This window comes from Natator depressus, chromosome 1 (genome assembly GCF_965152275.1).
Source record: "Natator depressus isolate rNatDep1 chromosome 1, rNatDep2.hap1, whole genome shotgun sequence".
In the NCBI taxonomy this organism is placed as follows: Eukaryota; Metazoa; Chordata; order Testudines; family Cheloniidae; genus Natator; species Natator depressus.
Window position 1 is genome coordinate 268,405,828 of NC_134234.1, and position 72,089 is coordinate 268,477,916.

Here is a 72,089-nt window from a genome sequence, read left to right on the forward strand (position 1 = left end):
AACAAGCTATACCCCGTTCTTGAAGTCTTGAGATTTATCCCACCAAGTCTCTGTGATGCCAGCTAGTTTATGTATTAATACTTCCAGTTCTTGCTGTTTATTCCCCATAGTCCTTGCATTTGTGTATAGACATCTAAGATATTGAGCAGATTCCCCCACTGTTATCCCTCTTCTTGCTCCCATATTACTGCAGCTTTCATTCATCATCAAGCTCACCAGCTATCACCATGTCATGATCTAGCAATGGCATCCTACTGTGAGAAGATGAGAGACAATTGTTCCAGTTAATGGACATGACATTCAGTTTACATGCCACAAAGTGTTACCAAACTCATCACATCAAATATCATGTCAGGTTCAAGGTTGGGTTTGCAACACTTTGTGTCTATAACTTGAACCACAACTTCTCTGAGATCACCCATCTATAAAACACACGTGTGCATCAGCCTATGTTAGCACTAACTAGTATGTTTTGTTTATCCTGAGTTCATAAAGAGATTATTATACTGAATGTCTGTCAGCCAGTGTTCACTGGGACAACAGCGTATCTATTGTAAATAGCTGACTAGTTAATAGCCCAGATGTGACTAATGTAGACGGGGGTCTCCTGCATATGGCATTCTTACGGAAAAGTTCTATAGAATGTAATAAGAACACAAACTTCTTGGTTTCGTAGAAATTACTCTAAAAACCTTGAGAAGATGAAACAATGAATGATACAGAGAAAGCCAATGAGTAACCCAACCAAGAAAGTGTCCAGTGACAACAAAAGACACCACAAATAAAATATTGTTTTGTTCAGAATCTAACTAATGGTAAGAACTCACTATCATGGAAGATTAGTGAGGTTAAAAGGTCATTTTTTTATTTGATTGAATAACAGCAGCCACTACACTAGCTAGAACAAAAAACATAAAAGGTATCAGGTATAAAAGGTTCTTGTGCTTCAGGACAAAGTGATGGCTCCCAATGGTAGAAGAATGAATAATAAGTTGCATTACGGATGGGGTTCAATTTGCCATGGAGTATCTGGCACTGACCATTTTGAAGATAGGTAACCAGACTGAAGGACCAATGGTAGGTTTGATTATAGTAATTCCCAGAATCTAACTTTAGGGAAGATTTTTATGGTCCAGTGACTAATTACAAATCATTTTGGAATACACCAGCGATCTAATTTTCTTGCATAGTAACTCAGATCCCACAGCAATTGAACATGGTACAAAACCCTAAGACAGACAGACTGAGTTTTTAATTCTCCGATTCTACCTTGAAAGCAAAGCTAAATCTCAAGAATATTGTTACGCCTTGCTATTCTTTCCCGGTTTGCCACCTCCAGTTACTCTTCTTTTCACTCCTGCATTCCTGAAGCAGCCTAAATTCCCATAGGAGTCAGTACAATTTTTAATTCAGAGAATGGTGCTACGTAAAGTGGAGAACTGCCAAATTGAATAGGTTTTTCATTTTGGAAAATGCTATATGAAACGTGAAAATCTTTATTTTCAAAGCATTTCATTTAGAAGTTTTTGCAGATGTTTGCTTGGAATCCAGTTTTAATAAAAGCCTTTGAGACTATAAATATATTGAGTCAGATCTTCAATGGGTGTAAAAATCAGCATAGTTTCATTGAAGCAAATACAATTATGCTGAGTCTCATTGATGTAAATCTGACCTATTGGATCTACTGGTTCATCTTTATCTGCTATTTTCATAACTTTTTCAAGGAAATATAAAGTTAGATACAATTACCTCTGGAAGAAATAGGCCAAGATTTTCAAAAGTGATCAATGATTGTGGGTGTCCCAATTTTTGGATTCTCATCTTCAGATACCTTAAACAGGTCTCAACTCTTTTCACAGGATGGGTGGTCAACAATTTCAGAAATTCAGATTCCTTCAAGACATCTCAGGTTGGGCACACAAAAACTGAGGCACCCCAAATCACTAACCACTTTTGAAAAATCTGTTTAATATACTCCGATTAATCAAATCTAATTTACATACAGGTTTATATGGGATCACTTATGCAAAAACCAAAAAACACTCCTTGCAATCTCAAAGTGTTTTTGTTTAGACTGGTAGGAAAAAATGGTAGTGACTGCTTAAAGAGTCTCTCCTCCCTTGGGGATTGGGAGGGTGTGGTGGCCAGGAAGGCATCACCTGGGTAGGTGGGAGGACTGGTGGGGCTGAGGTAAGCCCTGGGCCCTGTACAAACAGAGGAAGGCATGTAATTCCTGTCCTTCCAGCCTGTTTTTTCTCTCATACCCAGATTAGCAGCTTCCACCTTCCCACTCATGGATTTAACATAGGGCCAGGTGGTTTGGTCTGCTGTGGACATTTTTCTAGTCATCTTGTTTAGGAATGGGAAGGAATTTCTCCCTCCCCCTCCCCCACTCACTGCCAGATTGGTCAGAGGGAGGTGGGGGAGTTTTGCTTTCCTCCATTGCAGTCCAAGGATCTGCTGGGATAGGTCAGGAGGTAAGGTTCAAGTTGTCTCAATTTAGCAGGTGTCCAGTGCACATACTTGTTCCATAGGAATCTGGTGCCCTGATAAACCAAAACTGGGAAGAGGACTTGAGGGAAGGCATCCCCTAGTGGTGGGGAATCAGGTTGGGGCTCCTAAAGTGTGGTATGGTGAGAAGGCAGCCCCCTTTCCTCAGCCCTGTGATGTTGCACTCCATATGTTTTATGGAAATATGCTTATGAGTGTGAATACAATGTAACTTGAATATGCTTTATGCGAAAGATCTCTTGTAAGGTATCATAATAAAGGTTATAACCTACTGAATATATTCCTCCTATTTGTATGCATGTATCATTCTTGTATCTGAAGCTAAAAATATGAAGTATAGCTCTGAGGCCCTATTGTAATTACGCAAAGTGTAGGCCATTGACGGTGGGTTAGAATCTTGATGGCTCCCATTGACTAGGTAAATTGGCTGTAAATTGTTTATTTACCTGCAAACCTTCCTGTGTACATGTGGGCCAATCCAGGAAGAATGGAGATTAGGAGCTTTACAGTGACATGTGACCATGTCACATGATACTGGAATCCAACTTAATCCGTGTACTTTTCCATTGATGAGGCTGGGGGGGGGGTGGGGGGGGGGAAGACAAGCACAGACAAAAGATTCTGCCTTGTGCCAAAGCTATAAAAAGGGGGTGGTGCAGGACAAAGGGGCTGCCAGTCATGAGAAAACCCCTGCTTACCACCTGAGATGTCTTCTGGATCTAACAGAGACCATACCGGGGAAAGAATTGGGCCCAGACTAGGAAGGAGTCTAGTCTGTGAAAGAAGCTTATTAGAACAAATTTGAGGGTGAGATATTACCTGTAATAAATTTCTTAATGCATTAGGCTTAGACTTGCTTGTTTTGTTTTATTTTGCTTTGTGACTTTGTTCTGGCTGTTATTATTTGAAACCACTTAAATCCTACTTTTTATACTTAATAAAATCTCTTTCGTTTCTTAATAAACCCAGAGTATGTGATTCATACCTGAGGGAGCAAACATCTGTACATCTCTCTCTATCGGTGATATAGAGGGCGAACAATTTACGAATTTACCCTGTGTAAGCTTTATACAGAATAAAATGGATTTATTTAGAGTTTGGATCCCATTGAGAGCTGGAGACAGGTAACCTGCTGAGCTGTTTTTAGTTAAAGTCTGCAGTATTGGGGGCGTGGCCCAGACCCTTGGGTCTGTATTGTCACAGACTAGCATGTCTGGCTCAACAAGACCGAGTTCTGGAGTCCCAAGCTGGCAGGGAAAATGGGCTCAGAGGTAATTTAAGCACATCAGGTGACAGTCCCAAGGGGGTCTCTGTGACTGAACCCATAACAAGCCCTTTAACTCCCAATACCAGGGGAGGGCACTGGGTTCCTAGCAATGATCTGGGGACCAACAGTGGAGGGATGGGGTGATGGCAGCCCTCCACTGTTGGTCCCCAGATCATTGCTAAGAACCCAGTGCCCTCCCCTGGTATTGGGAGTTAAAGGGCTTGTGACGGCAATGATTAAGGATGGTCTGATGACTTGCACTGTATGAGTTACTGCTGGACCATTTTCAGCTGAGGTAAGTTAATAAAAGTTGTGACCTAATTAAACCACATCCCTTGCATCCCGTCTCTCTTTCCATTTGTCCGGAATGATGCGTGCAGACTGTCTCAGAGCTAGTGTAACAACATTTCTAGCTTTCTCTGTGAGATGGACACCTTATATCTGAAGAAGCCTGTTACATGTTTGGAAGAAAAAACACTGTTCTGTGACTTGCTTCAGAGGGATAGCCATGTTAGTCTGTACCAGAAAAAACAACAAGGAGTCCTTGTTGAGGCCAATTCAATCATCTCTAAGGTGCCACAAGGACTCCTTGTTGTTTATTCTGTGACCGTTCTTCATTTAAAAAAGAAAAGAAAACCACTGACAATTACATCTTGAGACTTGGACGCAGGGCCACGGCCATTTGTCGTCATGTTAAATGTTCTCCACCCTGTTCCTGCTGTCTGTCTCTCCTCCATGTTGTCTGAATCATCTCCAGTGGGAGATGTTTCTCCCAAGTTCTGCTTTCAGTGGGGCAATTGCACTGGTGTTCATGTCCTGCAGAGTGGTTGCAGCAAGTGTTATAACAATTTAAAATGCGAAAAAAGTCAGGGGGAGAAGAGATTGAACAGGGTCACAGATGTGAACAGCTGCTTTAAAAAAAAATTGATGGTGGAGGGAGGGAGAAGGGTTTAAAATATGTAGGACTTTGGAGTTCTGTAGAAACGTTCACAATCACAGACTAGTTTAACGTTTTCTAGGTTTTGGCTTGTATTTTTGTTTATATTGCAGCCTGGAAGTTAGATGCTATTTAGTTCGGAGTTTTCCTGTAACGTCTGCATTGAGTGTACCTACAGGATAGATGCTTCTTTGTTTGCAGACAGTCCACTGTGCAGACATTACACTTACTCTGGATCCTAGAGATGTTAAATTGTCCTTTTACCAAGAAATGGAAACCTGTGTCCTACTAAACACTGCATTACAGCAGGTACCATAGGGCCTGACTCTCAGTTACATTAAGGATCCTTTTCCCACTCTGGAAATGTAAACGTGCCTTAAAGAGGGTGTAAATTACATTTATCTGCCAGAGCCCTGTAAAGGTTTGAGTGTATAAGGAAAAAAACCCAACTCTCTTCTAGGGGAAGGAATAAAACACAAGCAGCAGGCCTGTGTCAGCTGACTTGGGTTCACAGGGCTCATGCTGTGAGGCTATAAAATTGTAGTGTTGACATCCAGGCTCAGGTTAGAGCCTCGGCTCTGGAATCCTCCTGCCTCACAGGGAGCCAGACCTAGAGCTCCAGCCTGAGCCTAGATGTCTACACTATAATTTTATAGCCCAGCAGACCAAACCCCATGAACCTGAGTCAGCTGACACCTGCCAGCCACAGGTGTTTTATTGCAGTGTAGACCTATCCTAGGGGGCCTTAATCCAGAAAAACAGTTGTGCCCATGCTTAGCTTTAAATAAGTGTGTAATCCCATCAAAGTCATCAGGATTGCTTATATACATAAACTTAGATTCATGTTCCAGAGCATTCTGGGATCAGGACCCATATGTTGTATACTTTATGGGCCTGATCCAAAGCCCATTGAATCAATGGTAGAGTCCCATTGATCTCAATGGGCTTTGAATCAGGCTTCATATTCATGAACTGATCGTTGTCATGGAGAGAGCTGATTAGACAGCTTTCTTTGACTAGTTCTCAACTCCTTACTCAGAGCAAGTAGCTTCTTTATATTGTTTCTTTTTTAAATAGAAACTTTCAATGTATGTGTTTCATATTAAAGAGGAGAACACAACTGGTAGTGCTATCAAAGTACAAAATGTATGAAATGTTTCCATCAAGTTTGTTGGAGACAGTGAGATGTTTTTATATTTGTTAAAAATACTCTTTAAAACTTAGAGGAAGGTTCAGTTAGTCTGGGATGATTTTTTATGGATTATTTTGTGAAATTATCTCTGAGCATATTTAATAAAAAAAGAAACGACAATATAAACTTAGGTTTGTAATTAATGGTCGTGGGGGCTGTTAAAAATGAAAATTTACATTCTTGGATTTCAGGTCTAAATCTATTTTTTAAAAAAATTTGCAAATATTTTTCAAAGGAGAAATAGGATCATATTACTGCTTTGTAAAAAAAGGTTTGTACAATATTTGTTGGAATTTGAGGCTAGATTGAATAGTTGTCTTGGAATTGTTTGGCCTACTTTGAAAAAAGTGTGAATTCTATCCCCTTTTCTCCATAAGAAATGATCCTGCCTGATTAAATACTGCTGTACAGACAGAGATCTGCCATCTTATATTTTAAAAATCAGGACTAGGGTTTTGTACGTGAGGAGAGACAAGCAGTGCAGTGGATGCTGGTCGAGACAACCGGAAATGTTGTGGAACCCTAAAGATCCCTGTGGTTGTAAACATTGAGTGATGCCAGCTGGCAATTGCAATGAAGGAACCAGCTTACTATAAAATGTAACTTAGTTTAATATGACCTTTCAAGCTATCTAGATGTTTTTCTTTTTTTAGATTACATTTTGTGAGCATTAAAGCTTTTGGAAGGTACAGAACTGACAGCCCTGGAGACAGAAGCTTTTTACTTACTCAGAAAGCTGATACAACACGTGCAGCAGCACAGCAAGTTGCTGACCCATTAGTGCGCCTCTGTCTAGATCGGCAGGACTAACCTCTAAAGGTAACAGGTTAGATTAGTCTCGGTGCTTATTTAGTTCTTGGCCTCTCTGCTCAGAGTGTCAGTTTTTCCCAATTCAGAGGTGGGTTTTTTTTTGTTTGTTTTTTTTTACAATGCAGACACATGGCCACTGGAAACTAGGCTGAGACTACTCAACTCATTTTCATGTAGGGCACACAACAGCTATCCGATATCAAAACCTGTTGATCTCCATTCTCCACCACGCTGTGATGCATCTCCTTGTACAAATTAGAAGCAAAATGTTGTACATCTATTCCATTCCCAATGCCCTGAGGCTTCCAGTCCCCCAACTTTTGGAAGCCAGTATGAGTTTACTGATACACAGCCTATGATGCAATTGGCAGGGTTCCTGTGGAGCCCCCAGGCAGAACGTAACTTTCCATAGTGGTGATCCTCACCTTACGTGCAATTACTCCTCACGTTTGAGAGATGCAAGTTACAAACGGCTCAGAAGCCCCTGGTTTTCATTTGAGCCTCAATGTACAATTTTGTTTCAACAAAAATTGCACTTGTGTCATCAGTGTCTGATTCAGAATTTTTTAAAATGAGCTCTGGTACCAAAAAGAAGTCAAATAACCAGAATGAAATCAGTAAGTTCAGTGATGGTATTGCTTACACCACCAAAGATCCTGCCATTCACGGGACTCAGTATAGGTGGATCCACTCCTGCAAATCATTAATTTCCCCACTAGACTGCAGCATGCACAGGTTATCATCCTAATATCTACCCACACAAGAACCCTACTGTAGGGACACACTAGCTAGTCTGTTGGATTCAAAGGGACGGGACTTAACTCAAGCATAATTAACTTCTGATGAATCAAGAAGTTTGCTATGACTAAAACTGAGGTCAGGGACTTGACCTATTGGTACAGCAGTTCACAGTTTTCATCATCTGGTATGAGGTTCTTAAACAGTGCATGGCTGCACAGGATGTGTGGCTCATTTTTGGACACTGGTTCATAACCCCTGACTCATAGAGGACACACAAGGTATGTTGCTTCAACAATTGTATGAAATAATGTAACAGTCCTACAGAAGATATCTACAGAGCAGAGTTGGGATGACCAGGGATGTCTGGTTCAGGATCTTAATGTCACCAAAATTAAAAATAAAAGTTTTATTTTTAATCTGAACCTCCCTCACCCAGCAAGACCTGTTTGCCTCCGAAACCAGACCCTGAAATAAATAGCCAAAATCTCATGAAAACAGCTATTCTCCTGAGATTCTGCTCCTTTTGTCTGACCCCCTGACCTCTCGTTCTCTCTCTAATTCAGGCTCCCCAGACCTCCCTCCCCACCTTTTTTTCCTGGCTCCCATTCACCACTGCTGTTTCCTGATAAGGTGTTCTCAGGTTTCCAGTCAGTCTGCCTGCTTCTCCCCACCCCACAGTGTCTTTTTGGGACAGAATCTACTATCCCCTGCTAATAGGGGTTTTCTGAGGTGTTGACATTCACACGTGAGTCAGCTCAGAGAAACAGCATTCCCTCTGTCAGTAGCCCAGCTCATGGGAAACAGGGTACTACCTGAGCCCATATACAAGCAGCTGTTTGCTTTCACATATGGATTCCTAGCTAACTGGAGAGTAAAGTGCCCTTTTGCTTGTCTCACACATACTTCTGCACTCTCTCTCTCTCTCCTGACACCACAGCTAGTAATAAGGAGAAACCTTGCTATTTGTGGATCGCTTGCTAGTCAAGGTTAGTTATACCTATCCACCCATGTTTTTGGAGAAGTGGATAGGTAAGAGTGCTCTTAAAATGTGCAGTTGGGAGTTAAGTTATATTCTGGTAGAAGTATAAGGAGTGCATACTTTAGGTTCTCTCTTATGGGACCAATGCTAAACTCAGGGAATTAGCAATCACAATGAGTAGATGAGACTGTAATAGTTCCTCCTCAACTAGTGATGGCTGGAAAAAATAATCTGGCTCAGGAAAGAATAAGGCCATATTAGAGAGGGACTTAGGTGCCAAATACACTAGGGCCAGATCATGCCCTCCCATGGGAAAGGGCTCTGTCTTCTGTCAGGAGCAACTCCATAAGAGGCTCCTCCATGAGAAGGCCAGAGAAAGGATGATTTTCCTACCCCTCTGGTCCATCCAGTCTCCACATGCTCCATCCACACAGACCAAGACTCAGGGAGCACATGCTGCAGGGTATGGGGACATGCCTGGAGTTACAGGGAAATACCACAGAAAAGGCAGAGTCCCTGTTCCACAGAGGAGGAGGAAATCTTGGTCATAGTTTGAAAGGAGCAAGGCATTAGTTTCATTCAATTTTATTCAAAGTGCTCTCCATGGCTGCAGACAATACATAACCCTACTGTTGGCAAATGACCAAAATGGGAGACCTCAGCCATATGTGACCAGTAGAACTGTCACAACCTTCAGAAATATAGCCCTGAGATGACAGAACTGATGAAGGAACTCTTTACATCGAGAATATCTAACAATTGCAATTCTGTATCTTCAACTAACTTGTCATGCCATGCCTGGACAAATATATGTAAACCTTCTGCCCATCAGAGTTGGCAGCAACAAGGGCCGGGTTCAGTATCTAGGGGTTCCATTCCAATAACACAATGCAAAACCGGCTCGAGCCCCCAACCAGTGACCTGGGACAAATATATACCACCCCGTTGGGCGTCTCCAAGAGGCAATACTTCCCCTCTCGCAAGCACATTGCCTGAGTGTAGCAAAAAGCCTTTTAATAACAGAGAGAAACAATGTGGCATTATGTTGGGGAAACACCACCAACAGGATTCATAACACAACCCATGAGCAAAAAACCCACCCCAAGCAAATTGGGGCATGCCCTTTCCCTTTGGTTCTTGAGTCCAGCAACCCAAAATCACCCAAAGTCCCAAAATTCCAATGACACAAAAGTCTCTGTCCCTGGTCAGGGCAGTCCCAGAATTGGAAAGTTTATCTGCAGAGTTTTACCTCCCAACCTGGGTGGAGATGGGGGGGGGCAGGTTAAGGGGCACCTTACGTGGTCTAAAGCTGATTGCCCCACCTCTCTATGGGGCTCCGCTCTGCCAGCCACCCCCATGAGCTACTCCAGGCATCCAGCAAACTGCTCTGCTCCACCAGCCACTCTGCTTGCCATCCCACAAACTGCTCCACCATATATCTTCAGGCTCCCCCACTACTTAACACAACGCTCAGTGATTTCAGCTCCTAGTAAGTTTAGCTCTTTTGTGATTTCAGCTTGTAGTAGGAGAGCCTCAGGGCTGTTGCACCATTAGCCCAAAGTGAATTCAGCTCAGTAGCCTATAACTAGACTCCTAATGGAATCAAAATTAGCTCTGATATTCCACAGTGGAGAGAGGAGGCCGTGTAATTACCATGTAAGGCCCTCACCAGGGAGCCCATACCAACAAGTATTAATACCTGTCCCCAGCCTCTCTCCATTCACTGGGTTTTGGAACCCATGACCCTTGCCTAGCGAGTGCTGCTTAGTTGATGGTGAGTCCCTCCACCATAACAAAAGGCCGAGTACAGTTCCACTGACCTTGATTCACATAATCAGGATAACAACAGTTTATTCCTGCCCCAATAACAGAGAAACTGGGGCTCCTACAGCAGCCAAAGTGACCATCTAGGCAGGGTGAGTGTGCCTATGCAAATGAGATCAGCCCCTGAAGTTCTTTTCCACAACCCACCATGACTCGCCACCAGATGTCAGGGTAGAGCTCATCCTGACTCTGCTTACATATAGAACCACATTTATTCCATAGGTACTTAGGTGACCATAGCTAAGAGCTACTTATTACACTGTTTGTAAGAAAACTTTATAGAAAGTTGCAGAATAGACAAGAGGAAGGGGCACATAGCTAAACCAGGAGGCAGAGGGGAGTGGGAAATCTATTCAGAGGTTCGACCATGGGGCATCCTTTTGGAACTAACTGACAATGGGAGAGGATATGAAATAAGCACCAAAAGACAATGCCCTGTTGTTCCTGCAACAGATACATAAAAAATATTCCCTGTCCATTGCCTATTCATTCTGAACCCTTTTGTTTATTGTACTCAACCATTTCTTTGTCTTTTTAGATGATGTAAAATGATTTTGTTATAAGAAAATAACACTAAGGAATATTTGTCTAGAACCTTTTGGAAGTCAGTACTTAATATCTGAAAGTCTAGCCTCAGAGCAGAGCAAACTTAGCCATCTAGGTCTTTGGACCACTGACTCTTGTAAAAACCACTTATTCAAATCATGACCAAAAAATACTAAGCAGTGATTAACAGATTGGGAGGGGGAGCTCACAAATTCTGGTGGCTGTAGGTCATTATGTGTATTGATATAAGGCAGTGACTTGACATTGCATCAACTTGTGTGATAGGACATGACACGGGGAAGAGAACAGTGATACAGAAAAACAGATATCAGAAAGGAGTCCATGTCCCCAAGTAGGCCCACAGCCAGCCAAGGAAAAGTGTGTGGTTGCACATCAGGGTATATCTACACAGCACATTAGTGAGGTGTGTGCAGGGCATGTGTATCTACCTATTGCTGTGAAAATCAGGCTGCGTCCACACTGTGATGTGTAGCTACACACGAGTGAAAGGTTCTGGTTGGAGGAAGGTAGCAGGAAAAGGCTCCGACAGCAGGGAGCTCCTGGACACTTTCCTTACTGCCTCCCCCCTGCCAGAGCCTTTCCTCACTGCTACAGCCTTTCCCTATAGTGGTGAAAGGCTCTGTCAGCAGGGAGGGACCAGCCCACTATCCAGGTAAAAATATCACATCGCTTGGGGATGGAGAGCCATGTAGATTCATACCCTAATGGTTCACATGTGTCTTTCTCTACTTGCGTATGCCATGTCTCACCATCTACACTGCAATTGATACCCCTGCTGTGGGAGGTGTATGTAATCTATACAAAGCCGTAAGGAGTGTGCCGAGTAGATGTACTCTCAGTGTGGAATTGTATAATGGAGTAACTGTTGTGCTCCCAGCTATCCTCCCCACTTGGGCACCCCAGTATGGAGTTCTAGGAGGGGAGAGGAAACTGGCATAGAGTCCAGAGAAAACCGAATGGCTGACTAGGAGAGAGGATGCCAGTATCAGGATTTCCATTTACCCCTGGAAGGAAGGAAAAACTGGAAGTGGTAAGCTCCCCCATTTTTTCCTTTGTGCTTCCTGGAGGGAACCAGCTGGGTCAGATCTTCCTGCAGAAGAAAGGAGGCAGATAGGGTACTCCCACCTTGGACAATTGTTTCTCTAACTGTGCCAGTAATACTCCACCTAAGGAGGCTTGGAACCCTATAAACTCTCCAGCCAGGTAACAACTGGTCCTGCTACTCCCACTCTAATCTCCATTTCTCCAGCCAGTGAGGAGGACACAGCATGTTGCAGGGATCTCAGTTCCCCCAAAGCCTGGAGAGGAAAGGAAGGATGGGACACTGTGCTCCTTCACATCCCCCGCCTTCCGATAACAAAGAGAAAAGGCTATAACTAATTTAGTACCTTTCACCCCTCTAATAGTTATCAGAGCAATTGTATTAGGTTTTAGTGGGGGAGGGTGTAAGTTCACCCTAAGGCAAAATTTCAAGATAAGTTCAGTTGCCCCACTGTTGACCTGCTGACCATCAAAATCCTGCTTTGAAATGGTTGTAACTAGCTGATGCAGGTGGACAAAGATTTGACTAGTTAAAATTACTAAGATGCAGCCGAGATTTCGGCAAACCTAACAGTGACACCTCTGAACAGGATAAGGCTGCATTATAAACGTAAAAAGCTGAGAGCAAAACTAGTCTTGCATATCAAAATATTACAACTATATCATTACCAGTTATTGTGCCCTGTGGTTAATATAAGGAAAGAATTTGACTCCCTAAAGGTCCTTCACTGACTCAGATTTAGAAAGGGGATAAATGATCCGTACTTTACCAGTGAAATATGTAAAAGTAAAATATTTTAACATACAAATATCTGATTACTGCTGCTGACTGCAGCAAAAATCTATAAAGGTGAATTGTTCCCCTGTGTCTTTTTCTACCAAGAGAATGCAATTAGAAGATTTTTAACAACATCTTCTTTTTCAATCAGGCCAAGAGACTGATTTTCAAGTGTTTATTGTGATTCTACAAATTCAAACTTCTTTTCAACATCTTTTCACATTTCACAGACTTTGATTTTAGATTTGCACCTGGTCACAGCCTAAGGGCAAACAGAAAGGGTACAAGTCAAAACATAGACATAAACCTGCAGTATTTAGACAGGAGAGCCAACAGTATAGTAAATTTACACATGTTCATGTTGCTTTTAGGTTACTAAATAAATATCAGTTATTGTATTTGGGTTCCCTTTAGTATATTGGAGTTTTAAAAACAGTACAGAACTGGATTTCAGCAATTGCAGTTATTTACATCAAATAAAGCTGCAGATTACTAAATCAACTTATAAATCTAAATAGTGAGCTGGACACATCATTAGTCACATTTGTGTTCTATTAAAGCCCCACTGTAGTACCAAAAATGAGGTTAAAGTAATTTCCTTTCTGGTGAAAATGCACTTTTAAATCTGTTTATATGAAACATTTCTGACCACAAATGTTAAAATCATTCCACTAATTAAAACAATAAGCAACAGGCTTTTCATATACATTCAGGAATACACTGCAGTATTTTTAAAATGTATGGAATTATATTCTTTAGCTAAACTACTTGGTTCATGCAATGGCTGTACCATTTGCAGAGACAGGTTAGTATTTGTATAAAGAGTTTAACTTAAGGCTATTCATAGGGGGTTTTTTCTGCTGCTAATCTACATTTTGACTAACTCCAAGATTAATTTTATATCATTTCCTTGAGTTATACAGACTATAAACAAGAAAAATAGCCAAACTATTTTTTTCCAGTAAAGCCAATGATTCAGATAAGCAAGGATAAAACAGAAGAAAAAACTCTGGTAAATATATGTTTTAGGGAAGTTAAGAAAATAAGTAAGATGAATTACAATCAAGCTTCTGTGTTGTACTGTACAAGCAGTTTGGGATCCTAAACAGATGAAAAAGAAATAAAGCAAATGAAAAAAAAGGGGGCTGATAAAGATTTTGGCTACAATACAGGAGACATATCATTACCATATGATCTAATGTGGGTGTCAGCCTGGATTGTGTTCATTGAGGGAAACCTTATTTTTTAACTGTGCTGTGGAATAGAAGCAGGAGGGTTTTCCACCAAGTGACAGTCACTGAGCAGTAACCTACCCCCTCCTCCTTTCCACACCTGCAAGTCCTTTGCCGGGGCTGAATATTTAGTTTAATTACATCTCAGCTTTGAGAGCTCCTCTTGCAAATCCCTGGATTAAAAAGGTATGGCTTTCAATCATTGTCCTGAACTATGCTTCAGACTAATAAAACTTCAGTCAAGGCTAGAGCAAAAATGGTTGCATTTTACTGGGAGAAGCAAGAAAAAGCCTACTAAATGTTTAGTAATGTTAGTGTTGTACCCTGAGCTTGTGTTGTTTGAGAACATGAGAAGCAGAATACGTTCTCAAGGACCGAGTACATTTCCTATTGTTCATTTGATTTTTGCTGTCTTTTGTTTGATGTGTAGAAGTAATGCTATATTGCTTTTTTCTTACTGTGAAATTTGGCAGCAGTATATTCTGTGTTTGTAGTCACATATTTAGAGTATATGATATAGTGTGTGGGAGAAAAATGTATGAGTTGTTTCAATTCTGGTTGCAAAAGACAGTGAAATTTTGCAGTCTTTGTTTCCATGTATTTTAAACTTTAGTAGGAATATTTTCAGCTTCAAAATAATGTGATGTACAGTTATACAGACTTGATGAATGTCTTTATAAAATTAGAAAGTGGTATGTTAACATATATAAACAATGGACTACACCTCTTAGAGAAGGTGGCTCTGAAAGAAAGAGTTGTAAAACAAAATTCCTAAAGAGCTGGAACTCCTGTCAGTGGACATTCGGGCTCTCTTTAAAATCCCAACTATTGTGTTTTCACACCTATTGTTTAGTGTACAGAATAGGTAAGACACGTGGTCCAGGGATTTTTTTTTAATTGTACATTTCATTCAAGTAAAACTTTATGATATTATAAGAAACTCTTCGGACAGAAAGTGGTCATTTTTTCATTAGTTGTAATGTAGGGTAACAAGAAGACCACCAATACAGTGGTTTCTGGTGACGTGAAATGATGCAGCTTTTGTGGAAAAGTCTTCCTCATTGTGTACATATAATTAATGCAAATGTAAACAGTTTTGTGCTCTAAGCCCAAATACCACATCACAAACCATTATGAATTCAATTCAATCTGTCTTTCCCTCTTTCTTTCTAAATGAGGTGTGAACATTAATAGGACAATTTTCTTTTATATGATTTTTAAATGGCTGTTGTTTTGTTAGGAATATATATATATATTCCTATCTTCTGATTATTTTTCATTAGTATGATTTTCCCCCATTGAGTCCTTAATGCAATATATATATAATCTAAGCCCCATAACATCCATTATGGCCCTAACCCTGCAGTTCTCACTCACGCAAGACTCCCATTGAACTCATTAGGGGTCTTGGCTGTGTAGTGACTACAGGATAAGGCCCTATGACAGTATTTAGTTGATATATGTCATCAGTATATATTAGTGTGCGTGAGTAAAATATGAAAAGTGCCTCTGTGTTGTTTGTCAGACAATTTATTTCCAGTAGAGGATCCTGACTCTGCTTTCTTTGAAACTAATGGACATTTTACCTCTGGGATCAATGGGAACAGGATCAAAATGTTAATGGGTCAAAAACAGTTTACTTTATACCCAGGAGAACCTCTTTAAATCAGCCATAGCATGCCAGTATCATGGTATTTCTCTTGTGTATCTGATTCACATGGCATCTCAAAGTTAATGTAAATTCAGAAAATTTGTTTTTGCTCTGCTAATATTTCTGTTGTTTACAATACAACATGCTAAGATAAATGGTAATAAATTATGACTTTTACCAAGGGACAGAATATTTTTGGAAACTGTATTATCGTTTTACTACCCTCCACTCCAAAATTATAAGAGTGCTGAATTAGATGAAGTAGTACTAAGAAAATGGTAATGGATTAATGGCACTTTGTTATATTTTTCTTACTTTCTCTCATACTTATAATTGTGTAGTCTCACCACACTCAGTACCCCTTGTACCTGGAATACCCGCTATGGGGATAAATTGGATTACAATTGATGGCACACTACAGACTCTACAGGAAAAGAAAATGCTTCTAATTCTAATGAAAAGCCATATTGCAATACACATAATCACACTGAATAATACCTTTCTCCTGGTGAAGTCCCACTGAAGACAAAGGGATTATTTACAGAGTAAAATATCCTTACTCATATTTGATAGTATCACAATCTGGTCCTAGAATGGCTAAATTAGAGAGGCTTTAGTTATAGTTTTAAAATATTTTAAAGTATGCCATATTTTGTATGGCAGACTTGTCATCTGCTTAAGAAAAAGGGTAAAATGTTTTGGGAAGTTGCATTCTGGGAGTTACTTTATGCAAATTATGTAACAGGCATAGAGCTAGATACATTCTAATCCATCTAGCCTTAGACAACCACCAGCTCTCTAATAGAAATTTGAAGATCTAATATTCTGAAAAGAGGCCTCAAAATACAGTGCCTGGTTTCTAGTTAATTCATTTCAGAAATGAATTTTTGTATTGCTGAGTTACTGATTTAAACAATTAAATGAACATTTATTTTTGTATACAGTTATAACTGTACCTGGGACTACATTTACTAATGCAAGAAAAGGCTCCTAATGTGCCAACAACAATTCCCCTCTTCCTTCATGAAAAGGCCACCATTATTAATAGTTGAGTTCTTTAGTCCCATGAGGGATTTTTCAAGATAACTTTTTCTGTATATTGCATGTGGTAAAAAGAGAAAATATTCATGGTTAACTAATTTGTAATCACCTACCACAAAATATGAAAATTACTCTGAATATTGGGAGTTTGAATATTTCCCTCAACACTGAACAATGCGTGTCAGATACTCTAAACTTGCAGAAACTAACTTAGGGCCCAGTCCTAAGACACATACGTATGTAGCTTTCCTCTTTGAGTCCAGTGGGACTACTCACATGAGCAAAGCTGCTCCTGTGGAAGAAAAATGTTTTCAGGATCAGGCCCCTAAGTCTCATTAGAAAATGTGCTGACAAAAAATAAGTATAAACTCAAATGCTTATGCAGTGCAAAGCAAAAGATTTTTTTTTAACACGACATAGTTATAAAATAACATACCCTAAGCCAAGTAATTGGAAAGGAGGCCAAGAAGAAACCAACATGAAATGAAGCTTCATAATGTTCTTTAAACTGGGAAATAAGTATAATTTAATCAGCTAAAAGTTTTTTGCCCAATCTCCAGATCTTGCTCCATTTCCCAATCAGCCTCGGTGGGCTATAATTTAGCACACACACACAACAGGCTGGCTCTTAAAAAAAAATTACAAGACATGAAATATGCATTATGGTGGATTTGAGAATCTCAAGTTCATCCCTAAAGGAAGAAACTCATAGCTAACAACTGGCAGTGAAAGCACACACTCAAACTGCTACGGTGGCTAAGTACTGACAAATGGAAAACGTGGCTTATTGTGTTGAGTGTTTTGTTTAATAATGTTGACAACATTTCCTGTTCCTAATAAATGCAAACAGATGTGTTTACAATTACCCTAAACCTCCTCTGTAAAAAGTGTTTTTGACAAGTATTTAACATTCTCCTACTCATGTAATATAAGTGGCCTATCTGTAATGAACAGGAACACATTTATGTAATTGGTATATATGCTGTGTATCTCCTTAGGAAAGTAGCTTTGCAGGAATGATAGAATGCTACCATTCTTTAAACCTTTGATTTGACTCCTAGGTTCACTGGTTCTGTTCTGAGTAGATGAAGTAAACCATGAAGGTGGCTGTCTTCTTCCTCCTGCTTCTGCCAGTATGCTGGGCCAAACCATTCCACCAAAAAGGCTTGTTTGAGTTTATGCTAGAAGACGAAGGATCTGCTGATCTTCCTCCGACAGACAGTCCTGACATATACCTACCCGGAGCAGTATGTCCATTCCGCTGTCAGTGCCATCTTCGGGTTGTTCAGTGTTCAGATTTAGGTAAGCTGTGAAGTAGCTTCACAGAGAATCTGTCTATGCTTGTTTTATAGCTGACTGTTTGCAGGTACTTTAGATGGATGGCATAACTAGTGAGTCCTGCCACACTATAATTTGGTTGTTGTTGAAGACTCGCTTTATACAAAAAACCTTGCTAAGGTTGTTGTTAACTAGAATGAACTGTATGAAGGGGTCTATAAAGTCTAGGAAGCTGGGGATTTGTGGTGATGATCAGTGAAAGGTTTGTGCTGTATGTATATTTTCTTGCAAAACCACAACCTCTGCAAGCAAAATCACTTTTCTAGGCTCTATAATTTATGTATTTCAAATGAATCCAATGGGATTAGATGGTAGGGATGGGAAAATCTTAAAAGGCTCTAAATTCTATAGGCCACTTTTTGTTATACTTACTCAAACAGAAAAACCATCCTATTTATGTTTATATGTAATAGGTGTAGGTATATTACAATACTTTTGTCTGTTGGCTTTATTGTACGGATGGCTGGGTGGTGTTGGTGGCTTGTGACATACAGGAGGTCAGATAAGATGATCTGGTTGTACCTTCTGGCCTTATACTCAATGATTTCTATGATGATTCAATGATTTCAATGGAACTGTGTATGTAGTAAAGGCTTTACTCACTATGGATGAAACCGGACCCTTAATTAGACTGGAGCTAGTTACTTGGAGAAAAAAGTTCACAAACATTTCAAAACATCAAAAAACTTTTAGAGCCATTTATAAAACATTCGGCTACGAAATTATTCAGGTCCAGATCGTGATACCTTACTTACAATAAGTAGCACCTTTAATGGCACTATTTATGGAGTAACTTTAATGGGACTACACATAGCATTTTATTCAACATGAGTAGCGGTATCACAATTTGGCCCTGAAAGGAAATCAAAACTTGTTTTCTCCAAGGCAGTTGGTTAGTTTATTGAGCTGATAATGATTTGATCAAACTCATTGAAGTAATAAGAAACCCTTTCAAAACAACCAACAGCTCAGCTATTTCAATGTATTGGTATGTTTTTATTGCTTTTCTATACTGCAGCTTTGTTCTTTATAATTATCAATCGTTTGTAGTATGGAAGTGTACATAGGCCCCACTCAGGATTGGGGCCCTCATTGTGTTGGGCATTGCACAAAGGTCAAAGAAAAGACAGTCCCTTCCCTGGAGAGCTTTTTGAATTATTGAGCATGTCACATAATTATGAAACAGTGACAGTTTGGCAAAGAACCAGGAAAGAGCAAAATTCTCCAACCTAAGTTGCAGATGTGAGCACAGACTAACAACCATCAGCATGTGCACCTCTCAGAATACTGGTCCCAGCAGAAGAGCCCTAGCACCAAGACAACAGGTATCAAAAGTACTTTCTAAATTGGATGTTTCATGTGCCATGAAGACCTAAGGTTTCTCTACTGTTGTAAGAATGGTTAATATGAAGCTTGAATTTAGGGAATTCTGGGAACTTTGATCTCCCTCAACCTCTTCCTGCTCCATCTTATAAGGAGCCCAGGGATCTGCAGGAGGTTGGAGTCATTCACTCATAGGACCATGTCTGCACTTGTTCTGATGTCCTCCTGTCCCCTCAGCTTACTCCCTGGTGACATGGTTTCAACAGAGCTGTGCTACCAGGGACTCCCCTGAAACACAGCTGCTCCTGGGTCCTGTTTTTCTCCCATCCACCCCCAGCAGGTTCCTTGCTACTGAAGGATCTCAGTGGGAAAGGTAATATAGTCCCAGGACACATTACTTTTCCCTGATAATCTCAGCAGGCCTGATGGCAGAAGATGTGCATCCCCATCCCAGCTTGCAGCCCACATAGTGTAGATCCTGGGAAGAGTGAGATTGTGCTCTTGAGGTGGCTGACCCAACAACACACAACATCTTAGTTGAGAGGGAGGAGATATGCTCACAGAAGGATCCCTCTATGTGCAGAACATGGAGACAAAATCTGGCCCATTTTAGAGTTTAGTCCACATCCAGGGCTGGACCTTACCAGTGTCCAGGAAGTGCTGGTACAGCTGATGGGGAACTGCAAAGGAGCTGTATGCAGTTCTCCAATCCTACTACTAGATTTCCTTCATCTCCGTCCCAAGTATCTTTTACAGCAGTCTCGCAGCCTCATCTTATAACAGCCCTTTAGGGTAGGGGAATCACTGAGCTTCGTGTGCACTGGCCATATCCTCTCCAGCTCCCTGTGCTGCAGGGAAAGGTGCCGTAGTATCTGAGAAGCCCATTGTATGCTAACTAAGGAGTCCCCCATACTGGGAATCTGCCCTCAACTGCTCATTTATCTGGCCTCTAATCTGTTCTCAGTCAACCAAGCCAATCAGCGGCTGCCAGATGAATTGGGTTCATGAAAACATTGAATGGAACTGAGGTCAGAGAAATAACGCATTGAAAAATCCACACTGAAACAATAAAACCTAACAATGAAAAATCCACCTCCACCCAAATCACTGTCAAAGAGCACTAGTACTTATATAACAACTCTAGGCTTTTTCCCTAGTCAAATAAATTACCCTCGCATATTATCACATTTAATCATCTTCTCCAAAGGGAGTTTATACAGAAGGCCACAAGCAGTAATAGGATCTTTGGAAGAATATATTTAAGAATTAACCAGTTCCATCCTTGCCCGCAGGGAAAGAGAATGTCTGGATCACATATACAACTAAATATTTGTCATGAAAGGAGAGCCATTAGAGAGCTCCAGGCTTGATTCATCCAGACCAGTGCACTAGCAGCCCTGCTGAGGAAAGTCTGCCCAGTATGGGAGTCACAGAGGCACAAAGCACTCCCAATCCTTGCTCCACCAGGAGATCTAAAATTTGCTGGGGGGAGAGCAGCAGTAGGTGTTTGGGGATGAACTGGTTGAGCTGATTTGCTGGATAGTCTCCATTGGAAGGCTCCTGTGGAACCTTGGGCAGAATTTAATCCCCCACCCACCCACCCCCGACAGAATTTCTGAAGGTTGGCAAGGTAAATACTCCTGCCTGAGGATGAATCTGCACCTGCTGGGACAAGGCTTACAACTTGCAAACCTCTGCCACAACAGGGGTTAAACAATCCAACCATCTGGATTAGAATATTGTTTTACACCTAAGAAGCAAGGAGCATGTATTGGGGAACTGTCAGAACTTGATCTATACCATATGGGATCCAGAGACCAACTCCGTCCTTTTTCCCAGTACATTTTGTGTCTACAGCTGAGCACGTTTAAAACAAAAAATCCTAATTAAATAAATAAATACGACAAAAACAGGCATGGTGTTCCAACAACAATCATGTCAGCTGTATTGTTTTTTTTTTTTTTTTAAACCCAGTCATGCCCTCATAAGAAGATCCCCAGGAATTGATTTGCTCTGCCTCTGAGCCAAAAGATGAACTGAGCTGTAAGCAGGTAGCTAAGTTTCCAAACTCAAAAATGGAGACGAGGAATGCACATCCATTTGTGACAAATGGCACATCAACAGTGCTGCACAATTAACGATTACCCAAATGCAACATGCCCTAGGGCTTTGAGCAGACAAGGCCATTTTGGTATCTCATTATATAGGCTCTGTACGCTCCAGAACCTGTCCTCTTGTCAAAAAGCAACCATAGCATTGCATGATAGAATAATCTTTGTCTCAATGTGTTGCATTCTATAAGACCTAGTCAACCTTTCCCCAGAGATTGGAGTCACCTTTGCAATTAGCATTTAATCAGGGAGAGAGGATTACAGCAGGGCCTGCTCTTTAAGTATCAGTGTGTGTGTATGTATATAGGTATAGAGAAGACATGCCTTTATCAATCCCTCCCTCCAGCTGGCCACTGACTAATACAAGATCTAGCAAGGGGGCCATTTAGAGTGTCACTCTCCAGAAGCTGCTGCAAGAGGAGTTCCTCCTAGGGCTCTCTAGTAGGCAAGGTGGCACACGCTTATATTGCCCCCTCGGCAGGTACAGAATGGTCCACTAGCCCTTTCATAGGGGGACAGGGCCATGGCCCTGCATCATCTCTGCCTGTGTCTTGTACCCAGGTGATACATGGAAGGAGCAGTCCTTGCATCCTGAGAAGTACAGAAGATGCACTTGTGCCCAGCTGCCACACACAGGACAAAAGTTGCTCCATGAGCCCTCTCTTACACACATCAATGGAGAAAATCTGGCCCTGAAATGAATAAGATGTACAAGGAATGAATGCTCAGTCAGTGGTTAAAGCACAGGAAAGCCTGAAAATCAGATCTCAGTTCTACTTCCAGCTCAGATTGTAGTGTTTCCTTGTATGAATCATTTAACCTTCCTGTGCCTCAGTTTCTCCATTTGTAAAGTGGAGATAATACGTACCTCAAAAAGGTGTTGTAAGGCTTAATTCCTCAGTGTGTGAAAGACTCTGAGATCACTGGATGAAAAGCTCACAGAAGTATACTTAGTATTGTATTTTTTTAAAAAAATATTGATACAGTTTCTCTCATAGAAATATAGTAACTCTTTGACCTTCCAGTCTGTACCATAGTGCCCTGATACAAATTAATTTGTCTGCTTGTTTCAAGTCTTCCAGCAAGACCTAAAAGTCCTTTCTATACTCATGGCTCAATGCGGGAATATTTACTCTGCTACAAAGGCTTCCAGCTGCATTGGCATGGATCTTGATTCAGACTTCTGTTTTCACTATACAATCTGTCATGAGGAATGATATCACCTTCCTTGGTGTTGAGCCGGAATCCGCTGTAATGGGAAAAATATTCTAATACGCTTTAGGTGACTCAAATCAAACAACTGCCACATTTACAGAATATTTCTAACTTGAAAAAGTTGTTTTCAAAGTCCAGATTTAGTTTGACTAGTTTAGGAGAAAATAAATAGGGTCATTTTCTGCCATGTATATTTAGCTTGAAAATCTCTACCTCTGTGCTTGAATTTTGACCTTCATTTCAGTAAAAGACTATTTCAAGACAAATACATAACCTGAATTTTCCCTGGGCTTTTAAATGGCATGCACACATATTCAGATAATGAGATTTTTTTAAAGAAAAATATGGCTATTTTATTTATCTTCTAGTTTTTGAACCTTTAGGATATGCTTCCTTCCTGTTTTCAAGATTTTTTTCCAGCATCAATAAGAGCTAGAAACTTACTCCTATTTTAACATAAAGACTGAAGTTTTCACGCAATCCCCTGATTCCAGAAGCCAGGGTTTTAAGAAAAATAACAAATACGGAGAGATTCACAGTAAGATCATGAGAGTTGGCAGCACTCCAGGATAGTGATTTAATTGCTATCTAAATAGGTATTTGGAACAGACCACCAATGGTAGTGGTGGATACATCATCTCCTGTGGTCTTCCTATCGAGACTGGATGCCCTTTTGGCAGATATAACTTTTGTTTGACCAAAACATTGGGGCTCAATACATGGGTAAATAGATGAAATTTAATGGCCCATAACATATTGGAGTTCAGACTATATGAGCTAATAGTCCAATTTCCTTCCTCCCTGCCCCCAGCCTTAAACTCTATGAATACGGTCTTGCAGAGATCTGTTGAACAATTGCATTGATACTAGAGACATGTCTGTGGGAGCTCAGTTTACCCTAAAACTGAAGAGCGATTCAGTGGATGATGAGAATTCACTGGAAAATGTGATCATGTCATGATATTTGTACAGCATGACTGTGGCATCATTAGCTGACCAGCACATATCTTGCAGTAAATATACCATGGATTATATTATTTGTGGTGATAGCTCATAGAGATCTACACTGGGTAACAGCTTTTATGCATATCTTGGAGTTGAATAAACATAGAACTCAGAACATTCTAAAAGTTTCTGAAGTCTAGAATCCATGAAATTCTAAAACTTCCTTGAAAATTGTCAAAAAAATGGCTAGTGCTAGACAAAAGTAAACTAAGCCCACATTGCAATAAACATTATCATCAGCAATGTCAATGTAGCTACAAAGCAGGTCTCGTAGCTCATACATACTTGATTTGCTAATGTTCCGATTCTCCTGTTGATAAACTTCTGCTTGAGAATTAATCTCTCTTTAAAAGTTAATTTTGTGTTAATTTTCTTGTTCAGACATGAGAGTTGCCATTTCTATGCATTTCCTGTGTCATACATGCGATTCTTGAGTTTTTTGTTTCAAGTTGGAAAATAGCGAACTTTTTCAAATATTAAGTAGAAGAGTGTGAAATCTCCACTCTATTGGGGTCAATGGCAAAAAATCCCATTGACTTCAATGGGAGTCAGGATTTGACTTTTCCCAATATAGCTGGCAGTTTTCTGGATCACACTATATTAAGAATGTTTATAAAAATGTATATCACGTTAAGAAATGTTTAATAGATATTTTAAGTAAAGGTTAATCAATTGTTATAGAATCCAACAGGACAAGTTTCTTATAGCCATGATTTAGCCATCAATAAGATCTTCTGTTAATAGTCTCATAACCATCTATAATGCATACTGCTCACGTGTGTAATATCTTACTGCATCTATTAATCATTTATTAACCCTTTATAAACTATATGTACTCAATATGAAGCATGACTATGTCTAGACTGTGCTGCGTAATGTCCTCCAAAGACTCCAAACCAATACTTTGAAATAGTCAAAGAGAAGCTACACTCAGAGAATCCATGTCAGTTTGTACACTGAACCCAATGCAAGCCAGGATGGGATTTTGAAAGTTTAGAGTCTTATTCTGGACCCACTGAAGTCAATGGTAAAGCACCCATTAATTTAAATGGTGCAAGATGAAGTCTTTAGTGATTACTGGGTATTCACACAGCGCCTAGGTCAGCAAGGTACTTAAAATGCGTAAGGTTGAGCACCTGATGAATACTGCCTTTGAAGGGAAACTCCGCACTTCCAGTATCTTCAACAGGTGATTGAACAAAGATGTTCCAACCCAGATATTTAGATGACAATTTGCTGGCTCACTGTATCCATTTAGATGTTTCCCAGAAAAGATCTTTAGGAGAGCTTGCTACTCCCACTGCCATTCAGCAGTGGCAGAACCAGGAAAAGACTACTCTAGACTAGGGGTTCTCAAACTGTGGGTCGGGACCCCAAAGTGGGTTGCAACCCCATTTTAATGGGGTCACAAGAGCTGGTGTTACACTTGGTGGGGTCTGGGACTGAAGTCTCAGCCCCTCTGCCTGGGTCCGAAGCCGAAGCCTGAGCTGGCAGTGGGGCTCAGGTTACAGGCCTCGTGCCTGGGGCTGAAGCCCTTGGGCTTTGGTTCTACCCCCCCCCGGGTGGTGGGGCTCAAGCTTTGGCTGTGGGCCCCCAACCCGGGATGGCCAGGCTTGGGCAGGCTCATGCTTCAGTCCCCCCTGCTGGGGTTGGGTAGCAATGTTTGTTGTCAGAAGGGGTTGGTGTGCAATAAAGTTTGAGAACCGCTGATCTAGACCCACTGTTGCTCTGTATGTCAGCTACTTTATTCAGAGGGCCGATATGCTCATGCCCACCAAGTATTCACAGGGAAGAGACTCAAAAGAGGGTAAGCAGGTAGTAGAGAACAGCTGTCTGTGTTTCATTACAGCTGTTTTTGCCTTTTTCTGTAATGAAGTTCTCCAATAGTACAATGTTTGATTAGGCAGTTTTACCAATAAATACTTTTCTGTACACTCCATTTTTTTTTAATTTAGGGTTTTCTGTGCTTGGCCTTGAAAACAGTGTTAAGACATGACAAAATTGCAGCTCTCTCCAATTGTATCATATTTAAAGGTTTGTCCATTCAGCGCACTGTATGTAAGAGAAAATGAGACCAGATTAGATGGAGTTGTTCTGACTTGATTGTCTAGACAGAGGGGAGAGAAATTAAAACACAGAACCCAGAGTACAAGGAAATCATTGTCTCATTCCAAGACAAATCATGGGGACTACAACACAGAGGCCCAATCCTGAGTCTTTTAGCGCCTGAGGCAGAATCCTATGTGCATGCACTGAATGGAGAAGGCACCTGGGAGAAAACTGTGTAGCTGTCTGTTTACTGTTAGATTGGATCAGTTTGGGTTGCTTTGATTTGCTAAAGAACTCTAATGAGTGGGTGCTGTCAGTTTCATTCCAATAAGAAGCAGAGCCCCATGGCCTATAACTAAAATGGGAAATTTACCAAAAGACAGGGAGTGTGAAAACAAAGCTCTTAACAGAAAGAGAATCATTGGCATATACATGGTATATAGCTACAGGCTGCTTCCATATAATCTCTAAATATATATGTGTGTGTATTTAGCACTTACCACCAGACAATCCGAGAGCCAACCTTTGCAACTCCCTAAGTTGTGGGAGTCAAGAATACCCTCATTTTTCACATTAAATGTGCTTGACTGTTGTCATTGTGAAGAGAGCCAAGAATATATACATTAAACACTGGGACAGAAAGCTTAGCAAAGTAATTTTTCCAAAAAGTTAAAATTTATTCAACCCTACCCGACAGAAAGGAAGAAAGAAAAAATGGTCAGGAGATGTATGGAACAGGACAGAGATAAGAAGGGAGAGGGGATAAAGAAATGGAAAATAGGAATAACCAAGAAAAAGAAACTACTTTCTGGTTACTGAGTTTATTTGATTTATGCTCCTTACATTTTCCAGAACCCCTGTAGCTAGAGTCCCAAGAGGATCATACCAAGGATGATCCTCCAGCAGCAGAGACCACCACATCTTAGGGAAATGACCCATCAATGGCTATTTTGAACATGTTTTCTCTGATATATTGTATATATCAGAGAAAACACCAGCTAATCTGGAGATCTATCATTAAATAGCTAAAAAAAAAAAAATAGCCCAACAACATACACAAAGCCCTCCAGCAGAAAAAGGGGAGGCTCCTAGTGGCCACTTACAATCCTCACTTTATTTGGAAAACTGTCTTTTGACATTTAGGAAAGTGTTGGTAAATGTGCCCATATTCCAGCACAGCAGTTTGCTTCCATTTTTCTTGCGTTAGAATGGGCTGGGGATACTCCAGGGATCCTTCCCATTTTATGAACAATGACCAAGTTAAGTTTGGGAGCCCCTAAAGAACCCTACCAATGACATGCCCCAACACCCCCCCCACCCCACCCCGATAAAAATGGTCCTGTGCAGAGGAGCATGATCACAACAGACAAAAGTCAGTTTGGTAGAAAGCAGAGGAGAACTTAAACATTGTTATTCATGCCTGCCCCAAAATAATAATGCTGACTCTGGCAGAGCCTGTAGTAAAAGTTGCAAAACACTTTACAATATCTGTTTCCAGATGCTTAAAATGAGAGCTAAGCAAAGACTGGGAAATATTGTCCCAGCTATTCATTCCAATTTGAATTTCAGTTTGGCAGTGCTCACATCCCAAACACTGGAGTACTCAAGCTTTACTAATGTAAACACTTGTAAAAAGGGTATTTTTACCTTTAACAAATGAATATTCTCACAAAACAACATCAACGGTATAAACAGTTGTCAAATTCAAATTGCACTGTCCTAGCTAGTTACAGGAGTCCTGTGATATCTATTTCCTGAGTGGATAATTTATATCACTAGCTACCATCAGGCAAAATGAAGTACTGTCAGCTTTGGCACTTTTAACATGAGTCTTGTGATATTTGACTTTTCACTTAAAGCCCCAGCTCCTGGAAACAAATGATTTAAGGAAATCCAAGATTCTCACATGAAGTAAATTTCTAGCTCTCTTGGCTCTGGAGAAAACTTGAAAAATGCGACCCAAGTGAGACTCTACAGGATCAAAAGACAAAGAAAAATACCTCAACCCTTTTTTTTTTGCAGTCTTATGATTTTTAATTTTAAGCAAATCTCATGGTCCTGACACGTCTTTTGAACACTGCAGCTGGCAATCCTGGAAGTGTGACTACTGTAATTACAGTTAAATATACATTCTGAAATGCACACCATGTTGGTTAGTTAACTCTCAGAGAAAAAGGTCAGGATCTGTCACGCCCTCACACCGGTGCATGAAAGTGGGAAGGGGCACTCAAGGCGAGACCCCCCCTCATTCAGAGCCTGTGCAAACGCCTGTATCAATTTTCATCATGGCAGTACCTGAGAACTTTGTATTTGACTGTGGCACATGTGCAGTTTCACCTTCCTCGGTCTCTGCGTTGGGAAGTAGCAACGGATAAGTAAATGCAGTATGAAAAAAAAAGAAGGGAATGCTATTGACAGCTGCTTTAGCAGAAGGTGACGTTTAGTCTGTTGCACATGTTTTCCCATGGGGTGGCTCAGAGCCTCTATTCGTATTTTAAAAAATAAATCGGGAAACAATGGCTTTATTTTTGCCCAAACCAAAGTGGATCTTCGTGGACCAAAAGTCTCATAAGCTGAAAAGTGAACACACTTGAAAAAGCTTTGCTGGTCACCTTTACAAAGAAGATTGCTGGTAACACTCGGATATATTCTCAAGGGCACGTCAGCTTTTTGGGTGTAAAACAAAACAAAGCCAATGGATAGTCTTTCTAACAATCACACTGTCCATTAGACTCTTAAGTCACTTCAGCACCTCTGCAGATGTTACCCAATAGCACTAGTGACTTAGTAGCAGACAAGTGACATTTCACTTTTACAGTGGACAAGTATGGGAGGGGAGTTCTGGATATTCCTCAGAATAATTTCTTATTTCACGGATCACAGGAAGCAGTTAGTAAATTATTGCCATTTGCAAATGCCACGCAGTACAGAACATATTTTCAGTACATTTTGAAATGCATCATTTGTGAATTCAAAAATCATGAAGCAGACTTCCACCCCCAAAATAGCAATCCCCAAGTCCAACTATTTTCCCCAAGCTAGACATTCCACTCGCCTTGCTCCATTCCCCATCTCAAACTCTCAGTCCTCCAGACTCCACTTACTGCATCATTAAGGGGACGGGAAGTGCTGGTTAGCTCAGTGGTGCAGTCTTCCACATTCTCTCCTTGGTTTTTTTTGCCAGAGCACTTCCTGGCTGTGCATGTTCTCAAAGCCCAGAGCTGCGTGCACAGGAAATGCAAGCAGCTGCTGCAGAGACCTACTCAATCAGGAGAGCAGCCTCTGATGACTACTGCTGGGAATTACAAGTGGCTCAGCCCAAATTCCTCAGCTGTCTACAAGAGCAACATTTTAAAAGAGCCTTAAATTATGACTTTTGTGATAGTATTGTGAGTGTTGGTAAAACTGACACCTGAAGCACAACATTCATCTCTGTATTTGGATTTTGGCCTCTGCTAGAGTTCGTGGTAGAGAGTTTATTCAGGGATTTGATTCAGGCCCATCTCTGTTTGCTGTAGTGCAGTTTATATTATTAAATATATACAATGTAAAATACATCATGCACCACATTGCTCAGTTACAGTTGTAATAGAACTTTATGATCTGTACTGCCTAGGGTTGCCAATTTTGGTTGGACGTATTCTTGGAGATTTCATCACATGACAGTCTTTAATTGAAGATGAATCTTTAATTCCTGGAGATGCCAGGACAATCCTGGAGGGTGAGCAACCCTAGCACTGCCTATATATTATTTTGAATATATGATCTCAACATTGCAACAACAGAGTTTGCATTAAGACATTCATATACCAGAGAAGGCTCTGAACCCAAACTTCAGATATCAGTAACCCTGAACTTTGGCATGTTGGAAATCCAGACCTGGATCTGGCTCTGATTGTAGCAAATAATGATGGTCCTTATCTTTATAATGAGCATAACCAACATCTTGGCTCAAAACACCCTGAACATTCAAAACCCACATGCTAACTTTGTTGCTTGAACCCGTTTCTAGCATATCAGTATATAACACATACAATGTATATGATCTTTTATATACAATATATTTTTTGAAACATGCCATATGTCACATCAATGACTTTCCCTTCCTTCTGTGACTGCTACCATGACACACCCCTGAAAAGATGAGACTGAAGACCCTTTATAGAGAGAAAGGAAGGATGGTCTTGTGGTCAAGGTGCTGGCCTGAACCTTAGGAGACCTGGGTTCAGTCTCTGGCTTTACCACAAAGATGCTATGTGCCCTTGGGCAAGTCACTTAATGTCTGTGTCTTGGTTTTCTGAGCTGAAAAATAGAGTTAATATTTTTCAAAGCTCACAGGTGTTGTGAGGATAAATTCAGGAACATTTGTGGAGTCCTCAGACACTATGGTGATAAGAAGTGTATATGTAAATAGGGGCCCACACAGACAAGTTGCTTGATCTATACCAACGCCCACAGACAAGAGCTCTGATCCCCTGTCCAGTTGTTAAGCCCTTCCCCCCAGAAAATGATCCATATAGATTACTGAAGTGTCCATGGGGACTCACACACCTTTTGTTGCCCAGCACCTCACAAAGCCTAGGGTGGTCCCTGATGAGTTGTAGGAAAAGAATGCTAGTGATCTCCTAGTCCAGGAAAACATGCCTCAAACACATTTGATGACATTTACCATCACCAGAAATCTGTGATATTCTTTAGAAAACAGCTGTATATTATTTCCTCTGTTTACATGTGTGTATAAATGTAATGATAGGAGAACATGGGTGAAATGTAGTATGCGACGTTTGAGACCAGTTAAAAGAAGAAAGTAATTAGTGGTAGATAAACCTACCTATGAAATCTTCCTAACGGTCACAAATTGGTGACATGAAAATAGAGCAGCTGGGGTAGAACGTTAGAACTTGCATTGCGGGAAAGTGGCTGAGTGGTTGCAGTGAAATAGGATTTTGATTTGACTGAGTTGTACTATATGCTGTACAGCTGGGTACTATTTATTAGCAGTGCTCAGAGAGAAGGAGATAGGTTTCATAGCGCACCGCGGATGGCAGGCTGCATTGTGAAGAATGTACATATGTGCTGTGAGTGAGGCAAGGGGGGCTATGAAGTACTTATCTCATGAAAGGCTTAACCCTGCCAGTTTGACCCCATTTAAGTCAATGGGAGTTAAGGGCACTCTCCCCCCCCCCCAAGGAGTTGCTCAGCACCTTGTGGCATCAAGTCCTCGAACCACATTGTGTATGGTGCGTTCTGTGTGCACAAGGGCTCTCCAGGATTTAGTCTCATTCGCTGTGAATATTTTAAGGTAGGTTGTGAGACCCCCACCTCCTACGGATCTCGTAAATTACATGTGATGGGGGCAGACTAATGGTGTCTACCAAGTACTATATCGTTCTACAGCACTGAGTCCATTCTCATTGCTGAACAATTTAAAAGGGAAACAAAGTGAAGGTGGCACTGATTACATGTGCATTACAATTTGGTCTTTAATTATACAATCATATACTCTCCCTCAAAGAAAAGGAGTACTTGTGGCACCTTAGAGACTAACCAATTTATTTGAGCATAAGCTTTCGTGAGCTACAGCTCACTTCATCGGATGCAAGCTGTAGCTCACGAAAGCTTATGTTCAAATAAATTGGTTAGTCTCTAAGGTGCCACAAGTCCTCCTTTTCTTTTTGCGAATACAGACTAACACGGCTGCTACTCTGAAACCTCTCAGTCTTCAGCAATTCCAATCCTGGAGTCAGTAGTTGGCTGCTTCCTCAGGGTCCAGCGAGATAGGGAGTCTGGCTGTAGGACACAACTCAGTCCTGCATTATTCAACCATTCAGCCCATAGCGCTGCCTCCAACTTCCACTATTTATAGCCTTTTCCCCACTGTGCTCCAGCTGGCTGATCATGACCATGAATGTGTGGATCTTGGTAGTTTGCTTGCCCTTAATGAAAACCCTCTGCACAGCCCCAGAGACAACTACTCAGCATGCCTACTAACTACCACCCCTCTAGGCGTTCTGGGAACTTCTAAATGCTCTGTGCTGTTCTCTGCACATGCACACAGACAGAGGATTCAGCAAAAATCCCCGCTTCTTCCCCCACTGTTTCTCCCCACCCCTTTAGGCTTTTTAAAGAAATAATTTGCTGCAGTAGAAGCATGTAGGTAACATACACAATGTATAGTGTATACTAAGTTTAGTGTTTTAAGGGTGGGAATTATATATATGTCTATACATAATATATATAAAACAAACTTTTGATGTTACTGTAAATTTCTCTGTTTAAAAGAAAAGCATAGGAAACATTTACAAATTCATTTTTATATTGCTAGTGCCAAAATTACAAACAGATGTTTGATGATTGTACCAAGGTTTGCATCACGTGTCACTTATGATTCATTTTAATTAATCCAAAACGATTTCCCATTTCTCATTCATATATGAAGCTTGAAGATGTAGGTCACAGATATTTGAAACTTGAAGCGTTCAGTCTAAAAATACACCTTGAGGTCTAGTCTCTAGCGAGTAACCCCTTCAGTGGTAATCCAAGCATACATACTGAACATGTTCCCTGGGCATCAGATAATATTACAATTGTATTGTTTCTAGTGTGCCATACCTCCCTACCTTAACTGCTTAAATCACACACACTATTTTATTTAAAAATAAATAGAAGTCCTTTACTGGCAACTATAAGGTATGGATATTAATAGGAATACAAATGATTTAACCATTTTAATATTTGTGTAAAAACCTGATAAGCTCTTTGTTTTACAGTAAACCCCTCTTATGACAAAATTGTTTCAACTGAAAAGTGCTATTTTAGCACATGTTCATAGTCAGTGTTATCACAACCATGCCTCTGGCTGAAGGCAAATTTGTATATGAACCAAGTAACAAGGCTAATGTACTGAGGCCCTGATCCTGCACCATAGAAATCAATAGGAGTTTTGCCATTGACTTTAATGAGAGTAGGATCCAGCTCTAAGTTAGGGGTAATGTATTTTAGCAGTGAAATGTGGAGAAGCTTATGCCATATTGGACAGTTCCATGCCCTGAACACAGATGGAAGAGTATATGATGCCAATTTGATTCTTACCAGTGTGACAGGGAGTGCTCACCTCCTCAGTGCCTCTTGTTGGCTGGGTATGATGCTAGAATCTTTTTTCACTTGCTGCTGGTGCCCTCTGTAGGTAGCTGACCTCGCTAGGCACATCTTCAGTGGCTCAGCCCTCTGGCTAAGTCAGACAGTCAAATGGATGAGCCCCTTGTAGGCTATTGAAGTCCAGAACAAAAGTCTTTCAAACCCCAGCTCAAGCTGGACTCAGCCCCTCCTTCCTGAAGGTGCCTTCTCTCTTGAACGCCTCCTAGACGCCTTTAAATCCAGTTCTCTGATCAGACTTCTAAAGGAGCCACTTAGGCTACTTCACTGCTGCCAGTGGGGGAACCCAAGCCCATCCATTACTCCAAGTCCCAACCCAGGGACCCTATATACAGCAGCCATATACCACTGCTTCCAGTTCACTGCTGCTATTCCCTGGGCCTTTTTCCACATAGCCCCTTTCCTTTCACCCATTAACTTAAGGTTACAGCTCTTAGGTTCTCTCATTCTTAGGGCCAGTAAATCAGCCCATCAAGCACCTCCGGTCCGGTCCGGTCCGGTCCGGTCCAAGCCAAGCCCCCTTCCTCATCCCTCTTCTCCCAGTCAGAGACTGACATACAGAGCCCCTACAGCTCCTTTTATCTGAGTCTACTGGGCTCTGATTGGCTGCGTCTATGCAGTCTCTCTAGGCAGGCCTGGAGGACCCAACTTCAGTGCTCTTTTCTTGGAGTGGGGTGTGGTAGGGGCCCTCAAAGGGCCAGTTACAACCTGTCACAGCCAGTCATCTTGTTCTCAGGAGGTAGCACTCATAACTCATCTCAAGCAGGATGGTTCTGTTGTACAAAAGCTTTTGGATGTTAATGTAATTAAGAATCCATTGATTAAATGTATATTATGCTTAGTTTTGATAAATATCAGAGCCAAAATATTTAAACTTGGTTGCCTAATATTAGACAACTTTCATATGGATTTAAAAGCCTAAAGTTGAAAAGCCCAAATCTGCAAACTTTGTATCAGATGTTTTATGTTTCAGGTTGGCAATGATCAGACAAAGTCTTGATATATAACACAGGGTCTTTAAAAAGAGTATGCTTAAAAGAAGCCCAGGCTTAACAAAAATAGGTGCCCAAAATTAGGCCCCTAAATCCATATTTAGACACCTAAATAACTAGCCTTATTTCCAAAGTTGCTGAGCACCCAATAGCTGCCATGGAGGTTAGTGGGACTTGCTAGGTGTTCAACAGTTTTGCGAATCAGGCCACTGATGTCCCTACATATGGGTTTGGGAGCCTAACTTCAGGCATCTATTTTTGAAAATTTTGGCTAAAGTTTGTAATTAGTACTGTGTGGAACATGGTAGTACAAGGATGATATACAGCTATGTGAGCCCCTCTATGATCTGGTGCATGCTGGAGTTGTGAAAATAACTGACATTTTGGTTCATAGAGGCTGAAAGTGAAACATCCCTACCCTGTATGTTTGTTAAGAAGTAAAAGTTAGACAAAAAGGCACCTTTACCTGGAACATCCACAGGATCAGGGATTCGTAGTTCCTGTTGGCTATGATGGTCACCATTAACAGTCTATATTTATCCACAATTACCACAGCATTGCATAACCACAGCTTATTTTCCTAAGCTAAGAATAGAGAAAACTTGTTGTTTTAAGTTGAAGGAAATAACTGTGCTACCTCAGATACCACCATTTGTGGTAACTAGTGTCTTTGTAACGGTGGCCACTCCATATGAATATCCATAGCTCATGTTCCATGCACTTTGGGACTGAGATTTGTGAACACATCAAACCCACACCAGTACTGATGTGGAAACTCTGCACAGCCTTAATTCAAGAGTTAAAAGAGGAACATAGAACACATGAGATTCAATTATCTGAAACTCAAAAAAGAGTCCTAAAAAAAGTGACAGGTTTCAGAGTAGCAGCCATGTTAGTCTGTATCCGCAAAAAGAAAAGGAGGACTTGTCACACCTTAGAGACTAACAAATTTATTTGAGCATAAGCTTTCATGAGCTACAGCTCACTTCATTGGATGCATGCAGTGGAAAAAGTGGAAACTAGTCAAATTACAAATGATGACTATAAACAAAGAACACAAGTATGTAGGGACAAAATTAGAAAGGCCAAGGCACAAATGAGATTAAACTAGCTAGAGACATCAAGGGTAACAAGAAAACATTCTATATATACATTAGAAGCAAGAGGAAGACCAAGGACAGGGTAGGCCCATTACACAATTCGGGGTGCCAAGGGGGAGGGAATAATACCAGAAAATGTGGAAAAGGCAGAAGTGTTAAATGACCTTTTTGTTTTGGTTTTCACCAAACAGGTTTGTAATTATTGGACGTCTAACATAGTGAATGCCAGTGAAAATGAGGTAGGCTCAGAAGTTAAAATAGGGGAAGAAAAAGTTAAAAATTACTTAGACAAGTTAGATGACTTCAAGATGCCAGGACCTGATGAAATACATCCTCAAGGAGCTGACTGAGGAGATAACTGAGCCATTAGCAGTTATCTTTGAAAAGTCATGGAAGATGGGAGAGATTTCAGAGGACTGGAAAAGGTCAAATATAGTTTCCGTCAATAAAAAGGGAAATAAGGACAGCCCAGGGAATTACAGACCAGTTAGCTTAACTTCAGTACCCACAAGGATAATAGAGCAAATAATTAAGCAATCAATTTGCGAACACCTAGAATATAATAAGGTAATAAGCAACAGCATGGATTTGTCAAGAACAAATTGTATCAAACCAACCTAACAGCTTTTTTTGACGGGGTAACAAGCCATGTGAATAGGGGAAAGCTGTAGATATGGTATATCTTGACTTTAGTAAGGCTTCTGATACTGTTTTGCATGACCTTCTCATAAGCGAACTAGGGAAATACAACCTAGATGGAGCTACTATAAGGTGGGTGTATAACTGGTTGGAAAACTGTTCCCAGAGAGTAGTTATCAGTGGTTCACAATCAAGCTGGAAGGGCATATTGAGTGAGGTCCCACAGGGATCAGTTCTTGTTCCGGTTCTGTTCACTATCTTCATCAATGATTTAGATAATGGCATAGAGAGTACACTTATAATGATTGCAGACAATACAAAGCTTGGAGGGGTTGTAAGTGCTTTGGAGGATAGGATCAAAATTCAAAATGATCTGGAGAAACTGGAGAAAAGGTCTGAAGAAAATAGGATGAAATTCAATAAGGACAAATGCAAAGTATTCCACTTAGGAAGAAACAATCAGTTGCACACATAAAAAGTTGAAAATTACTACGTAGGAAGGAGTACTGCAGAAAGGGATCTGGGGGTCAGAGTGGATCACAAGCAAAATATGAATCAACAGTGTGACACTGTTGCAAGAACAGCAAACAATCAGGAGTGTTGTAAGCAAGACATGAGAAGTAATTCTTCCGCTCTACTCCATGCTGATAAGTCCTCAGCTGGAGTACTGTGTCCAGTTCTGGGTGCCACATTTCAGGAAAGATGTGGACAAATTGGAGAAAGTGCAGAGAAGAGCAACAAACATGATTAAAGGTCTAAAACATGACCTGTGAGGGAAGATTTTAAAAAATGGGTTTGTTTAGTCTGGAGAAGAGAAGACTGAGAAGCGATATGATAACAGTTTTCAGTACATAAGGTTGTTACAAGGCAGAGGGAGAAAAATTATTTGCCTTAACCTCTGAGAAAGAAGAAATGTACTAAATTACAGCAAGGATGGTTGAGGTTGGACATTAGGAAAAACTTTGTAACTGTCAGGGTGGTTAAGCATTTGAATATATTGCCTAGGGAGGATGTGGAATCTCCATCACTGGAGATTTTTAAGAGCAGGTTAGACAAACCCCTGTCAGGGATGGTCTAGATATGAGTGCAGGTCCCTTCCAGTGCTACGATTCCATGAGGCTGTACATTATAGGATTTAGGTGTGTAGGGCACTCTAGTCTATTCTATCCACATATGCCCTGCCTCACCATCTCCACTGCTATTTATGCCTGTGCTAGCTGGGTGTGCAGTGTGTGTACTCTACACATCAACACAAGTGTAGATTTATCCTATATCGGAATAAAGTCTCCACAATGGTTACATAAATTATTTATCTCTCCTTGGTTTCAGGCATGGCCACTCATTATCCAAAGTTTGGCAGGTAGTGCTGGAAATGTATGCAGTTAGCAAACAGAAACATTTTTAAATAACAGTGATAGTTATAAAGCTCAATTAAATATATTACCAAAGGAATGCCTCTTTTGATAGTTTGCCATAATTCACCAAAGTAAACTAACTCTCTCTCTCTCTCTCTCTCTCTCTCTCTCTCTCTGTGTCTACAGAGGGGGGAGGGGTTATTTTGGTGAATTGTGGCAAACTATTAAATGAGGCATTTCTCTCTATATAAAAAACAAAGACTTTTCACCCCAAAACTGGATTTCAGGATAGAAACACAGGCTCCAATCCTGCAAACATTTATGCATATGACTAACTTTAAGCATGTGCTTACGTGTTTACAGCATCAGGGCTTGATGTTGCAGAGTATTTTTTATTTTATTTTAAAAGAAAAAACATGAAAAGAAAAATTGTTCTTCATCAGTTTGCAAACAACATAATATCCAGAATGTATCATCATATCGGAGACATACCAACAGAGTGACCTTTCAGAGACAACTCAGGACTGGGTCAGACTAAAAACATCCATCTTAGAAGTTCACATTCTTTCTGAGGAGATTTCAAGTATATTTTACATTAGTTTACAATATTACCGATAGAATGTCTGTCCTAAACAAGTCCAGAGAGTTCTACTTCTGTTCGTTGTGCATACAAAGACATTATTAGTATCTATAAATTATCTCTGCCCTCTCTCATACAATATTTTGCATTTTGTTAAAACCAGGCTCATTAGTTAGGAAAGAAAATAGGTAACTTTATATCCGTTGTGAGGTTTTCATCAGACTAAGTCATAGCACAAAAGGAAAATTGGGCAAAGCTTGTAATATTCAACACTAAGTAATTTTATTTCCATTACTTCATCGGAGCTACATATCAGCTATTCAGAAAATGGTCCCAAAGAGAGTCTTTAATTTAAATTGTCCGATGTTCTTTTGGCATCCCTGCATTCTGACATTTCGGCATACTGAAACCCAGAGATCTGTTCTCCATAAAACTTGGATCTAGCTTCAGCTTAAAGAAAAATGTCTTTTTCTGTTTTGTTTTTTTAAGGTGGAGTTGAGATATTGTCAACTTTACTGCAAGTTTGTTCAAGTTTGTTGAATCATTCTCAGCTTCAGTATTTTGTGTGTATATAGGAGTGATAGGGGTGAAAATGAAAACTACTAGCAGCTTCTGAAGTTAAGTTCTGATTTTGTCGCCCATTAAAATCAAGGGGAGTTTTTGCCTTTCACTTGGGTGGGGGCAGGATTGGGCCCATCTAATATTTTTTGGAGACTTCATTTACTTGCAGTAACTGTAATTAAGCATAGTAACTGTAATTAAGCATACCTCTAAAATCGAGCATAATCTAAGAGGTAGGAATGGTTTCTGTTCACAGAAGCCCTGTATACAGTGAAAATAACAGACAGAAATCTAGGGCCTGATCCAGCTAATCTGATTCTTCAAGCAATTCGCTAAAGCGAGGGCAATAAATTGGATTAGAAAGGGTTTGCAAAATTGAGTCCCTTACACGGTATAGAATTATAGGTTTGAAAAATTCTCAGAAAATGGTGGAGTGGAAATATGAATAAATGTCTTTTGACATGACATGACAAAATGAAAAGCACGGCCCCTTTTGACTGGATGGGGACTGAAAAACTCTAGGAAAAATCTGTTTAAAGCCGCTCAGAAAATTAATCCTTGAGAGGGCTGGTTTGCTGAAAAATTAAATGTAGCCAAGAAAAATCTTGGCCTTCTTCAAAGCTGGTTAATGCTTTTGGAGCTGATTGCTTCTCCTCTTCTCCCTCCACAGGCCTGGAGAAAGTGCCAAGGGATCTTCCCTCAGACACAACCCTGCTCGATTTACAGAACAACAAAATCACTGAAATAAAGGAAGGGGATTTCAAGAACTTAAAGGATCTCCATGTAAGTGAATAATGAATTGACAGTTGTTGAAAATGGGAGGAGGAGATGATGCATTTTAGAGCTGTAATTTAGAGAAAGAAACTTGAGACATGTTAATGCTGTATCTTCTACACTTCACACTTATATTGTGCAATCAAGCAGCAATACCCCCTTTGCTTCCCATTCAATAAGTTAGGAAATGCTGCTGCTAAGATCATATTCTTTGCCTGATCATGTCGCTGCCCCTCTTTGAATAACTGGACTGGCTCCCCCTTCTTCACCACATCAAGTCTTTGTTTCTTGTCATCAGCTTCAAGGCTCTTCATAACTCTTTCTCCACCTGTTTAGCCAACATAGTTTCATTTCAAGTTGTTCTTCATCCCTTCTACTTTGCTAACAATGCCAGCGTTGATGCCCCATTTGTCCACAGCACCATCTCTGGGACTGCTTATGTTCCTCACAGAACACGTGTCTATGTGCTTTGCTGGATCAGGGCCTTACTGAAGTGCTCTACAAGACCCACTCCCTCTTGTCATTCGAGTTCTTTCTTACTTCTTCTTTCTTACACTTCTGCCATGACGCCTACATAAAATAAACCAATGAACATATCCATTTAATAAAGAGAAAAAATCACTAGATAAAATCTTGGCCCCATTGACATCAATAGGGTCAGGATTTCACCCACCATCTTTGTTGATGTCCCACGTTTTCTTGTAAAACCATCTTTACTTTCTTGTTTCCCCCTTGTTCCCACATGTCTAATTTAATTTGTAAACTCTTCAAGGAAATGTTATGTCTTCCCTTTAATTCTGAGAGCCCCCAGGAACACATTTGGGCACCAAAAGAAAAAAATACATAAAACTAATACTAACTATTACCTTAAATTGAGTTAGCTATTAATATAAAAGGTGGAGAACTTTGTTATCCTTCCTGAAAAAAACAAACTAGTTATATAATGTGCCTGCTTGAGCAGTCAGCATCATTACGCCCAGTAAACATTGCTCCTCACCTTTGTTGGGCCATTTAGATTCTCTAGTTATAGATTTTCACCTGCTGCAATTACATATTTCTAAGGGTCTTATTAAAAAGGGTCTTATTAAAAAACACACTTGTCTACCTGTTGAAGTGTATCTCAGAGATTATGGTGATGACATACCTCTGTACAGCTTGTGGATCATCAATTATTTATGTAGCCCAGATATTTCTCTAACTGTGATGCCTGCGATATACTGGTATTTGACTGGCTCTCGCCTCATACTTTATAGTGTGGTGTTCAAATGATGTTAGCACAGTGCATTTACTGTATAGTAAGGACCCATATATACTACAGTCACAAGCTACATTGTTCCAAGGCCGAAGCAAAGCCACAGTCCCATGCAGACTACTGCATGAGCAAACCAGCTCTATTTAGATTGCAAGCTGTTTGGGGCAGGGCTGTCTCCTATTCTGATTGTACAGTGCCTAGCACAATGGGGCACTGTTCTTGGCTGGCTGCTCCAGAGTTAACAACTCTTGCAATTTTATCACAAATCTAGGAATATTTGTTGCTTTTCTTAAAGCCTCAGCTCCTGGAGAGATGGAATTAGGTGAGGATCTCAGCATTCATTCAAAAAAAGGTTGTGAAGAAAAGTTTGAAAATGTGACCTGAGTGTGACCTGAAGACTTAAAACACAGAAGTCAGATAAATAGAACTCCAATATTATTAATTAAAAAAAAACCCTCATGATTTTGAAGCCATATCTTGTGATTTTTTTGGTGCCTGAATCATGAGTTTTGTATGCTTGGAGTTGACAATATTGCATCTAGGCACCACCATAATGAAATAATCTAATAAATTGCTTAGGAAATTAAAGAACTTTCGTCAACTTAAAAAACTGCTTTTACTTGTAAGTCCCCTAAGAAGGTGTTAGAGATTTAACATCAGATAAGGATACCATCATCAGCTGGCAAAAACAGCCCTGAATAATATTATATTATCATTTATTATGGCTGATTATAATTTGAAGAACTTTTTACAGTCCACTCCTAATTTTAGTGAATAACAAAGAGAGTCTCTGAGGTGGAAGTTTCTACATTGTTGTCACATCATATGTGTGCAGTTTGCTAGTCCACATTTTGAGAAAAAAAAAGGCATTACAAAAAGTGAAAAGTATTCCTAACATCTTAACCACTGCCTTCTTGCTCTGGAGCGGCAAACTCTTAAGATAAAAATCCTGCATCTATCCCATTCAGATAGTGATTTTTGCTTGATGCGCTGACCTAAGATAAGTTTCAAAACGAGAATAATGCTCTTTTTGTACCACACCTAGCACGACGGTAATGCCAATAAATAATAAATAATTAATTAAATGATAATAATAAACTCATCTTTCCATAACATTGCTAATAGAGAGGATAACTGAGTTATTTTATTTGTTCTATTTCTATGCTTTGTCAGAACAAATTACTGAAGGACTGATTCTCATTTACATTTAAGACCCTTTACACCACTTTGCATGGTCCCAAGTATCAGAGGGATAGCCATGTTAGTCTGTATCCACAAAACCAATGAGGCGTCTGGCGGCACCTGAAAGACTAACAGATTTATTTGGGCATAAGCTTCCGTGGGTAAAAAAACCCACTTCTTCAGATGCATCTGAAGTTTATGCCCAAATAAATCTGTTAGTCCTTCAGGTGCCACCAGACTCCTCGTTGTTGTTACACCACTGTGACAGTGTCCAGAAACCCTAAAGTGAGCAGAAATGTAATTTACACTATCATCCATAAAACAGAGAAAATGGAAGTTTAAAATAAAAAACTTTATGGGATTGCTTATTCTCTCAATCTCTGAGGTGAGAATCCAGCAGAACTCTAATGAAGTCATGGGAGTTGCTGTAGGTTTACATGCCCGTTCAATTGAAAACACATACTCTGTTTTTACTCATTTTAGGTTTGCTTTCTTTTTCTTGTTTCAGTGGACAGGATCATTATGAATGATTCATTTAGCTGTGACTACATTTAGGGAAACATCATACAGACATTGAAAATATTGTGTTTTTTTGATCCAATATCGGACATTGCACCTCACAACATTCATATTAGCATTGATAATAGCACTGCTTCCTATTGAAGTCTGCTGTTGGACAAGAAATCAATCTGCTTCTAGCTGAGCATTAGAAAGAAGAAACAATGAGAGGCTTTACGTATTATAATTAAAGCTAGATTGTCACCATCCAGCTTCCATTTTGTTTTCATGTAAAATTTGCACATGTGCACAGACTCAGTAACTGTTGACCTTATTATCTTATTTGTGCCTGAAAATTCCCATACATAAAGTGAAGGCAGGATAAGAATTTGGCCCTAAAGAAATAATGCACTCAAAAAGGTGCATGTTTGTTATCCACTCCTGAAGTAATACTTCCTTTCCTAGTTGGTAGTCTGTGCCTGCAGTGAAAGACAAAACCATCTCCTGCACCTACCATGGCCCACTAAACGGGAAAAGGGCTTTATACAAGGAAGATGGTGATGGAAGCACACGGTCTATGACTTATATAGAGAACTGTTATAAATTGTCAGCCACAGTTAAATGGGCTTTGAGGAAAGATAATTGTATCTTGGAAGTGTCTATGATACCAAGATTTATTTGTTCCTCTTTATTTTTTCCTCTCCTCCTGTCTCCTTTCAGCACTATTGATGGTCTGTGCTTAGGTATCCCAATGTCCATGCCAAGCCACTGCTCAAACTGGGCATTATGGGAAAATAATGGTGTGCACCAACTTTTTCTCTCACGTGTGTGTGTGTGTATGTTTAAGATTTATCTTTCTTTCAGACCAGCAATAGAAAGTGACAGTCTCACACAGATCTCACATAACCACCAATACCTCAACCTTGTTCAAGCATTGCACTAATCAGTTACCTTTCTTTTTCCTTCCAAGTGGCTCCATGCTTGGCTAGAGTAGACCAGGGTCAGACATTTTCAGCACCTTGTCATGAAACCTGAAGTGTACCCATCTCCCTTCTAGCATTTTTGATTCTGCACAAAACAGCAGAGTGCATTTGTGATTGTTTTTGAGCTAGATGGATATAATCCCCCATTGTGAGGTTGATTCTTTTTCAGGCTACTTGGCCCATGTGGTGTGTGTTTGGACACCATCTCCCTCCCCATTAGCGCTGCCTGCAGATGTTTTCCCTCGGCTTTTCTCGTTCAGTTCATGTTTTTACTGACCCCTAAACTCTCACTAAGTTATTTTTTTTGAACTTTTGTTACAAGTAAACCATAGGAGGCACATTCAGAGAAAAGTCAACATTACAGCTCCAAGGCTAATTACTTCTTTTTCTCTGAATCCCATGTATAATAGAGTTATTGTGACATGGAAAAAAACACATGGTTATGGCATAGCCAGGTGCCATACAGGTATCTTAATCTCAGAAATTGTTGTTGCTCTGAGGCATGCCAAAGCTTCTGTTGCAGATTCTGTGCTGTACTAGGTAGTGACAAATAACGTATGTTAAATGCCTAAGGCAGGGGTCTTCAATTGGGGTGCTGACCCGGCTGTCAGGGGGTGGTAACCACCCTACTTTTCCCTTCACTTATCATTAAATGGGGGGCACTAGCTAGTCTTTAAATCATGATTTGATGACTTCAGTAACTCAGCCAGGGGTTATGGGTCTATTACAGGAGAAGGTGAGTGAGGTTCTGTGGCCTGTGATGTGAAGGAGGCTAGTCTACCTGATCTTGATGGTCCCTTCTGGCCTTAAAGTCTATGAGTCTATGAGATGGGAGGCAGAGTCATGGTAGAGGAAAGGTCAAGAACCACTGGCTTACGGAATATACCTTTCACAACACCCATCTTCTTTCCCACAACATAAATTTTGTAAAAAGTGCCTTTTTATAACTAGTCTGATTTGTAAACTGAGAAGATTTTCTGAAAGTTTGCAGAAATTTCCCCAATAGAACATTGTCATTTTCAGCACATCATTTTTGTAAGCAGAACACAGTTCGGCCGAAGCAATTTTGGCTACAGCCATTACTAAGAGTTCTGCTCCTTGGGGCTCTACAGATTCTGCTAATATCAACTAGATAGATAAGATCTGGGATAAAAGAGAGTTACTGAACATTTTTGGAAAACCCGTGCCTGTCTAATTCTGGCCAAAACTACCTCCAGTACACTAACAGGGAATTTTAAAGAAGCTGATAAGGCTATAATTTAATTAAACGGCAGCAAACTTAAAACAGATTCAAAGAAGTATTTGACTGAGTGTTTTAGTTAATCCATGTTACTCACTAATGTAAGGTAGGACTTCTGATAAACTTTTCAAAAAGCACCTAGAGGTACATCTTTACTGCGCCCATCTTCAGTGACAGGAAGTGTACATCCACCCATAGTCCCCTTGGCATGACTTTAAACAGCAATGTTGACTGTGAGGCACAGCTTCAATAAGTACAGTAAAGACATGCCTGACGGGTGTGGGTATATACTCGAGTACATACCCTACGTGGCTCTCTACTCGCCCAAGCTCTGCCTCCTTGTCTATTTTTAGCAGTGTAGTCTCCTGGTGCCTCCCCACTGCTGGAGCCTTTCCCCTCCTCAGGAAAAGATTCCTCCAATAGGGAAAGGCTCTGCCAGATGGGAGGCAGCTGGGAAGGATTCCAACAGCTCCCCACAGCTGGCGCCTTTCCCCGCCGCAGGGAAATGCTCTGGCAGTAGGATGTCAGCTGGGAAAAGATTCATCAGTGGGGAGCTGCTGAAGCCATTCCCCATTGCCTCCCCGCTGCTGGAGTCTTTCACTGCCATGTACTACACACCACAGCATGTACTCAGCCTGCTCTTCACTACAGCATGTAGCCACACGTACCAGTGGTGTGTAGCATAAACGTAGTCTTAGTGTGCCTTAGGGGCCTAATTTCCACTGAATGTCAATGGAACTTAGGTGCTTATATAAATATCACCATTGGTAAAAATCAACAAAAAGTGTACATTACTCGCAATAACCCTCATAGTTACTCTATTTAACTCTATTTAATAATTTAACAACTGGTTATATTAAAAATGATAAAGGGCATTAAATCCTCATGATTCAGGGCATAACATTCACCACTAGCTGATGTCAAGAAATGTTGTTCCCCTTGTGCTAATATTGTGTGGTTAGCTGCATTATGCTGGGGATGGGATTTACAGCTTCCTCCAAAAATTGTGGGATTGGTTATTTTCAGAGAAAGGTCATTGCATTAGACAGAATATTGGCCTGTTCTACTTGCAGTTCTTATGACTTATCAGTGTCAACAGAGTAAGTGAGAATTATGACTATATCTTCTATATGACCATTAAAATTATTTTGGGAAAGGATTATTGTCAGTGAACTAGCCTGTTGAACTATGAGTGACCTCCTCCCAACAATCTGGTTGCTGCTGGTTAGTTCACAAAATTAAAGCAGAGATATACAGGTATGTGTGTACTCTGTGGACCCAATATAAAATATACTACTCATTTTACTTAGGGTGAATTGAAAGGGGAATACATTAGGGAAAAATATACAGTGCACACACACACATATACACACTGTTCAAAACTATCATTCCACTTTTCTCCTTTCACCTTTCAGTTTTCACTCAGAAGAGGTTGCTGCCACAGACACTTATATCCGCCTGGGCACTTATTTATTGCCTAACTGATTGATGAAAGACTCAAACGTTCAGCTTTTTCCCATTAGATATACTGGTAGCTGACAGAAGTTTAACTATGGGAGGATTAAGAATTGGTAAGAAATATATTGGAATGGGACCAAAATATGTGGGCTATCAAAACATGTGGAGTGAAGGCATCTGGTTTTTTTTTTACATTCCTACCAGTAATATGGTGCAGTAAGTGAACAAGAATGCCCTGGAACTGTGCTCTGCTAATAAATATAAAAATAATTATACTGTACATGTACATAGCACTTTGTATCCAGTACTCTCAAGGCATTGTACAACCATTAATTCGCTTAGCTTCATAACACTCTGTGAGGAGCATAAATAAATGGGTGGAAAGATGGAAGGAACCTCATGTGGATTTACTATAATATATAACACTCCTTATCTTTGATTTATTACAGTCCTCACATTAATGATTGGCATAGGAACTTCTTGTCTATTTATTACATTATTGTTTGTTAAACATCAACAGTGTGATCAGTGCTGTAAGGTTTACAAATTAAGACATGATCCCTGAACTATCGGATTTAAAAATCAAAATGCTGATCCTTGCAATTGTTACTAAAGTGAGCTGTCCTTACTCATGTGAGTAAACCCACTGACTTCAAGGGCCACACTATGTGATTTGTGATTTGAGTCAGACAAAAATCCAACAAGTACAGACTGGAAGACCCAAAGGATAGTTATAATGTCAGACATTATTAGTAGGCTAGATTGTGCCCTTTCCTTATGCAGTCATCACAGATTTTCTTCCTTGGAGAGACTGGGTAGAATGTGGGGAGAATTGGCTGGCTGCATGGTGGTAGGGGCAAAATACTGCAACCCAAAATAGGTGTTACAAATTACTTCCCACTCCTATTCCCATCACATCCAGGGAGCCCTAAGTGACACGATTTGGCCTATTGTTATTATTACTACAGAGACTGAGGTGGTGATGCACTTATGTTTATGTGAGTTGCCTCTTCTCCACTGGTGTCAAATGAAAAGATTATATTTTGTCCTTGGAAGTAGACATGATTCTTATGGACTCCAATGGGAGCTGCACATGCACCAGAGAGCAGGATTTGGCCATAAGTAGTTTTGTAGGTATTTTTGTAGTTATTTATCTTTTGCTAATATGCGTTCTTCTGATTTTTTGAAATTCTGCATTGCATTTCAACACAGCCAACACAGCGAATCAGTGGTTTTTTGAATTCTTCCGTCTTAATGCAACTTCACCCTAAATTTATGCCCACAATGGAGGTAACAAAATCTCCTTCTTTATTATTTCACAGGCATTGATCCTTGTGAACAACAAGATAAGCAAGATCAGCCCTGCAGCCTTTGCTCCACTGAAGAAACTGGAGAGACTTTACCTCTCCAAGAATAACCTGAAGGAACTTCCAGAAAACATGCCTAAAAGCCTTCAGGAGCTACGTGCCCATGAGAATGAGATCACCAAGCTGAGGAAAGTTGTCTTTAATGGACTGAATAGTATGATTGTCGTAGGTATGCATCATAAGAGATTTTTGCTAAAGTAACTTGATGTAGTATATATTTTCTAGATATTACTCTTAACCCACTGTACTTGAAATATCTTTTACATGGATAAGCCAAGAAGTGTCTTGATAGTCTACAGCAATTAGCCAAATTATCCATGATTCACTGAAGGAAAAAAATGCTCTTTTGTTTAATACTTATAAATGTAAACTACCGTACATTTCACAAACATGTTTTGTTTGCAGAACTGGGCACCAACCCACTCAAGAGCTCAGGACTTGAAAATGGAGCCTTTCAAGGGATGAAGAAGCTCTCCTATATCCGTATTTCAGATACCAACATTACTAGTATCCCTAGAGGTAAGAACAGCTATGAGATTTTAGCAGATTCAGGTGTGTAAAATACACTGATCAGTAAGACTTCAAGGCCACGGTCAAATTCCACCAGAAGACAATCAGAGCCTTTTGAGTTAAATCCGTGCACTTCCAAATCTTGACTGGGCTAGTACAAGGGCGGTGCAATTTGATATTCCATTAATAGAGCTCTGCATGAGATTCAGTTACAAAGGTAAACCAGTTTATTTGGGATTTCTTCCAGCTGAGAGAGGAAGTGGGAAAAATGTTTATGGGCCTGATTCTGATTGAAATTACACTGGTGTAAATCAGGAGTAACCCCGTTGAATTCAATGGTGTTAGATTACTGTAAAACCAATGTAAATGAGATGAGAACCAGGCCCTGTGACTGTGAGTGAGTGTGATCTTCAGGGTCAAAGAAGCATTCATTTGCAAAATGGAAACATTTGCAATTTTTTGAATAATTCATTGTATTCATTATACTAATAGATCTCTAGTGTAGCCTATGCAAAAAGGATTCAAAAATATACAAAATGGCTCCAAACTGCAGGAAATGATGGTAGCTATAGTAATATTTTGTCCAGCAAACTGTTGTGAAAATGCACACAATTTCAGGAAGTTAATACCAGAAGATTTTATTTAGTATTATTCTCCCACTCATTTTCTGTTATGGCTGTTCTTTTGTACATACTGCTTCAGATAGTCAAAATATTGGGCCCTGGGTGTTTTTCTGTAATAAATGGGATTTGCACAATAAGATTCATATTTAAGTATGCTCTACACAAAAGTAAAAAACCCAACAGTAGTTTTCATTTTTAAATTAATTCTTTTGTCACTATTGCTACATCTGGGTCCAAATTTAACACCTGCACACGTAAATGTGTGCAGGCTGAAATTCACCTCTCTGCAGAGTCCCATTTAAGCTGTTTTGAAGATTTATGTGTGATTTAGTTGGTGAATATTAGCCCTCAGCACAGGGTTACATTTCACTCAAAGTGAACTGCTATTTGAAAATCCACGCTTTTCAAGTTCTCCTCATTGTGAAAGTTCTTCTTTAATGTTTAAAACAAATACTTTTCAAAGTGCAAGTTGCAAGATTCATGACTCTTCTCTGATGGGTCCATGCTCCACAATTAATTGGCCTGATCTCAGTTATGCTAAGGCCCTTTTATACCACTCTAGCAATATAAAAGACACATAATAGAACTGAGAATCAGGCCCATTTTTTATGTTTGAGTTATACTGAAACTTTTTTGGGACATCTTCTATTTCAGGCCTTCCTCCATCCCTTACAGAGCTTCATCTTGACGGCAACAAGATCACCAAAATTGATTCTGAAAGTCTAGCTGGACTCGTCAACTTGGCTAAGTAATAACATTTTCACATAACTTACAAGTATTATGTAAAAAACAATAGCTGCAATACACACAATAGGAAGAAATCACTCTGTAGTTAAGAAGGGTGATAATCTTTTAGCTTGAATGTGCCAAACCATTTAGCAGGAAAAGTTAGAGCTTGTCTACATGGTATGGCAATGCCCATGAAGGGAGTGAGATTTCTAACGCACACTAATGTGTTGTGTGTTATTTGGCCCATATGGACCCTGCCGGTATGCACTCAAAAGTTCCCTAGTACACTTTAACATAGTGCTGTTCGAAAGGGTACTAAGTTAGACCGCAAAAGGGAACCATTACTACGTACCAGCGGCATCTACATGGGCCAATTCATGTCAGTGAACTTTAGAAATCACACCGCCATAGTGTATATTACCCACCATGTAGACAAGGCTTAGTGAGAACACCGGGACTTTGCCACTGAGCAACTCAAACAACTTTTTTGAAATCTAAGGAATTTACCAGGCAAAAACACTGCTACCTGGAATTAATTTTGAACAGACCTAGCAATAACCCGTTTTGGAAAATGCTCTCAAATTTTGAGGATTAAAAATAAGGAAACTTTGGAAATTTAGGAAATACAATGTTTGTGATATGTTGTGCAAAAATGTCCACTAGGGACTATTGCTATGATTCAGCAAAGCACTTACACCTGTACATCAAGGCTTTGCTGAATTGAGGCCTAAAGTAGGATGAGAGAAATAGATAGGAACATAGGAATTATCGTACTGGATCAACCCCATTGTCTATCTAGGCCAGTATCCTGTCTCTGACAGTGGCCAGCAGCAGATGCTTCAGAGGAAGGTGTAAGTAGGTTGATGTGGAAAAATACATGCCAGGACAATGACTCAGTGAACTGATTGAAAATATCATGTGCAATATTTTGAATAAACATTGTGCATATGATTCTCACCGCACTGTGTACTCATATACATTGGTACAGACTGCATGCAAAGTAGGTGTAAAATGCTACACTTACTTATGGTTTGGTAACACTTTACACCAACTCTTCACTCACTTTACACTGGTATAAATGACTGTACAAAGCCGAGAGAGTCAGGCCCTGTGACTCTCATACTGATGCTGACTAGGGGGTTTGTGAGGTAAGTATTTTGCATTGTACTGCTCTGGGTCAACAGCACAATGCAAAAGAATCATACTCTGTGCAGGAAGGTGGGGTTTTTTCATCTTAATAATGGCATTTTGGGGTTCCTCTAGATGCAGGAAAATATAGGACAGTACTTTAGACGAGGATGTTAATAAACCAGTAGAATTATTCCGTGGGTTACCTCTCATTAACCATCCCATCAGAGAGTAATATGGGCCCAGTAACGTGTTAATTATCAAACTGGGGCTTCTGAAGTTATAAGATTATGATATTTTATAATGCTTTATGAAGACGAATATTTAATTTATCAAGGCCTTTTTTGTCACTGAGATATCTTATATGTCTATCATTCATCTGACTGACAGAATGCAGGCAGAGAAGAGAGACAGTTGGAAAACATATTAGAAGCTAATAGGAGCTGAATTTGCCTCTCTATTTACATTAGTTTGGCCTGGAATTAAATGCACTGAAGTAAATATAACTGGTTCAAATGAAGGTTCTTGGATATTTTAAATATGGATAGTCCCTTTATTCTTTCTTGGAATCGGTCTCTTGGAAAAGCTTTTGGGGGCTTGTAAAATCCAACCAGAACATTTCAGTAATGAAAATGTTCAGTTCTCTGCTATATGTCTCATTTTGTCACCATGTGTTATCACAGATACACCTTCACCCAGAAAGCCATACACAATGTTCTGATGCTTTATTTGGAAGGCTCCTGAATTTTTTGTAAGCATATGAGAAAAATACAATAACTTACGAATTAAGGACCAGGAAGCAATATTTTAAATGCAACCATTTAGTCTAAAGTTAGTGGCTTGTGTAACAACCCTCATAGAAATGAGGAAAAAGAACCCTTCCAAAACAAAAATCCTGATATTTTACTTTGAAGTGTGGGTCCTGGCATTCCCCTTTCTTCCCCACCACCGTCGAGCTTCCAAATATTTCCAGCCAAATCCAACTACACGTTCCAAATTCCTCATTCTGAAGAGCTACCGTTTTACCTCCTTTTCACATGTTCGCTTCCGATGGGTGTGATTATGGCTTTGGACAATGAAAGAAGTGGAGAAGAGGCCACCACCACTTCATTAATCAGACAGCAAGAACTCTTATAGAGGGCAGATGTCTTTAGAAAAACACTCAATTTTTTTCTGGGGCTCTAGATTAAATCTACTGGCTTGGGAAGAAGGTGGTGCCAAATTCATAGTACACAACAGCACGCTGCAGGATTATCAAACCATGAGGCTCAATCAACCTGGTTTTAAATTTAGATTAATCATGAATTAGATTAGTGGGGATGGGGCAGAGAGAGGAAGTCTGAAGAAAGAGGAGGGAAAGGTAGGGCCATTGGGAGAGCAAAGGGGGAGAATCCCCACAGGTGTGTTGAATAAAATACAAGGGCCAAAAAACAACCAGAAAAAAAAAGAGCTACTTTCATTTAAGTGCCTAAATAAAAATGTAGGTAGCCACCCAGTTAGGCTAGAATTTGACTTCACTTCTGCTGGAACCTGTCATGGTTAAGCAGTTTAATAGCTTCCTTAAGCTGCCGTTAACGTTTCAGACACAGGCCAGTTTAGTGTATGTCTGTGTTAGGACATTTTGGTACGGCACCTGTTCAGCATGATGCCTCTTCCTGGTTCCACTGTTTACGCTGTGGTGAATCCGTAGCAGCAACAGCAATATGTTTTTTAAAGTTTACTTTTGAGTCTCCTAAAACACAGTTCACACAAAGCTACAGCAAAAAAACCCTCTAACTTGACAAATGATTCTGTGGATTGTATATAGGATGGAGTTCCACAGGAGAGTGCGTGCATTAGGTACGTGACTGTACTAAGGCCTATCTCCCATTAAAAGTCAATGCGAAGTCTCCCATTGCATACAATGGAAGTTGTACCTGGGCCTAAATGCTAATGTTCAGATTTGTGGTGTTTGTGTAGTCCATATGACAGCAACATGGGAAAGGGCCAGCAGAGGGGTTAGAGACTAAAGAAGCTGAGCACATCCTTTTGAATTACAATATAAATGTTCATTTCTATTTTTATATATTTTTTCCTTCTTAGTCTTCACAAGTTATTCAGTGATGAGACTAATACAGCTAAAACATCTGTAAATCATTTACAAATATAAAAAGCTATTATATGAAGAACCATTTCCCAGCTTCCTCCCCTTCTATCCCTACAGAAGAAAAGACAGAAGATGAAAACCATACTGTGTTCTAACGCTCTAAAACTATTGTATGCCACTTTTTCATCTCTGTCAGTATACACAAATAAAAGCCAATTCTGCTGTTCCCATGGAATGCTCTTTATCTTAGACACGTCTGCTTCGATACTTGTATTTGTATCCAAATTACGTTTTAGATATGTGTTCATTTAGATTTTCTACAAGGTTTTGCCAAAATGACCATATTTTTGACACATCCCCAAACATCCTGTGTGATACACATTGCCAAAGTTTTCTAAATAATTCCAATACGTTATTTGCTCTTCAGGCCAAGCTAATTACATGAAATGAAATCCTGGAGTCTTTACTTAGTTTTTATGCACTGTAGTCATTGGGAACTTTGTTTAAGTAAGAACTTAAGTGAAGTTCTTAGGATTTGACATATACCAAGTTTCTAGTAAAGGTAAGGGATCTTTTGAACTACATTAAGGTTGATTCTTATAGGAGTAATGTTACTCTCATATCAGTTATTTAGGGCTTAATCCAAAGCCCACTGATCTCAGTGGGAGGCGTCAATGGACCTTGGATCAGACCTTTAATAGTTTTGTCCTGTTACAGTAGTTTTGTTTGCAGTTTAAATCTAGTGAGTTGTACTAGATGTTAGCATTACTCTTTCTTTCCATGTTTCTTTTATTAAAGACACTCTGCACAAGGGGTTCTAATCTTGACTGGCATCAGTTCTAGGAACTTCTTTTTGGCTGTAAAGTCTAATCAGATGCGTTCAGTTGTGTGGTTACATATTAGGTCCAGAATCTGACTTCTGTACCCGGTATAATCTATACAGCATTACCATAGCAGATTGTTGTGAAACTGCCAGTCTCTAGTAGTCTTCATCTATAATAAGTTGTACTGTTGTTAGAGGTTCTGATTACATCTATAAAATACTTGGGCTGTTGCTCAGAGTTTATAGTTAAGAAGTCCCACAATGAATATATTTTCCTGAAAATTAAAAAGCAATGCTTTAGGTTAAAGGATAAAGCCGACTCCTTCCCACTAGATATATTACAACAGATTATTTTACAGGATAGCATTCCTGCTGAAGAACAGACTGTTTTAACTTGGATTACCAGATCCTTTAGAGAAGGAAACTCATTAATTTTAGTGATTTCAGACCTGAAGGGCAACAATATGCAAATACACATAGGACCAGATTTTCCAGGCTGGACAAAATTGTGCTAGTAAATCCAGAATGTGCATACTATTAAAAGGAAGGATGGTTATATGGTTACAGCCCTTGGCTGCAACTCAGGAGCTCTGGGGTCATTTCCTAGCTCTGACACAATTCCTGTGTTTTGCTGGGCAGGTCATTAAATCTTTCTGTGCCTTAGTTCCCCATCTGTAAAATGGATATAAATATATCCATATCTCCCAGGGATGCTGTCAGGATAAACTGATACATGTTGGTGAGATGCTCAGATACACTGTAGTGGGGTCACATAAACAGAAAGAGAAATTTATAGTCTAGAGCCTCAATATTCCACTGGTCATGCAAGAAGCTCGTAAGGTGAATTTTAGGAAGTCAGTTTTGATAGCCTGGTGACTACTGTAAATGTGAATATATACAAAAATACATGCTGTAGCAATAGTAAGCAAGTAACTCAGAAATACAAGGTGAAGTGGAAACAAATTGAATTATGCAATGATAATTCTGGTAGCTCAAGTCATGGAATTTCCTGCTCATCCAAATGTATTGTGGCTTTGTGATTCTGTATCCCATTAGCAATCCATAGGGCCATCCTGCCCCATTGTGTGATAAATGTGAAAAACCACATACTTTGTGAAGAACTGCAATAGCAATCACCTGTCAGAATTTGTTGTTTTGCTAATGTTTACCCCGTGTCATTTCCTTTTGCAGATTGGGTCTCAGTTTCAACAGTATCAGTGCTGTTGATAATGGCTCTCTTGCTAGTATACCTCATCTGAAAGAACTTCACTTGGATAACAATGAACTTGTCAAAGTGCCTGGTGGGCTGGCTGAACACAAATACATCCAGGTAAAGTATATCTTATGGACTCAGATGTGCAATAATTGAAAGGGACTGAAAAACAGGTCTTTGAACTATGGATCTGTGAACATTACACAGTACTGGCTATCCTATCTTTGTCATTTGTGCCCCCAAACTCTGACTTGAGGCAAGCCTCATATCTACTGTTTGGCAGTAATTGACTACACCAGGGGTTCTCAAATTTCATTGTGCCGTGACCCCCTTCTGACAACAAAAATTACCACACAACCCCAGAAGGGGGGACTGAAGCCTGAATCCCCCTGAGCCCCGCCGCCCTGGTTGTGGGGGCCAAAGTCCAAGCATCACTGCCCCAGGCCCGGAGGCCAAAACCAAATGCCAAAGGCTTCAGCCCCAGGCAGGGGGCCTGTAACCTGAGACCAACTGCCAGGGCTGAAGCCCCCGGACTTCGGCCCCAGGCAGTGGGATTCAGGCTTCAGCCCCGGACCGCAGCAAGTCTAAGACAGTCCTGGCGACCCCATTAAAATGGGGTCACGGCCCACTTTGGGGTCCTGACCCACAGTTTCAGAACCGCTGGATTACACCATTGAATATATGCTGACATGTAAAAGAAAGTACAGCATATTAGAGGATTGACATTTCATTTCTAATTTTGAGTATATGGACATGGAGGTACCTAGTCTCCTTACTGCGGAGGTCCATAGACCCATAAATGTGTGTGCAATGGAGATAATAAATTTGATAAATGTATCGTGCACATTTCGCTGCTCTTTCCACACTGTCTCCCCACGACTTCTTTTCAGATTCAAAACCTTTCAGCAGCTTTAGACAGTCATTTTTTTTATAACTGTCCCAGAAATGTTTGCCTTGGTCTCTCACAAAATTACACCTTCCTGAGGCCAAGAACAGTTCATATGCAGTTCCACACCAGTAAGAGATATAAGCTCAGACATCTTCTAAGCCTGAAGGTCTAGAAATATGAAGTGAAATCCTGGCCCTATTGAAGTCAATGACAAAACGCCTATTGATGTCAGTGGGGCCAGGATTTCACCCACAAACGTCAAATAACTGGAAAGGAAAGATTCCCTAAATGGGAACCAGCACTTGCATGTAGCTCTGGAAAATCCTGGAGATAGCAAACTTTAAAATTGTGACATTCCTAGACATAGGTCATTCTCAGAGGGTTTTATAGCTCCCTCTAAGCCCTGTACAGTTTGACTCAGTATAACGAAGCCATTGCACTTGAAGAAAAACAAAAAATAGTCCCTTTCGGAAATATAACCCTTTAAGATGTTTCTAAAATAGTTTTTTTCATTTAAAATATGACCATTTACTAAATACATGATCATGAGACAGCGTATAGAGGTTTTATCAGCACTTATTTGAGATGACCTATATAATAGTTGCTTTACCACGCAGAAAATAACTCAATTGTTAAAATAATGCTAATAAAAATACAGATACAAACTATTTTGTCCCTCCATATCCTGTATTTTGTCCTTCCTGTCCCTCCATGTCCAAGTGAGTTATCATTCTGAACCCCAGCTAGGTGTATCTTGTACAAGAGAAAAATATCATCAAGCTTGACTAAAGCATATAACATTTGTCATAAATAATGGAATTATACGTTGCAAACATTGGTGGAAAAAGAATGCCCGTGCTGTAGTCAGCCTTAAAATCTTTATAATTGCTCTTGGCAAGGAGTTAAAATTATCACAATATTGATGATATTCCCTATATTGAAGCAAAAGGCCAAATAGAAAACAGTCTATGTTCACTTTGAAACAAACAAACAAACACACACACTCTCTCTCCCTGTCTTGTCTATCCACTTTGTAACAAATATATTGGCCAAAGGAATTATTATGATTGAAAAATGTTTACAATCAATAATGATTATATCACAGTGCTAGTTTTCCTTTAGTTTTTGGGTTGTAGTCTCTTATTCAGCTAGATACTTAGGCACAAGCCTAACTTTAAGCATATGAGCAGTCACAAATAGTTGCTTGAAGTATGGCATGTGCTTAAGTACCTTTCTAATTGGGCCCTTAGATTAGAAGTGATACAGCTTTATTTGACCTGTCTTCAAAAGTTATTAGCAGGGATCTTACAAATCTGTTTGCCACGGAAAACATGGAAAAAGCACAGACTTTGCATTTTTACAGAGAATCTTTAGTTTTTACATTTTGTGAAAAAATAAAAACATATACAGTAGAACCCCATTTATCTGACCCTCCATTATGCAGCTCTCCGTATTAACTGAAGAGGGGCTGTCAATCCCAAGCAGCGGGGATCAGGCTGTCAGCCCTGTGCGGCAGGGCTGAAGCTCTCCAGATTATCCAAATTTTTGATTACCTGATCTGGCCCCAGTCCCAATTAGTTCAGATAAACGCGGTTCCACTGTATCAATAAAACATTGCGTTCAATATATATTGTATCTAGGGAAACTAAAGTTCAGCATTTCATTTTAAGTGTGGAAAAATTTGTCTTTTTATGTTTTTTTAATCAGATAATGTTGTTTTGTTTTTTAATCACAGAAAACTAGGATTCCTGGTTATTAGCCATGGTAAAGTTCAGTTAAATTTTTAGGGCTTGTCTACACTCCCTACTGGATCGATGGGCAGCGATCGATCCAGCGGGGGGTCTATTTATCGCGTCTAGTCTAGATGCGATAAATCGACCGCCGAGCGCTCTCCCGTTGACTCTGGTACTCCACCAGAGCGAGAGGCGCAGGCGGAGTCGACAGGGGAGCATCAGCTATCGATTTACCACAGTGAAGACACCGCAGTAAGTATATCTAAGAATGTTGACTTCAGCTACGTTATTCACGTAGCTGAAGTTGAGTAACTTAGATCGATCTCCCCCACCTCTCCCCCAGTGTAGACCAGGCCTTAGTAGCTCAAGAAAATTAGCATAAAGTATCAAATGAAAGTGTATTTAGAGGAGCAGGTAGATTACTGTGCTGTCATGTACTGTACAATGTTTACTGATGTTCTGAAATATCCAGATTAGTTATGCACTTTGCCATAGTAGTCTGATTTCTCACTGAAACAATTGTATATATTTCAGGTAGTCTACCTTCATAACAATAAAATTGCTTCTGTTGGCCCCAGCGACTTTTGCCCTCCTGGATACAACACCAAAAAGGCTTCCTATTCAGGTGTGAGTCTTTTCAGCAACCCTGTACAATACTGGGAAATCCAGCCATCTACTTTCCGATGTGTCTATGAACGTTCGGCAATACAGCTTGGAAATTACAAATAGAGCCACAGAGATGGAGCTCGGTTGTATTTCAGCTACAAATACCTGTTGTCATAAGCCTGTTTAAAAATTGTTAACATTTAAAGCCAAATACTGGAAACTTCACTGAGTGGATATCACCCATTGATGTAAAATTACTGATTCTTTATAAGTGTATAAGACAAATCACACCATCAAAAGAATTGCCAGCTGTACTCTATTTAGACTTATTTCAGCCTTCATTTTGCCAGAATGCTTTGTGTGGTATCTTTCAGTTAGCTGAACACTACAGGTTTTCACATTCCATTGTATATGAGATTCGGGGTAAATATTTGTCAAATCTTTTGATATTAAAAACAAATGATAATGATTGAGGGTTGTTGGGTTTTTTTGTTTTTGTTTTTATAGCCACTCATGGAAATTGGTACAGTAAAAAGGAGATGAGACTCTATTTTTTATTCTTGGGCACAGTTGGCCCCTTTAAACTTAAATCAAGCCCTGGAGGTTTAAAAATATCTGCTATAACATGTTTAAAGCCTATTTCTGAATGTATCTATTTAGCAAAGGCAATATAAATTGTTGCTAATGTCATTATTTTGGTAAAAAAAAAATAAAACAAACTCATATTGTATACATATTTCCTTTTCTAAGTGTTTACAAATCTACCTGAGCAATTCTAGTCAAGGTTAGCAAATAAAAGTTTTGTTGGCCTAAAAAAATAAATAATTTGCAGTACAAGACATTTGTCATATATTCCTGTTCTTCACTACTTTTGGATCATGATGACTACCATTATCTGGGGCAAATCCAGCACACCTTAATCACATGAGCAGTCTCATTGTCTTCACTGGGTCTACTTGTGAGAGTGAGGTAATTATGATTTAGCCTTCTATATTAATCCACTTATAGATATAAAATCTAAAAACTTCAACACTCTTCACTGATTCTGTATTGTACACTAGTCGACTCTCTTCACTGTTTTCAGTTTTTAATTATTTTTTTTTAAAAAGTCAAGTAGAGATATGCAGCCTGCCTATCTGAAGAAATGGAGGTATTCGTGGGTCTTGGAATATCAGCTGACTCATACTTCTGGGAACAAGATTAAATCACTGGCCAGAACTGGGACATCATTCTTGGAAATCTCTTCTTCTTCTAAGAGTGGTTTGAAAGCAATGCATGTATTTGGGTTCTACAGTTGGTATGAGAGGGTAATAGGCATGGCAAAGGAAGGCTGCACATTTCTACTTCCGTTGTCTACAAAGTTCTTTTTATACTCATTCCAGTTGTCATGTTAAAAGAACCTTCCGAGGCCACTTAATTCTCCAAGTCAATCTTTTCAATTTGTAAAACTTGTATGGCTTTTATATTAAAGAATGCTGTAATACAGGCAAACTCCCAATTCCTCGTCTTTATTATGTAGGTTATGTAATCAAAACAGACAAATTGTCAGAATTATAATCCTGGATGGGTCCACAAAAATAAAAACCTTCTATACTCAGTGACAGCTAAAATGAGCACACATTGTCTCTTATTCCCCAAAGAAATTAGAAAACAAAACAAAAAAACCCACTTTCCAACACAGCAGTCTTCTACAAATTTCTTTTCATGAGAAAGAAAATGTTCTTTTTGTAGCTGTCACTACTGTAACTAGCAGAAATTATAAAGACCCATAATATTCATAAGAGATGTGGACAGAATTTAATTGCATACTTATTTCATGTCTTTTCCATTCATTCAGTCAAATAATCTCCTTATTTAGTTCTGCGTATCTGGGAGTTTAAGATCAGAATCTTTACATGGCCTGTCATGTGGCAGGATGTCAGCCACCAAAGTGAATTTTTTCTATAGGAGCTTTTGGGAAATTTGACATAATTCACTGGGGAGAAGTAGTGTAGTAAACTACACTAGAAACTAGAAACTAAACTAGAAAACTACAAAAATAGCATTTCAGCAAAGGATACAAGTATCATCAACAGCCATAAAGAGTCCACACAACTAATATGTACACTGTTTAAATAAATGGCCACAACTTTTATTAATGTATTACTTAAATATCTAGATCCAAACATAACCAAAACGTTCCATTTCTCCCTACCTGGCAGTAGAACTAGTCCAATGGAGTACCTTTCTTTCATGCTGTGGTCATATGTCTCATTTGGCTGAGATCCTGTTATGTGGTAGATTCAGTCCATACTTCCCCTCTGTGTACAAGGAACTGGGTCCTTACAAGATGAATGTATGATCAATGTTAAAGCAAATGCTGTCCCCAAAGACTACATCCCTCGTACGATCCAACCACTGCTAATATAATGTGGTCTCACTGCCTCTCAGACCTGTTCTTTAAGTTGGAATAAATAAAGGCCATGATAATACACCCTCACTCTAGTGGGCTCATGCCAAATTAAAGCTGGTCCAAAATGAGACAACACTTGACTGGTGTATCGTCAAATATATGCAAAAAGAACAGGAGTACTTGTGGCACCTTAGAGACTAACACATTTATTAGAGCATAAGCTTTCGTGGGCTACAGTCCACTTCATCGGATGCATAGAATGGAACATATAGTAACATATATATACATACAGATAAGTTGGAAGTTACCATACAAACTATGAGAGGCTAATTAGTTAAGATGAGCTATTATCAGCAGGAGAAAAAAAACTTTTGTTGTGATAATCAAGATGGCCCATTTAGACAGTTGACAAGAAGGTATGGGGATACTTAACTTAAGGAAATAGATTCAATATGTGTAATGACCCAGCTACTCCCAGTCTCTATTCAAACCCAAGTTAATGGTATCTAGTTTGCAAAATTAATTCAAGCTCAGCAGTTTCTCATTGGAGTCTGTTTCTGAAGCTTTTCTGTTGCAAAATTGCCACCCTTAAATCTTTTAGTGAGTGGCCAGAGAAGTTGAAGTGTTCTCCTACCGGTTTTTGAATGTTATGATTCCTGATGTCACACTTGTGTCCATTTATTCTTTTGCGTAGAGACTGTCCAGTTTGGCCGATGTACATGGCAGAGGGGCATTGCTGGCATATGATGGCATATATCACATTGGTAGATGTGCAGGTGAACGAGCCCCTGATGGAGTGGCTAATGTGATTAGGTCCTATGATGGTGTCACTTGAATAAATATGTGGACAGAGTTGGCATTAGGCTTTGTTGCAAGGATAGGTTCCTGGGTTAGTGTTTTTGTTGTGTGATGTTTTTTCTCCTGCTGATAATAGCTCATCTTAACTAATTAGCCTCTCACATTTGTATGGTAACTTCCAACTTATCTGGATAGATAGATAGATAGATAGATAGATAGTGTGACAAAGCTCTGTCCTTGCCTCCGTGGGTCCCGCATTTCCTGGCGGATTTCGCTAGCCTCAGAGGCTCACTGTGACCCTGCACGTAACCCTTCTTTCTCTAGAGACAAGGGTCACAGTCTATTGAGCCATTTTCATCATAAGCCAGCGAGGGAGGTGAGGAGAAATTATCCTTCCTTGCACAGTCTCTGTTGTCTCCCAGTCTCAGTGATTAATCAGGGGGCAAAGGTGTGTGTGTGGGGGGAGCCCGGGCCCACCCTCTACTCCGGACTCCAGCCCAGGGACCACAATAGTATCAGCTATGGTAGCTGACCTTTTAGAAACATAACATGTACAATTCCCTGGGCTACTTCCCCCACAGCAGCCCTCACTTCCTCAAGCTCCACTTCACCCTTACCTCAGGGGCTCCTTCCTTGTGCCTGATATGGTGTGGACTACTTAGCTTCTCCAACAGCGCAACTTCCTCCCACAGCTCCTGACACGCACACCCACCTGACTAACTGGGAGGCTTTTAACTAGTTTCAGCCAGCCCCTGATTGGCTTCAGGTGTCCCAATCAACCTAGCCTTCTCCCTGCCTTCTGGAAAGTTCTTAATTGGCCCCCGGTGTCTTAATTGACGTGGAGCATCTGCTATTTCACTTATCCTGGTACCAGGGATTTGTTTAGCCTGGAGCTAATATATCTATCTCCCACTACTTTTCTATAGCCATCTGGCCTTGCCCCGTCACGATAGATAGATTAGATAGATAGATAGACTAGATAGATAGTGACAAAGTTCCTGCTCTAACTTGGTGGGTCTTGCACTTATTGGTGGATTTGCTCACCTTGAAGCTTCATGGCAGCCCTCAGCTTGGCCATTTTTCTGAACCCACAGTCCAGGTCGACTCCTCCTGTGTCTGACCAGGAGTTGGGAGGTTTGGGGGGAACCCGGGCCCACCCTCTACTCCGGGTTCCAGCCCAGGGCCCTGTGGAGTGCAGCTGTCTAGAGTGCCTCCTGGAACAGCTGTGTGACAGCTATAACTCCCTGGGCTACTTCCCCATTGCCTCCTCCCAACACCTTCTTTATTCTCACCACAGGACCTTCCTCCTGGTGTCTGATAATGCCTGTACTCCTCAGTCCTCCAACAGTCCACGTTCTCACTCTCAGCTCCTAGTGCCTCTTGCTCCCTTGTCCTCACACACGCACCACAAACTGAAGTGAGCTCCTTTTTAAACCCAGGTGCCCTGATTAGCCTGCCTTAATTGATTCTAACAGCTTCTTGATTGGCTGCAGGTGTTCCAATCAGCCTGTCTGTCTTAATTGTCTCCAGAAGGTTCCTGATTGTTCTGGAAACTTCCCTGTTAGGAGACGGAATCGTTTTTTCGCTCGCTTCTGAGCTATCTGCTTTCCTTTCTTTCCTGCAGCCCCCTGGCCCAGATTTTTCACACTTTTCCTTTTGCTTAGTTTCCCCCCCCGCGTTTGGGCCGGACGCTTTGTTTTTTTGGTTTCGTTTTCTCCCGCTTTTCTGAGCTGCGTCAGTGTGCTGGCCGGTTGCCAGCACCCCCCCCCAGATGCCTGCTTTTGGACTTTGCTTTTTGCTTAATTGAAACCCCCAGAAGAGGGGGGGAGGACTGCCGACCCGCTGTCCAGAGAGGGGAGTGGACGCCCCCAGACCCAGCCGTTTTGTTTTTTGCCTGGACTTTTTTCTTATCACTACAACATTCCTAGCTGCCGAGAGCCTTGGGACAGAGCCAACAGCTGCAACAGATGCCAGAGGCCGGAGAACTCGCCCGAGCAGTTATAAATCATCGTGGAGAGAAGCCGTAAGACTGAGGGATTTCCTTTGAATTATACCCTCGGGGGGGGGAGTTGACTACGTTCCAGCTGCGTCTGTGGCGGCACAGGGGTGTAGCAGGGAGCTACCCCCAGATCCACCGGTGCCCCCAACCCCCCCACCACTACTACGACTATCACGGCCCCCGCTGCCTCGTCCCTGCTGGCGATCTGCCATCTGCCTTCGGATCCAGCTGTTTGCTTTGGACTTTGCCTTTCGGACCGGACATAACAACCAACCAAACGAGACTCTTTGGACAATTGTGGTGGGTCGTCCTCCCTCCAACCCCCACCCCCCGGATTGTTTATCCCATAGTTTACCCCTACTACCGGACCCCGATTTTTCCCCCCCCCCCTTCTTCCGGTGTCTCCCTGTCTCTCCCTGCTTACAATGGCAGAGATGGAGAGACGCAAGGCCCCTCCAATGAAATTGGTTGTCCCTTCCCCATCTACCCCCCTGCCCACCCCTCAAGATTTTCCCACCGCCTCCATTGTTAGAACCCCTGCCCCCGCCCCCGCTGGGGCCTCGGCAGTGGGAGGCACCGGGGCAATTACTACTGCTGCTTTGGTTTTTGCCCCATTAGATTCTAGGAACCCCCCCCCAGTTCGACGGAAGGGTCGGGGCGGGCCGAAAGGAAAGGGCCCCGCTAAAGCCGCTGGGCCCTCCATGGCAGAGGCCGCCCCCACTACTGTGGCCTCATCATCGATCGTGGCACCCCTCCCAGCTGCTCCCTCCACCAGCTCTGCGACCGTCCCTCCCCCGGCCCCCAGGACGTATGCCCGGGCGGCGGCAGGCTTCCCCTCGCCTGCCGCCTCCTCATCTCGCCCACCCACTACCTCCGCTACCATCACTAGCGCCCGGGGCCCTCTTCCCGCCCTGACCAGGAAGCACGGTGTCCGTTGCCTCCTGGTGCCCGCCTCGCCCCACGTGGAAGCATACGTGCAGGCGTTGGCGAAGGTGGTAGGACCCATGGCCATTGTGGCGGCCTCCAAGATGTATGGGAAGGTCGTTTTCTTTCTGGCTTCGGAGACTGCCGCCCAGGAGGCGGTGGAGAAGGGCCTAGTGGTAGGAGGGGTGTTTATCCCCCTAGAACCGCTAGAAGATCTGGGCGTTCGCCTCGTCCTCACCTCCGTTCCTCCCTTTTTACCTAATGTTGCCCTGTTACCCGCTCTTTCTGCCCTGGGAAAACTTGTTTCTGCTATTAGCCCTCTCCCGTTAGGCTGCAAGGACCCCGCCCTCCGTCACGTCCTCTCGTTCCGCCGGCAAGTGCAGATTTCACTGCCGGCGGGGGTGCGTGACGGAGAGGCGCTTGAGGGGTCCTTCCTAGTTTCCTACCAGGGAGCCCGCTATAGGGTCTTTTATTCCACCGGAGAGGCCCGGTGCTACCTCTGCCGCTCGGCGGGGCATGTCCGTAGGGACTGCCCTTTGGCCCGGGGGAGAGGGGCACCTGAGACCCCCGAGACCCGGCAGGATATCGGCCCTGTCGTTGCCGACACCCCTGGTCACCCGGCACCTGAAACCACCCCTCCTCCCACCCGATCCAACGCTGCCCCCGTCCGGGCCCAAGAGGTATCTTTCCAACAACGCCCGGGCGACCACGGGAGTCCCGCTCTTGCTGCAACCACCTCGGCAGAGCCTCTGGAGGAGAGTGTGGCACAGCTATTACCGGGTGCAGGAGAGGGCTCGCCCCAAGGAGAACCCCCCGCCCCTCCTGCTGCCTCACCGCTATCCCCCCGAACCCCTGAACCTTTGCCTCCGCGCCCCGCTCCGCCCCCTGCTACTCAACCCCCAGATGATGCTATGGAGGGCTGGACTGTAGTCCAGGGGAAGCGAGGCAAGCGGAGGGCTCGAGCCCCGCTGCATCCATCTGACGCGGAAGCCCCCCGGAAGACCAGGAAGGGAGGTACTGACCTTGAGCCTCCCGCTTCGGCCACGAGTGAGATCCATTCGCTGGTGTTGGGAGGTGAAGATAGACTGGCATTGGAGGGAGGAATCCCCCCTCCGCGAGGGACCCTCCCCTCCGAAGCCCCGGAGGAAGCCCCTTCTAACCGGATACCACCTGAACTCCCTACGAACCCCGACGTGACCGTTGAGGCGGGCCCTAGCGGAGAGGCCCCCAGGGTAGTAGGAGTCGGCCTCTCCTCTGTGTATGCAGAGATTGAGGCCCTAGATTTGACCCCGGTCACCCAGGGAGGGGATGATTTACTGCCGGCCAGCCTCGTTTTAGGCAATCTCACCCCAGGCCCCCTTTCCCCATGTTCTCTCCCCCTGACTGCCTTTCCGGGTGAGCACCCCACGGAAAGTGGTTTACCACCTGATGCCATGGCTGCCACGACCACCCCGAAGCCAGCATCTAGCATTGCTCGGAGTCCCCTCCCTTGCCCCTTAACCCCCGACCCTGCTCAGGAGGCATCTTCTTTTTGCTGCTCGCCTCCTGAAGCCCAGGGCCTTACCTCTGCCCCTGTCCCCACCCCTGTCCCGGTTCAATTTCCCTCCTCCTGCAAGGCTACTGCCGCCCCTGGGGTTATTTCTTTTCCGCCTTTTGCAGACCCCCCCCAGGGAGCAGTCTTTACGTTTTCTAGTTGCGACTCATTAGGAGTTGCGCTTTTCCCCCTGCCATCCCCTTCCACTTCAAGGCACGAGATGGATTTACTAACCCCAGCCTGTCAGACGCCCCGTCGGCGGTCCGCACCCTGCCTACCCGCCTTAGCGGACCTCGAGGCTGTATTAAGAACCCCATCGGGGAGTACCCCGGAAACCGTAACCCCATCCCCCCATGAGCTGCGGCATGCACTACGGCAGTTCTTAGAGCATACCCGTGGTGCCCGCAATAGGGCACAGCTGGCTCTCCAGCGATGGGGGGACTTCGATCAACTTGTTCAGGCCGCAAGGGCCCTTATGAAGGAGGGCAGAGGGCAAGGGAGGCACGGTGCTGCGGCCTACGAGCGGGCCCGCGGCTTCCGGAAAGAGCTACTTACTTATGGGATGGGACACGGGTTGCTACGCGACCCGCCGGGGGCCATGAGCACCCCCACCAATGAGAACTCCCCACCCCCCCGGCCCTCCGCATGACACCTCTCATTATTGTAACCCTGAATACCAGGGGCTGTAGGATGGCTCTCCGCAGGTCCCAGGTGCTCTCCTACCTTCGGGAGGGGGGGTACTCTGTGGTTTTCCTGCAGGAGACCCACACGGACCCAACCGCCGAGGATAGGTGGCGGCTGGAGTGGGGGGACGGGGTGTACTTCAGCCATTGCACGACCTGGCAAGCTGGAGTGGCGACCCTGTTCTCCCCCGCCCTGCGGCCCGAGGTGCTAGGGGTCACTGAGGTCGTACCGGGCCACTTGTTGCACCTCCGAGTTCGTCTGGAGGGGCTCGTGGTCAATCTTGTTAATATCTATGCCCCGCAAGTGAGTTCACAGCGGCCACAATTCTACCAGCAGGTGTCCGATTTTCTCGGCACCCTAGACTCGCACGAGTGCCTGATCCTGGGAGGGGACTTTAACACTACCCTCGAGGAGCGGGACCGCTCGGGGGCCGAGCCGAGCCCGGCCGCCGCAACCATTCTCCGAGACATAGTCGATTATCACTCCCTAGTGGACGTCTGGCGTGACCATCACCCAGATGACACTTCCACGTTTACCTTTGTCCGGGTGGAGGCCCATCGGTCACACCGCTCTCGGTTAGACCGTATTTACCTATCCCGTTTCCATCCTTCACAGGCCCACTCCTCCACCGTGCGGCCGGCCCCTTTTTCCGACCATCATTTAGTTACCGTCACGGTCTCCCTCCGTGCGGGAGGACCGGGGCCGGCCTACTGGCACTTTAATAACAGCCTGCTGGAGGACGAGAGCTTTGTGCTGTCCTTCCGGGAGTTTTGGCTGGCCTGGCGGGAGCAATGGCGTGCCTTTCCCTCGGTGCGGCGCTGGTGGGATCTAGGGAAGGTGCGCGCCAAGCTCTTCTGCCGCAACTACACTCGGGGCGCCAGCCGACGGAGAAATGCAACGATAGAGCAGTTGGAACGGGAGGTCTTAGAGCTGGAGAGGCGCCTGGCCGCCAGCCCCGGGGACCCGTCCCTCTGCGGAGCGTGCCGGGAGAAGCGGGAGGAACTTCGAGCCCTCGAGGACCACCGGGCCCGAGGTGCCTTTGTCCGGTCCCGCATCCGCCTCCTTCGGGAGATGGATCGCGGCTCCCGCTTCTTCTATGCCCTGGAGAAAACGAGGGGGGCCAAAAAACACGTCACCTGCCTTCTAGCGGAAGACGGCACCCCCCTCACGGATCCGGAGGAGATGTGTGGGAGGGCCCGTGACTTCTACGCAAGCCTTTTCTCCCCGGATCCGACCGACCCTGGCGCTCGCGGGGTGCTCTGGGAGGAACTCCCCGCGGTCAGCGTGGGCGACCGAGACCGGCTGGAGCTGCCTCTCACCCTGGCCGAGTTCTCGGAAGCCCTCCGCCGCATGCCCACCAATAAATCTCCGGGCATGGACGGGCTGACCGTGGAGTTTTACCGCGCGTTCTGGGACATCCTCGGCCCAGACCTAGTCACTGTCTGGGCTGAGTCTTTGCAGGGCGGGGTCCTCCCTCTGTCGTGCAGGCGAGCGGTGCTTGCCTTGCTGCCGAAGAAGGGGGACCTCCGCGACTTACGAAACTGGCGTCCCCTCTCACTCCTTAGCACGGATTACAAAATCGTAGCGAAAGCAATTTCGCTGCGGCTAGGGTCCGTGATGGCGGACGTGATCCACCCAGACCAGACCTATACTGTCCCGGGTCGCAGCATTTTTGACAACCTCTTTCTAGTCCGAGACCTTTTGGAACTCGGGCGGAGAGACGGTCCGTCGTTCGCCCTCCTGTCTCTCGATCAGGAGAAGGCGTTCGATAGAGTGGATCATGGGTACCTCCTGAGCACCCTGCGGGCGTTTGGATTCGGACCTCAGTTTGTGAGTTTTCTCCGGGTGCTGTACGCCTCCGCGGAGTGTTTGGTTAGGCTCAACTGGACCCTGACCGAACCGGTCAGCTTCGGGCGAGGGGTGCGGCAGGGGTGCCCCCTCTCAGGCCAGCTGTACGCTCTGGCGATCGAGCCTTTCCTCTGTCTCCTCCGCAGGAGGTTGACGGGGTTGGTGCTGCGGGAGCCGGAGCTGCGGCTGGTCCTGTCGGCGTACGCCGATGACGTCCTCCTCGTGGTCCAGGACCCGGGCGACTTGGCGCGAGTGGAGGCATGCCAAGCCATCTATTCAGCAGCCTCCTCCGCCCGAGTCAACTGGGTCAAGAGCTCTGGCTTGGCGGTGGGGGGCTGGCGGCAGGTAAGCTCCCTCCCACCCGCGCTTCAGACCATCCGGTGGAGTGCCGGCCCTCTGCTCTATCTCGGCGTTTACCTTTCTGCCACGCACCCTTCTCCGCCGGAGAACTGGCAAAATTTGGAAGGCGGCGTGATTGAGCGGATCAGGAAATGGACGAGGCTACTCCGCTGTCTCTCCCTTCGGGGGAGAGCACTGGTGCTTAACCAACTAGTCCTGTCCACGCTCTGGTACCGGCTCAACACCCTAGCCCCGGCCCCGGGTTTCCTGTCCCACCTCCGGAGATTGATTCTGGAGTTCTTTTGGTCAGGATTGCACTGGGCCCCTGTTGGAGTTCTTCATTTGCCCCTGAAGGAAGGAGGGCAGGGCCTGAAGTGTCTGTACACTCAGGTCCGCGTTTTCCGCCTCCAGGCCCTGCAGAGGCTCCTTTATAGTGCAGGTAGTTCGACGTGGAGCATATTGGCGCACGCCTTCCTACGCCGCTTCCATGGGCTCCGATATGACCGGCAGCTCTTTTATCTTTGTCCGAGAGGTTTTCCGCGAGACCTCTCCGGGCTGCCGGATTTCTACCAGGACCTCCTCCGGACCTGGAAACTGTTTTCAACCACCAGGTCTGTGGCGGCCATCGTGGGGGCAGATCTCCTCACGGAGCCCCTGCTACACAACCCCCAACTTCGTGTGCAGGCGGCGGAGTCCCGCACGGTGCGCCAGAGGTTGGTCCTGGCGGGAGTTACGAGGGTCGGGGACCTCCTGGACTACGACCGGGGGGACTGGCTGGATCCCCTGACGCTCGCTCGACGCATGGGGCTCTCCAGCCTTCGCACCCCCCGGCGCGTGCTTCAGGAGGTGGAGGCCGCTTTGACCCCCGCTGCTCGGGCTTATGTCAGCCGAGCCTTGCGCGAGGGCGCACCCCGCCCATCCTATACCCCAGGCCCGCCGGACCTTTCCATCGGGCCCCTGCCCTGCCGATCCCAACACACCCCTCATCCTTTCACTGCAAGCCGGCTGCATGAATTGCAACCGGTCGGTTTTCAAGTTGCATCGCGGCAATATCTATATACACTCACGCTCCATACCCTTCACGCCCGCACCCTGGTGTCCCGCCCCGACACAAAGTGGCGAGATCTCCTGCCACCCTTGGAGGGGGAGCAACCTCGGTGGGCCAGCCTGTACTCCACCTTGGTCCCGAGGCCCGTCGGGGACATCAGTTGGCGGCTCCTTCACGGGGCCGTGAGCACGGGCGTGTTTTTGACACGTTTTACCTCCGTTCCAGAGACTTGCCCCTTCTGTAATGTGAGGGAAACCCTGGCGCACGTCTATTTAGAGTGTGCCAGATTGCAGCCTCTTTTTCGGCTCCTCACAAACATTCTTTTGCGCTTTTGGCTTCATTTTTCCCCTCACCTCTTTATCTATACACTCCCCATCCGTGGCCCCACCAAGTCGCGGGATCTCCTGGTTAGCCTCCTCCTAGCCTTGGCTAAGACAGCCATTTATAAGACCAGAGAGCGGAGGTTGGCTCATGAGGCGTCCTGCGATTGTAGGGCCGTTTTCCGATCCTCAGTACATTCACGCATCCGGGCGGAGTTCCTCTGGGCGGCGTCCACCGACTCCCTTGACACCTTCGAGGAGCGGTGGGCGCTGTCCGGGGTTCTCTGCTCGGTGACCCCGTCCGGTTCCCTCCGTCTGACCCTCTGATTGAGGGACAGAGCGAGAGACGCCAGCCACAGCCGTTAGCTGCTGTGAATACCATCATTATTGTTATTTAGGAGGGGTCTTATAATACATGGATGTGCCCCCCTCCCTCCCAGCCACCCACCCCGCAGCCGTGCCCATCTTGTCGGGCACTCTCAAGAGAGGGAGGGTCGGTGACCCTGGGCGCGGCACTAGGTAACTCGAGGGGGTGGAAGACCACGAGTGTCGAGGAAGCCCCCCCGCTCTAGGCCACCAGGTAACTCAGGAGGGTGGAAGACCATGAGTGTCGAGGAAGCCCCCCCGCTCTGGGCCTGGGCTAGCCTGAACACCTCTCCCTCCTGAAAGCTGTTGTGTTATACCTTCTGATTGCGTTGTTTTGTTGCTAAGTTTTTCTTTATCTTTTTGTAATTTCTGTAACTGTTACAAATAAATTTTTTTTCTGTTTCAAAAAAAAAAAAAAAAAAAAAAAAAAAAAAACCTTCCCTGTTAAAAAAAAAAAAAAAAAAAAAAAAAAAAAAAAAAAACTTCCCTGTTACCTTACCCAGGGAAAAGGGACCTACTTAACCTGGGGCTAATATATCTGCCTTCTATTACTCTTCTGTAGTCATCTGGCCCGACCCTGTCACAATATATATGTATATATCTATCTTACTTTATGTTCCATTCTATGCATCCAATGAAGCGGGCTGTAGCCCACGAAAGCTTATGCTCTAATAAATTTGTTAGTTTCTAAGGTGCCACAAGTACTCCTTTTCTTTTTGTGGATACAGATTAACACGGCTGCTACTCTGAAATCTATCAAATATACAAACATCCCCAAACCGTTCTATTTCACTGGCCAATGGCCCTACTGGGCCTACAACAAGCTGAAAATAACCCCGAACACCATGTGGTTGTCAGCCTGCAATGAGGAAAAATTCTTTCCTGACCCCAAACCATTGGGAAGCCCAGCACTATTAAAGCACTGTTTTTCCATACAAATCAAAACCAGCTTGCCTCACATTAGAGGAAATGAAAAGAAAAAAACATAAAGCTATCAGGCAGAAGTGAGGGAGAGAAATGGGAAAGAGCAGAATGCCTTCTGGCCAGGCAGGACAATATAATATTCTCTAACCCCTCCCCACCCCCAGCATGAGTTGTGAAAAGGTAAGGTAACCCATAGATAACCTCTGGGATTCAAGCCCACTGGTAAGGGAAGAAAATCCATGTCTCCATGGTGCAACCACAAGGCACGTCTGCCCTTCCTGGCAACTGTATTCCATGGAGAGGTGGGTTATAAGGAAACACTATGATCCTCTCCTCAGGCAGATCTGCAAAAGCACATGATGTTACAGTGGAGGGCATTCTTAGAGAATCAACAATGAAACTATATGCTTACAATTGCTTTCATTTGCCATTTCAAGCTGGGTGAAACAGCAATACTGAGGGGAAAAAGTTTAGCGCCAGAGCTTCAGCTGGTGGAAATCAGTGTAGCTCCGTTGAAGTCAAAAGAACTACACCAATTTACACCAGCTGCTTATTTCATTCAAAATTGTAATTAAATAAAATCTGGCCACAAAAATCTATAGTAACCTCATTGTCCTTGCTAGTCTTTCTCTCTCTCTCTCTCTCTCTCTCTCTCTCTCTCTCATATAGATTAAAGGAAAACTATATTGAAAATCTCCCTAGAATCTTGCAATGAAAAAGTTGTAATAATATAAGTTAGAGATACAGCAGGCCTTTTGTATTATGAGGCTCTAACAATGGTCATGATTCAGCAAAGCCCATAGGCACACACCTAAATGTGAGCACATGCTGAAGTGCTCTGCAGAATCAAGGCCAATGTTTCCTGCTAACTTTTGCAATCATGGTGCAAATATATATTAATTCATCTCCATTCATAAATTCCTGTATAACAGTTAATGAAAAATCTGTGTAAAAGATTGCTATATTCTCCCTTTGATTCATACTGAATCGGCAGTGAAAGCCTGGAAATAAGAAAATTGCTATCTGTTACTAATGTTCTTGCATCTTCCCAAATACTTATTTCAGTCTCTGTTGACAATACTGTAAATCTATTCCATTGCTTCTGTAATCTCCTTCCAGTAATTTTTAACTATACCTCATAGGTCTAGGATTTTCAGAAAATACACACACATTCTTTCTTAGCAACAGCAAATATCCACAGAGTGTTGCACTTTGAATGTCAACCATAGTAAGTGGAGAGTAACTGAAAAGAAAAATAACCAGTTAAAGATACACAGTTTGTAGATTGTAAAGCCAGAAATGGCCATTATGATCAGTTGCAGAGCTGATTATTTTCTCTCAGAGTGCACCAGGTCATCTGCAGATGATATAAACTTCCAGGCTGATATATAAACAATATCGACAGTTCTAGTCTCAGAGTCTCAGGAAAGGATCAACTCCAAATTCCCTGAAGTCAAATCAAGATACTACACAGACCATGCTGTTCCAATTTCCAGCTTCTGAAGACTTTCTTTAGTTCCCCTTTGATTCTTAGTCTGTGTCCAGAATCTTCCAATCTCAGAGTCTGGCAGCTGATCCTAGTCCCAAGACCTGCATGTTCTGACCTGCCAGTGAACCTTTTCTCTCATAATCTTTCTCCGTTTATGCTTTGTTTCTTTGCACAGATAATTTTAACTAGTTCAGACGTGCTTATTAGACACAGATTAACAGAGCAATAAAGAGCTAACTTTCTATTTTCGATTAATGTTAACTCTATCGCTGTAATATCATTAAAGCAACCATGAAAGATTCCCAAAGGGTTCACGGTCGCACAACTATTCTGAGG

The 72,089-nt window shown here is 42.4% G+C and overlaps 1 protein-coding gene across 1 annotated transcript; it reads left to right on the forward strand.

Moving 5' to 3' along the window:
• Positions 1-13,879: 13,879 nt before the first annotated feature.
• Positions 13,880-58,674, forward strand: DCN (decorin). The gene is made up of 8 exons (XM_074941914.1): positions 13,880-14,065; positions 17,633-17,873; positions 38,665-38,777; positions 46,704-46,917; positions 47,154-47,267; positions 48,536-48,629; positions 53,839-53,977; positions 57,017-58,674. Exons 2-8 carry the CDS (start codon positions 17,669-17,671, stop codon positions 57,209-57,211), a joined length of 1,074 nt encoding a protein of 357 aa, XP_074798015.1. The 5' UTR covers positions 13,880-14,065; positions 17,633-17,668; the 3' UTR covers positions 57,212-58,674.
• The last annotated feature ends 13,415 nt before the right edge of the window (positions 58,675-72,089 follow it).

What these genes read in the sequence shown, in the direction of transcription:
- DCN (XM_074941914.1), top strand. Translation starts at nt 17,669, where the DNA reads ATGAAGGTGGCTGTCTTCTTCCTCCTGCTTCTGCCAGTATGCTGGGCC. An exon ending in AGAACTTAAAGGATCTCCAT is followed by an intron (nt 38,778 to 46,703) that starts GTAAGTGAATAA and finishes ATTATTTCACAG; the next exon opens with GCATTGATCCTTGTGAACAA. An exon ending in GAATAGTATGATTGTCGTAG is followed by an intron (nt 46,918 to 47,153) that starts GTATGCATCATA and finishes TTTTGTTTGCAG; the next exon opens with AACTGGGCACCAACCCACTC.